General features: G+C 38.8%; 4 protein-coding genes and 2 long non-coding RNA genes across 6 annotated transcripts in view; 2 read left to right on the forward strand and 4 right to left on the reverse strand.

Moving 5' to 3' along the window:
- The window catches only part of LOC141628364 (uncharacterized), a 1164-nt gene extending 840 nt beyond the window's left edge, over positions 1-324 (reverse strand). The window contains exon 1 of the mRNA XM_074441521.1: positions 1-324. This exon is cut by the window's left edge and continues 840 nt beyond it. Coding sequence (XP_074297622.1) covers positions 1-324 — 324 coding nt within the window.
- A 6498-nt stretch (positions 325-6822) lies between these two features.
- On the forward strand, positions 6823-9311 carry LOC141627167 (uncharacterized). The gene is made up of 6 exons (XR_012536724.1): positions 6823-7018; positions 7123-7206; positions 7324-7407; positions 7666-7733; positions 8611-8672; positions 8961-9311. It is a non-coding gene; the product is annotated as an uncharacterized LOC141627167 (long non-coding RNA).
- A 27062-nt stretch (positions 9312-36373) lies between these two features.
- LOC141628365 (protein FAR1-RELATED SEQUENCE 1-like) lies at positions 36374-36901 on the reverse strand. The gene has a single exon (XM_074441522.1). The coding sequence runs from the start codon at positions 36899-36901 to the stop codon at positions 36374-36376; it is 528 nt and encodes a 175-aa protein (XP_074297623.1).
- Positions 36902-37176: 275 nt separating this feature from the next.
- LOC141628366 (protein FAR1-RELATED SEQUENCE 5-like) lies at positions 37177-38417 on the reverse strand. The gene is made up of 2 exons (XM_074441523.1): positions 38318-38417; positions 37177-38174 (listed from the first exon to the last, which is right to left on the reverse strand). The coding sequence occupies exons 1-2, from the start codon at positions 38415-38417 to the stop codon at positions 37177-37179; spliced, it is 1098 nt and encodes a 365-aa protein (XP_074297624.1).
- A 1822-nt stretch (positions 38418-40239) lies between these two features.
- LOC141633054 (uncharacterized) lies at positions 40240-40746 on the reverse strand. The gene is made up of 3 exons (XR_012537857.1): positions 40663-40746; positions 40403-40467; positions 40240-40311 (listed from the first exon to the last, which is right to left on the reverse strand). It is a non-coding gene; the product is annotated as an uncharacterized LOC141633054 (long non-coding RNA).
- A 26402-nt stretch (positions 40747-67148) lies between these two features.
- On the forward strand, positions 67149-67772 carry LOC141628367 (protein FAR-RED IMPAIRED RESPONSE 1-like). Its single transcript, XM_074441524.1, has 2 exons — positions 67149-67388; positions 67440-67772. The coding sequence occupies exons 1-2, from the start codon at positions 67149-67151 to the stop codon at positions 67770-67772; spliced, it is 573 nt and encodes a 190-aa protein (XP_074297625.1).
- The last annotated feature ends 4317 nt before the right edge of the window (positions 67773-72089 follow it).

Genomic DNA, 72089 nt, shown 5'->3' on the forward strand with positions numbered 1-72089 from the left:
CTCAAGATTGGCTGGTTTACCAAAAAGTAATTCGAAAGGTGTTTTGCCATGTAGAATGCGACTCGGAGTTCTATTTATCAAATGGGCAGCTGTTAAGACACACTCGCCCCAAAATTTAGTTGGTAACGAACTCTGAAAACGCAAAGCCCGAGCAACATTAAGTAAGTGCCGATGCTTTCGCTCAACTCGAGCATTTTGTTGTGGGGTTTTGACCATAGAAGTTTCGAAAATTATGCCTTGTTCTCGAAAATAAGGAATTAAAGGTTTAAACTCCGTGCCATTATCACTCCGTATTCTTTTAACAGTGGAATTAAATTGCCGCATTATTAAGGCGAAAAATTCTCTCATAAGTCGTGGAACTTCATCTTTCGATTTGAACAAAAAAACCCACACACTACGGGAATAGTCATCGACAAGAGAAAGAAAATACCGTGACCCACAAGATTGATTCGAGTCATAGGGACCCCAAACATCACAATGTAAGAGTTCGAACAAGTGCACCGCATTACTAGTACTCAACGGAAAAATTGATCGAGTTTGTTTAGCCCGAAAACAAACATCACAATATTTATTATTATCTAAATAATGCTTAATATTCTTAATTGACGGAAAACACTCCATTGCCTTAAAAGAGGGATGCCCTAACCGTTTGTGCCATAGACCGACATTCCCAAAGCGGCTTCGATTGCATTGACACGTCTTGGTTGTTCCATAGGCAGATGATAGAGTCCATCTATGAGTGCACCCTCACCAATCCTCGTCTTCAAGATACGGTCCTGAATAATACAAGTAGATTTAGTGAAATTGATACACGCACTTTGGGAAGTTAATAATTGTGAAACGGACAAAAGGTTGCAAGTAAAAGTTGGCACAAAAAGCACATCATCCAACGTGAAAGCGATACTTGCCTTGCCACGATGAGTGGCTTTCAAGCGTGCTCCGTTCGGCAAACCGACTGCAAGAGGGGTGATTTTAACACACTCAACCAAAAGATCAAAATCTCCACACACATGTGTAGAAGCACCTGTATCGACAATCCAAGTGACTGCGTGCTTACCATGAAGACGAATATGATTAGCATCAATTGCGGGTTCACCGAACACCGCATTAGTTTGAGCAGTTGACGAGCTCGCCCCTTCCAGACCGCACTGTAACCGAACGTGGCCCACGACCCTCCGGATAGCCGTACTTATCCCAACAGTTTGGTTCACTATGGCCGGGTTTCTTACAGTGGGAGCATTTCAGACGTGGCTTCTCCTGTTTTGTGCCCTGCCCACTGTTTTGAACTGCAAGCGCCATGGCTGAGGGAGTCTCCTGGGTAATATGGCGTACTTCTTCTTCCTGCACGATACGAGAGTACACAGAATCCAAGGAAGGTAACGGTGTGATACCCAAGATATTAGAACGAGCAGTTGAATAGCAAGGAAGTAAACCCATTAAAAATTTCCGAGTTTGCCTCGTTTCACGACGCTGGCGTAACTGGACGGAAATATTACACCGACAACCGGTACAATCACAAGTCGGAAGGACGTCATAATCATTGACATCATCCCAAAGTTTCTTCAATCTACCATAAAACTCCATGACAGGTTCATCAGCTCTTTGTTTGCAATCGGAAATTTCCGATTCCAAATGATACACTTTTATGCCATTTCCACGAGAAAAACGAGTACGGATATCGTCCCATAATTCCACCGCCGTATCACGATATGATATGGACGATCGAATTGTGGGATCAATAGTATTAAAAATCCAAGCAATTACCGTGTAGTTAGCAGTGGACCAATCGTCCAGGTCCTCTGAGTCCTCCGCCGGTCGCTTAAGGGAACCATCAACGAAACCCAGCTTCCTTTTTGCCCCCAATCCGTTACGAAAACCTTTAGCCCATTCCGTGTAATTCGAGCCTGTCAACGCCACATGAGTTATTTTGGCAGAAACTCCATCGGAATGAGAAAGAGCGTAGACGGGTTTGGTGATATGCGGCGTGGGATTGGGTATTAATTCGCCTGACATGGTTAGGATTCGAGAATGCGAAACCCAACTGATACCATATAGAATTTGACAAACAAGTATTTGGACAAAGTAGTGGTTTTGTACGAATGTTTGTTCTGCTTTCTCCCAAAAAGAATTGATGAATTTATACAAACTAAGAGGAGCCCAGAAGGCTACTTTAGTGCTAATAAAAAACTAGGTAAAACCAAACGACTGACGATTGATTATCCTATTGAAAAAGCTATATTAGTGCTAATAAAAAACTAGGTAAAACCAAACGATTGAATATCCTATAATAAAGCAAACGATTGATTATCCTATAATAAAGCATATTCTAATAAATATTTTTCCAGCCAAAGCACTGACTTACTACTCGTCTACTCCTATCTCCATATTTACCTTCGTTCTCGCCAATTTTCCCCATCATCTCCTACATCTAATCAGAATCTGAGTCCGATGTCCAAGAATGTTCAAAGGCAGGAGACTTTGATACAGCTCTTAAGTCAGAGAATTCCTTTCATGCCCGCACATTTCGAGCCCAGGGAACAGTACTTTCTAGTACACGAGCAAGGGAGAGTAATATCGCTCCAAGTGACGTCTTTCGACCCAATAAACCCAGATCTTCAATAATAAACCCAGATCTTTTTCAACTCAATCAGCTTTTCTTCTTCAATAATAAACCTAAAAGTGACCCACATAATCTTCAATAATAAATCCAATTTCTAGTACTACTTGATTGGTGATGAGGATTGTTAAATAAACCCGATTTTGGTAGTTGATTAGTGATGAGGATTGTTGATGATGAAGGAAGCTAAGGAGGTTTAAAATAAAGATGGGATCACGGTTGGTTTAGTTGATTTTTTAGGTAAAAAATGAGATGGGTTTCTCTGGTTCGGATCGATTCGGACCGGATTTAATTTCCAAAAGGGCCTCAAAATTTATCTTGAGATAAGATTAATACCTGTTAGTAATTGTACTGTGAAGAAGAAATAAAATAATGATTAAGAAGAAATGGAGAATAAGGGGAGAGAAGGAAGAAATAAGAGTGAAAAAAAAGGATAAAGAAAGAACTAGAAACCCAAAAGAAAAAAAAATCAATGACCTGTTGGAAAACTGGTCTTAGCGCGGGTCAATTTTGGTCTGAGTTTAGTATAAGTTAAATGACGTTAAAGATGGGATTTTTCTCAGTTAAATATTAGGATTGATTAATATGAGAAGAAGGGGTATAGGATGCACTATTCCTATGAAATAACCCTAATTAGTATTCCCTCTTCCTTTATTTTGTGAGGGGAAAATAGAAAAAGTATAAACATATCACTGGAACGGAGGGAGTAGTAGTTTACTAATTTATATCATACTAAATTAAGAAAGGGCAATAAAAGTGGGATAAATTTTGGAGAAAAAAGAATAGACGGAGGCAGTAAACTATATCTACTATAACAAATTAAAGATCTAATTTCATCTAAACTAATGATAAAAGAACTCATATTAAAAGTATTTTTCGAGCGATTACAGAGAGTCCAATGTTATAGAAACACGTCAAACAATTTAAAACTCCAACTTTTACAAACTACCTTGAGACAAGATAAAAAAATATATAATACAGATTATATCATAAAGGGTTTTTCTAACGTTTGCTCTAATAGCACACATTAATAACCTAAATATGCTAAGATTTGCAAGAGATTCTCATCAAATATTTAAGTATAAACTCATTTTTACCATAATTAGTGAGAATCTATTCCAAATCATACCATATTTAGTTATTAACGTGTGTCCCATCATAAATAGTACTCAGTAGATGGAGTACGCAGTATTATGAGCTTCTTAAAACAATGAAAAGTTTCTTAGTAACTTTCATTATTATAAGACTCCTAATATATGTAGGGTATGTAAACAATGAAAAGTTTCAATGTTATAAGAATGTCATAGAAACTCCTATTATTTACTATTAAAAGTTATGAAGAACATGATTCAGACTCTTACTAATTTGGGTATCGCATGTATATATTTTCAGTTTGGCCAATGAGAAAGTCCAACCTTTTTCCCTCTGCAATTGGTGTTTTGATTTGACAATCAATTTAACTAGACTTTTTTTTGCGAAGGAGATTTTAAACTTAAATAGTTATTAATTAAGATGGAGGGATTATATATTTAAGATAAGGCAAAGTAATATATTAAGAATTGGTCTACGACTTTGTCATATTTATCATAATGCCAATATGTACGTATCATGACTCACATGTTAGTAAAAATGGTTGGATGATTTGCTATAAAAGAGTGTAGATGGAAAACTAGAGAAGGATGAAACTCAATTGAAAGACCAATTGATCACCAAACAAACTCATCAGCAATTTGCTATAACGAGAGACGAATCATTAGCAATTTCTTATCACGACAAACTCATTAAAGTGAATCAATTAGATTAGAAGTAATTAATCCTTGTGCGTACATAAACTGATACACAATAGCCTTCTGTTTTTACGCCTCTTAGCAGCCTCTTTATCTCTTACAAAAGTTATGTGGACTTCTGAGTTATAACATAAGCAAATCATTCTTACAAAAATAATGGTGATTGTTGTTATTTAGCTCAAGATATATTACTTTTATAAAGATTCTACTATGAGGCCCGTGCATCGCACGGGCATTAAATCTAGTATCTATCTATCTATATTAATAAAGGAAGCTTTTTTCAAGCGATTATAGAGTCTCCAATTTTCGCAAAATACCTCGATAAAATAAATAATGCTAATAATAATCAACTGGGAGGCAGGAAACTATCTACAACAAACATGATAGAACTTTTTGCTTATTATCACAAATGCTTATCTATTTGACTAATTTAATATTTTTTAGAGAATTTTATCTCCACCGTCTTACACTCAATAGATGTCATGTATAATTAAAACACTAATAAACTAACGTTTAATGAGAATAAAAACTCTCAAGGAATGTGTATATATATAGTCTCTCAATTCACTAACTCATCCATGCATGTATTACGTCTTTATTTATTTTTAGGCTTACTTTTCTAATTTTCTTTTTGTATATTTGTTTTTCTTTTTTGCAGATATACCATGTAACGAACTAATCGTGAAGAGATTTTGGAACGTAAATTTGAATTTCAATTGTTTTACACGGGCTTATGCTTCCAAAGAATTACGTACGTGAATTCATGTTGAGCTTTTCCATTCTTATATATGTAAAATTAATTTTATTGTCCGGATTATTTGAGCTTTCCCCTTTATGCTTAATCGTTATCGTTGCATAATTTTATATTTTAAATGTTATTTTTTCATATGACATTTACTTTTATTATTTTTTCATGATTATTCGAGTCATTCAACATCAACGATTATCATAAGATATGAAGACTATCATACCAATACAATTCAGATTAAATAATTAATTAGCACGTACAAGTAATCGATGAGATGTGTCATGTGTTCCGTGTTGTATATTGTTCATAAGTATAAGAATTTACCCCCCAAATTGATACGTTAATACGTATATAGTATCTTTTACAGACTAGCAGCAAAGCATCTAGAAGTGTAGGAGCTTATACAATTAAGAAGAGGGGAACGATCGCTATTATCATGCTTAAGGAGCTTTGTGCTAGACAGCTTTTACCTACACTATTTGGTTTATCTTCAAAGCTCATCGTGATAGATAGAATGTAATATTTAGTGTGAAAAGTCTTAATATTGATGTACTTACGAGCTATCTGAGTGTAAATTACCGTAACCTTTAAGTTCTTTTGGCTTAACAAAGAATTGCTAATTTTATATAGTACGTAGTCGTAAACTTGCATAGTTCGTATAAAGTTTGTTGAGATTCTCTCTCTTATCGTATAGAAGTCTGATATTTGTTTTCTAGATAATTTATCGGTTCATGCTTATAAGTCTTTTTTACGGGATAAGTTGGCTACCCCTAAGACCTTGAGGGGGATTATTGAGCCTTAAAAATATAAAGAGACATTTATTCTTAGGTGTTAGGTTTGTGTAAGGCGGTTTTACGCTAACCAATACTATGCAAATTAAACTACTCTTAAAGAATAGATGGAAAAAATTAAACTAATTCAACTAAAATTAGATAGAGTTTATCAGAAATCCTCAAACTCTATCTTTTGTTGGAATTCCGAATCATATATAGAGTTATTGTATAGTTTGTGTAGCCAACGAGTTAAACAAAATAAATGAAAACAAAACTCAATAATATGTCATTATTTAAAAAAGCCAATATGTAATATTACAAAGTCAATTATTAGGTTAGAGTGAAAGAAAAGGAAAATCGTGAATGAGCTAAGGGAAAGAATATTGAACTAGTGTAACACCCGTGAAAATTCACGGGGTTGTGTTTTATTTTTTCACAAATTCTTGTTTTATATCGTTAATTGGTTTGAAACAATAAGACAGAATTTAGTAACTACTACTATCAAATACTTGAGTGATCCACATCTCATTTAACATTAGACGTTTGACTTATACTTCTACACTCTCATTGAACTATAAACACGATGTTAAGCATAGTTTGTTTAATATAGCTCCGAATAAGAAAGAAAAATACATTAACATAAATCAATAATTACAGTATAAAGACGTATTACACCCTAAAATAATTAATTTATGTACAAATATATTCATTTTGCATTAATGGTAATTATTTTTTTTATATAATGAGACGGTCTCATTTCGTCCCTGCGCCTTATCAAATACTCTAAAATAACATTTGTCGAAAAAAAAAATACTCTAAAATAGACTCAAAATGATCCCACTTCTTTCTACACCTTTCCTTTAGTCGTATTTGCTATTACTACAATCATAAAAAAAAAAAAAAAAAAAAAAAAACTCGCTGAAGATGAGTGATAATATTGATTTGCCTTTACATATTTCATCCTTATCATCCATATCCCGATTATTACAATCATCCGTTATCATCATCTTTCGTTATTCGATCTATACACCTGCAGTTCATAGATGCGGTATATGAGTTATGACCGATGAAAATGGGATTTTGGATCACAACGGTATATATACTTCATAATTATATTCTCCATCAAGTCAATTTTTGTATATAAATTTCCATTTATAAAGTGTTAATCTTAATTTTGCTTTTCCTAAATTTTGGCAGATAAGTAAATCTTGGTTGTTGGTGGTATTAGGAGTCACTCCTAAATGGGAAGATTTGATAATTTCCTGCATGCAATCAAATTTGGTATGTCCTTTCTTCAACTTTTACAAATTTTATTTTGTTAGTTTGATTCGGATCTCTCATGTGAATGATTAATTGTAAGGCGGTGAATACCTGAATATGTTGTTTGTTTATTTGCAGAAGGTAGTTTCTTTAGTTGTATAAAGATCTGTTCTGGGACACAGTTCTGGAACGTGTGTCATCGCATACTTAGGCCTGCATAAGGTATTACCAAATGTCACAAAATAAAGTAGTTAGATGTTTGCAGTAGCCTTAGAACTCTTACATAGTTGTCCAAAAACTGAAGCATTATAGAATAAGATCAGCTTATCAATGATCGTAGCGACAAAATCAGCTTATTACTTATCTGATTGTTTTGGTATTAGCTTTATAAGGATGATTACATACCTTTTTCATTCTGTTTAATGTCACTAATAGTTTTGATATTGTCTCTGGACATGTCATTGTCATCATCATCATCAGGTATTTCAACTATTTGCAAGGAGTTACTTGGTGCCGGAGTAGAAAGACTGCAAAATATTATCAATTGGGTAAGAAAACTATTAAATCATTTATATGCATTTTATAGTTTATATTGAATGGACGTGATAAGCCTATTGAATAATGGTACCTTCGTATTTTTTAGTTTGAACACATTGTATAACAATAATTTTAGACTGATCTGGATTAGGTTTTAGGTTGTTTAGATATAAGAGCAGGTAGTTGAACGGTGTGTGCTTCCCATAAAGTGCAAGATAGTTGACTCCCCCTGCGTGAAACACAATGCTAATATTAGTGTTTCACAAAATTAGAAAGATGAATGAGTTAAGAGTTTGATAATATGATTGTGTTCCACTGACTCAATGTCTTCGAGCTTTATGGTCCGACACTTGTGTCTGTTCGGAGTTTCGTTGATCAGGCCAATTTCATAAAGTTTTCCGACAATATCTGCCATGTGATAAGCGTACAAAGCAATAGTTAGTTAACAAATAAGTGTTAACCAAACATTAAAAAGTGGACAGAATTGTACCTATATAATGAGTTGTCGGAATTCTGCCATCGATAATGTCCTTCAAATTCGCAAAACGATAGCCATGAGTAGGAATAGATGTATCATTTGTAGCATGAACTTTGGATGAGAATTCAAACTTTAAGTGACATGGATTCGAGGTAGCCTTGTCAAGTCCAGTGTTGTTGTCGACGGTTAAGTTACGAATGGTGTATACCTCCACAACAAATAGTTTAGGACCAAAATGGGAAATAAGTTGTTTCCTAATAGTAGCTTGGATGATTTCACTCTGAGATAAATGGAGAATATAAATAATATTGATTAGAAGTTGCATTTTTTTTTTAAAAAAAGATGGAAATATTCTAAGAATAGTTAAAAATAACATCTTATTATTGATATGGAGTCTTTTTGTGTGGCAGAGGGATACATGACAAATCATGATCGGATGAACTATTGTGGTATATCATGAAAAATAAGCCCGGTAAGTTAATTCATTTATCATGTACTTCACTTCTCAAGTACTACTCTTTGGAAACATCTTTATATTACGACTTTGGCAGAGTTTATATCAAACAACATACTAACCATGTTACCAAAATTCAGGTTTAAGACTATTATAACTATACGATAATATACTGAGACTTCTAAATCAATAATCAATAAATATTTCCGACAACAATACTATAATGCAAAAGAAATATTTGACATACTTGAGCATCAAGGAGTAGAAGTTCAATTGCTTCATTCTTCGTCTTATCTTTGAATTCAGGTCTTGTCCATTTGTGTACCACCCTGACATTCATCTGAGTAAGTTTAACTCCAACACTGAGTTGGCTAATGGTGAGGATCGGTGCAACAGCCATGGGAGAAGATGAGATGAATTGATGATAGTTGTGTTGGTTGTGTATTTCCAAGAGTTTGATAATATTGACGGTATAACATCAATGTGGTAAATAAGATTCGATTAAGTCACATAAAAGTAGAAAACTGTAAGACCCATTCCAACTTAATGGTGACGTTGGTACAATGGCCATTGTAGAAGATGAGATGAATTGGTTATTGGTTGTGTAATTGTAGAGATGATTGAGAATTTGATATGGATTTAAATGCCTTCAGTGTATGTCATGTGTGTATATAAATCTTAGTAGTATAAAAACTCTAGATTTAAAAGTAGTTGTGGCCGTTGATATTTTCGAGCAATTTTGATTGAGCCAAAACTTTGGAAATTGAAGAGCTCTTTCCTCTGAATTATGATCATTGGAGTATGAAACAGAGCAATAAATCATTCTTCTATTGGGAATCTCTAAACTTAATGTAACGTCATAATTAATTGGACTTTTTTTTTTTTTTTTTTTTTTTTTTTTTTTTTTGCTGATGTGGCCATATTGCAAAATCGTGATTGGCTCCAACAAAATTGATTTTGTGCATATTGCAAAATCGTGATTGGCTCCAACAAAATTGATTTTGTGAGGTTGAATGTGAGGGCTTCATTGCCTTAATTCTCAAAGGAGGTTGTGCCACCTCAGCTTTTTATCATTCCTCTTTTATATATATAATGATTGATGAATTACCCTCGAACCCGTTTTAATCTCAGTAGAGTTGGAACGATTCCATTTTCAAACAACGCCTAATAAATTACTCCTTATGTGATTGTGAGTTGCAACACCATGCAAGCCCAGCATGCACAATTTCAAGATAATTATGAAAATGCAAGATGCTACACGGACAATGAGTCAATGACCTATTGCTCATACATGTCTATCCCATCTCTAAGATTCAAGCTTAGATTATTAGAAAGTTAAAGTATATCATGTAACTTAGATTATTAGAAAGTTAAAGTATATCATGTAACTTAGACGATATAAGAGTGTGTATATTATATTCAAATTCTTACATCCTACATTTATCCTACCCTATATAGAGAAAAGTTATCTCCCAATGCGTTTTATTTGACTTCAAATGGGAGTATTTAATACTCCTATTATATACTACATTACTACGGTGAATATTTTATATTTACTTTATTTTGTAAAGGAAAAATAAGTCAAATGTAAACTATTGACTGGGACAAATGAAATTTTAATTGATTGTATTTTTTTCTTTTCTTTAGACATATTAAAGTGCATGACCAAAGTGACTCGCAAGGGATGAAGAACGCGTAAAGCTAACGAGATATGTCACAATTCGGAATGTAATAAAGAAAAGATCATATTGAAACTTATAAAAAAAATTAAGCACGTAGTATAGTATCTGATTGGACTTAAGCAAACTACATAAGACAAGAGTATTAGAATTCCACCAATATTTGTGTAAGACGATTTTACACAAATTTATGGTAAAAATAGTCTTTTACTAATCATTTTTATCCACTAGGGTAGTATTTAGAACCCTTTAACAACTATATTAATGTAAAACCGCCTTACATAAGAGTAATTCTTACAACTTAGGGCTTGCCTGGAATCCATGGAATTATTAAGAGGGTAAGTTTTATTGGGCGATAATTACTGGGGAAATTAATTAGTGGGGTAATGAGTTCCTTGATGATATGTTTGGCATAAGAGTAATGATTACTGAGTAGAACTTTTACTCCCTTAATCATTACCCTGGGAGGGTGGGTAATGTATTACCCCTTCACAAGGGTAATAACTCCAGGAGGTGAATAATTACCCGCATACCAAATATGAGAAATACACCTCACATATTACTCCCCTATTCATTCCCCTCCTATTACCCTCAATTCAAGCAAGCCCTTACAGCTAAAAGAAGACCTAAATATGTAAATATGTCCCCGTTACAATGATAGTAGGCTCTCACCAATATCGACTATGTTGAGGATTAACCAAGTTGGCTAAATTTCTTCTACCATTTATTGCTTTATATATATATGCTAAGTATTCCTACACTATTACTGTTAAAATTGTGTATGATAATTGCTCTTTTAAAACCATTCTTTGTAAGGAATGAGTTTATTAGCGGGAAAGTACATGCGCTTTGTTTAATTAGTATATAAACTGAGATAATATATGATCCTATATATATTGGCAAGTGAACAAATTGATTATTGCTAAAAAAATAATTATGAACAAAAAATTCTTATCATACCACGCACATCAATTTATCCGTGACCTATTAATATCAGGTAAAATTTTAAAAAGTCGATAGTTTGATCTGGATGGAAGGTAATAAACAATTCTTATCATACCACTCATGCACACTACTACTGGATGCACATCAACTGGTCTTTGTAGAGTTTGAAAGTAGAAAAATAATTTTTGTGTTGTTTTTTTAACAAGCTAAGTCATTCTGATCCAATTCATTTATCATCCGTGCAAAATTAGTCTTAACTATTCAAGTGTTAATTCAAAAATGTATTGGGGTGCGTAATTTGGTAATTTCAGAGTTGTAATAATATTTATTGTGTAGAAATAGACTTAACAATTCAAGTGCTTTTAGTGAATTAGAAATACAGTATGATGAGTAACTTAGGGGGTGTTTGGTTCACTTGAAAAGGGTATGAGGTATGGGTTTAGAATGAGCTAAACTCATACCATGTGTTTGGTTGGCAAATGTAAGGGTTTCATACCCATACCTCAAACCCATGAGGTATGGGTTTCTCATACCCAAGGAGGGGGGTGGGTATGAGTTTGATACCCATGGGAATGAAATTAAAATAAGCAAAAATGTGAAACAAAAATTATGGCATTATGTAAATCATATCTCCTATACACTTATTTGATAAAATTTTTATTTTCATAATTTTATATAGATTTAAAATATTTTATTTTACTGATTTTAACTTTTAATTTAACTCCAAACCCATACCGCTCGGAATTGAAACAAACGCATGGTATGGGGAATCAAGTTCCAACCTCATACCACCCAGGTATGATTCCTGATTCCAAACCCATACCCATGCACGAACCAAACGCCCCCCTTAGTCAGTTTGAAGTTGGTGTTTGCATCAAACCTGTTAGACTGGAGTTGCCATGTGTAGTGGTTATTTTATAACTTGACATTCAATGATGGTTCGAGAGACAGAATATTGCAACTGGCCCGGGCATCGCCCGGGCATTAAATCTAGTAGATATATAGTGCTATATGTCGTCATAAATCTAGTATATATAAAGTGCTATATGTCGTCATAAATCAATATATATATATATATATATATATATATATATATATATATATATATATATATATATATATATATATATATATATATATATATATATATATATATATATAGAGAGAGAGAGAGAGAGAGAGAGAGAGAGAGAGAGAGAGAGAGAGAGAGAGAGAGAGAGAGAGAGAGACGAGATCAACTAAGGCCAACATATGTATTTGAGTCCATAAGTTCTATTAAGAGCCATTGGATGGAGGGACATGAGGGACGAGATGAACCCACCCAAAGTCATTATAAAGGCTAATTAACACACCTTACTAATCCACCCTAATTAACCACTAATTTACTATATATTTGTTTTCCACTCACCCATTTCTCTCTCATCTCACACATTTCACTCTTCTCTTCTCTCAAAACCTCAATAAACCTAAAAAATCCAAATAAATAAAAAAACCCAAAAAATCCAAATAAATCAAAAACCCCAAAAAAAATCATTCATTCATCTTTTCCTCATTCACCACCACCCACCACCACCCTACCCGACACCACCCCACCACCCGCCGCCGCCGCCAACCCCACCGCCGCCGACGTTTTTTTTTTTTTTTTTTTTCGTGTTAGTTTTTATGTTTTGAGTTGTTTTTTTCCATTCGTTATTTTTGTTATCTTTTATTTTATTTATTTATTTTTCATTCGTTATTTTTTACTTATTTTCTCAATTCTCTCTTTTTTATAAAAAAAACTCAGATTTGAAATAACACAAACAATAACACTCCCAAAAAAATAAATATAAAAAGTGTAACCTTAATTGTAAATTGTATAACTTTAATGTTTTACGAGTATAACTTTAGTCGTAAATTGTATAACTTTAATGTTTTAACGGTACAACTTTTGTATAACTTTTGGTTGTAGTTGTTTTTTGTTCTATTTGTTAGTATTAATCTTAGACATATTAAAGTTATTATAATGCATATTTTGACATTTCAAATATCGTCTTGTTTTTTATTTTTACAAATGTCGTTTCTGTAAAATTCGTCTTGTTTTTTTATTTTTACAAATGTCGTCTTTTTAAAGTTATTATAAATTTTTCAGTTATGGGCAAAAGCTATACTTTTATGGACTAAAGTTATACAAAAATGGACTAAAGTTATACAAAAATTGCCTAAAGTTATACTGTTATGGACTAAAGTTATACAAAAATAGACTAAAGTTATACAAAAATTGTCTAAAGTTGTACAAATATGGACTGAAGTTATACAAATAAGAACTAAAGTTATAAAAAAATTGACTAAAGTTATACGAATATGGACTAAAGTTATACAAATAAGGACTAAAATTACACAAAAATGGACTAAAGTTATACAAAAATGGACCAAAGATATACAAATACATTAGGAATGTGTTGAACTTCTACTCAATGAATGTATAACTCTAGTAGCGATATGAATAACTTCTACTCAACGAATGTATAACTCCAGTAGAAGTGTGTATAATTTCAATGACTTTAGTCAATTTTTGTATATCTTTAGTCAATTTTTGTATAACCTTAGCCCATTTTTGTATAACTTTACTCCTTATTTAAATAACTTTAGCCCATTTTTGTATAACTTTAGTCCATTTTTGTATAACTTTAGTCCATTTTCGATGAATTAATTGGAATTTATATAAGTTCTTTTTGTATGACTTTAGTCCATATTTGTATAACTTTAGTCCATATTTGTATAACTTTAGTCCATTTTTGTATAACTTTAGTCCATATTTGTATAACTTTAGTCCATTTTTGTATAACTTTAGTCAATTTTTGTATAACTCTAGTCCTTATTTGTATAACTTTAGTCCTTCATATGTATAACTTTAGTCCAAAAACCTGTAACTTTAGTCCAAAATCCAACTTTAATCCAACAAACTTATAACTTTTGTCCAAATGTATAACTTTAGTTCAAAATTGTATAACTTTAGTCCAAAATTGTATAACTTTAGTCCAAAGATTGTATAACTTTAGTCCAAAAATAAAAAACCAACAAAATTGAAAAAATAAAAACCAAATAGATATAAAAAATAAAAACCATCTAGTCTAAAAAAGAAAAATCAACAAATCTGAAAAAATAAACAAGATGTATATCGTGTGTATAACTTTAAAAAAAGAAAAGAAGTATAACTTTAATGCACGCAGTGTATAACTTTAATAGACAAGATGTATAACTTTAATGCACACAGTGTATAACTTTAATAGACAAGATGTAGAACTTTAGTCCAAAATTTGTGTAACTTCAATTTATACAATGTATAACTTTAGTTGTGTTCACATATAGATCTGAAAATTCAAAAAAAAAAAAAAGAACACAAATGTAAATTGTAAACAAAAACTATAAAGTAGAAAAAACCGTAAATCTCGCCAATACTAGATCTAAAATAAAAAACCCGCCAATCTAACAAAAAAACCCGTCTAAGAAAAAAACCGAATAACTAAAAAAACCAAATAACAATGAAATACAATACAATAACAATAATTGAAATAAAAAACGTCAGATCTAAACATTTAAATATTTAAATTTGACAAATTTATATATCGTGCGTATAACTTTAATGCACACAGTGTATAACTTTAATAGACAAGATGTATAACTTTAGTCCAAAATTTGTGTAACTTCAATTTATACAATGTATAACTTTAGACATTAACAGTATAACTCTATTTTGATTACTGTATAACTTTAGCCCAAAATATGAAACTTAAAAAAAAACTTGAAAAATAACAAATAACCAAACACCCAATTCCAAATACCAATAATAAAAACCAAATAACAATAATAAAAATGTAACAATATCTAAAAACAAAAAAATTATGTAACACTCCATAAAAAAAATATAAAAAAGAAAACAAACAAAAAACAAAAAAAGAACCAAAAATCTCCTAAACAAAAACAAAACCGACAATCTCCTAAACAAACACAAACAAAAACACTCCTCAACATAAACAAAAACCAAAAAACAAAACAAACAAAAAACAAAAACAAAAAAGCAAACAAAAACAAAAAAAACAAAAAAAACAAAAAAACAAAGCAACGACAACACCAACGACAACACCAACGAAATCAACACCAACGACAACACCAACGACAACGACAACACCAACGGCGACAACAACGAAAAAAGCAAACGAAATCTGAAATAAAAATTCAAAAACGAAAATGATGGTGGTGAGTGTTGGTGCGTGCGGTTCAGAGGAGGCGGGATCGACCAAGGAGGAAAGGAGGTGCGGGACCTGGAGGGAGAAAGGTGGTACGGGTGGCCGTGGGGTTGTCGGGTGTGCGAGACTTTGAACAACAAATAAAAAAAAGGAGAAAAGGAGGGAGGCGGGATATGGCGGTGGTGGTGTGTGGCAGTGGTGCGGTGGTGTTGGTGAGTGGCGTTGGTGAGTGAGGAAGGGACGGCGGCGGCAGGAGTGGAGAGGAGACCGGCAGGCGAGTGGTGGAGGGAACGGTGGTTGTGGGTGGTTCGGCTGAAATGTGGTTTTTGTTTTTATTTTTTGGGTTTTTTTTTGTTGGGAGAGAATGAATCAGGAGAGAGGGGGTGAATGATTGAAGAAGTGAATGAATGAAATGGATGATGAGTGGGTGAGTGAGTAGGGATATTAGAATGGAGAAGGAGTTATACAAGATTAGAAGGAGTTATACAAGGATTAGGGAGGGAGATTAGGGAGGGAGATTTATGACCCTTCAATGAGATGTAATCTCATCCCTCCATCCCTTCCATCCAAAGGCCCTTATAAGGACTTAGGGACTCATATGATATGAGGGCCTTACTAGAACCCTTCTCTCTCTCTCTCTCTCTCTCTCTATATATATATATATATATATATATATATATATATATATATATATAGAATCAGGTTCTCGTGCGAACTATCTTACGGTACGAACCGTGCGAACCAATATTAAAACACTCATTTAATTACCTCCCAATTCTTACAACAGTACCACCAACACCCCCGACACATTTATTCCCTCAATACCACCTGAGTTTCGTCCCTTTCCACCGCCACCGCCACCGCCACCGCCACCGCCATTGCCACCGACCATCGGACCTTCCAGACGACCGTCGCATGTCGTGCTCTGACCAAGAGTATCATTTCATCTCCAACTTTCGTCTACTTACTCTTCGTCTCTTCCGCAATTCATCAACTTCCATAGTTACGGCTCCATTATAATTAAAGGTAAGCTTCAATTCACACTTTTATTTCTTATTTAGTTACCAATTTGTATTCGAAACACTACGGTTTACTAAACAATTCCAATTCTAAAAGTTAGGGTTTCGTACATTTTGATTTGAACTCGTTTTCCTGATTTTGATTTGATGATAGCTTAGTTTGTGCGTCCCGTGGTAGCTTTATTTGTCCTTTTCATGCTAGATACATTTATCTATGCTTATACATACTCAAATTTCGTTGCATTTGTGGATCCTCTAATTTCGTTACATACACAAATTCTGTTGCATTTATGTATGCTTGTACTCGCAGATTTTGATTTCCTGCTAGCTTAGTTTCTGTCTTACAAGTTGCTGCTAGAGTTTCCTCTAAATTGGTTTTCCCCGGTTCAACAAAATGAAGAAAAAGGCGATAGGTGATCCTACTCCAAGTCCAAGCAAGACGAAGGGCTCTCCTGCTAGGAAAAGGAAAAGAGATCATGCTTCCATTATGGTTCTACCCGAAGGTCGGTTTCTTAGCATTCCCATTTTCTCGCTACTCGCCTTTACCATAACATGAAATCATTGTTGTGACATGTTCCTTTATATATGAACAACTTGAAGCAATTTCAGTAGAGCGAGTTCGAAAGCCCGTGCAAGTACAAGTAAGTCTACTCTAGTTCCATTATCATCCAACCGATCTCCTGCTCGGACTGCTATTGCCATTGGGGAGGGAGACAGAAATGATGTTCCTGATGTATTTTTGAGGACCAGAATGTCACCAAAATTGCTTTTACAATTTATCAAGCAACATATGAGTGATAAACAAAAGTCAGATATCCAGTCAATGGGTTTTGGTGGCCTATTACTGCTTAACACTAACATGGTACCCGGGTATTTATCTTATTGGTTGGTTTCCAACTTCAACACGTGTTCAACATCTCTTATGGATGAAAAACTTGTGATTACCGAAGAAGATATTCACCTAGCTACTGGTATTCCCATGGGTCCTACTGAAGTAGAAATAGCCACCTTAAATGACCCGAATGAGGAGTTTTTGAAACTAAAACGTGCTTGGTTGAAGCAGTTTAGTGATAGACACGCAAAAGTAACGACATCAGAATTATTTGATTTGATGATTACCCAAAAAGAAGGTGGAGATGACTTTAAAAGGAACTTCATAGTTTTTATAGTCTCAACTTTTTTAATGGGTGTTAAAGGTATTCATGCAAGCCTTCGAATTTTGAAGTGTCTTAAGGATCTTTCTTGTGTTCAATCTTTGAACTGGTGTGGGTTTACACTCAAGCACCTAATTAACAGTGTCGATTCTTGGAACCGCACCAATTGTGACACATCTAATTTTGGAGGTCCAGTCATGGTTCTGGTTTTTATCTATCTGGATAGAGTTAAATTCAAGTATGACACGACTCTACGAGTCTTCCCGACATTGTCTTCATGGTCCAAAAATGCTATTTCAAAACGGATGAAAGATGAGCAACCGGCAGGGTTTGGGAGGGGAGTTGTTCAACCTCGTATTGTCAAGCCTAATGTTGATGGAGAGAGCAATCCCAACCTATCACACACCACAGTTAGGCCTTCTGTCCAAGAGCCCATGGACCCACCTGCTGGACCTTCTGATCACCCACCTGCTGGACCTTCTGATCAAGCACCTGAGACGATAGATAAGTTGAAGAAGGGAAGCTATATTGTTAAGAAGTTAGCGGAAGCTGCAAACGGGTTTGCTGTTGCTTATAATACATTCTTGGATGTCCTCTCTGAAGCTAAAATAGAGCGGCCCGATTGTGATCTTGTGCGTCAGATGGCGTCCATGGCGAAGCATTGGGTCAAGGCTATCAATCGTCTCGGCCAAGCAAAGATGAAGTCAATCATGGAGCTAAACCGAAGCTTCGTAAATGGAAAGGGGATTGAAACTGACAGTGATGAATGCAAAATGGCTGGAGGGATTGAAGATCTAGCTTCTGATCCACTTAGTGAATTTGCTAAACGCAAATTCTCCTCCGAAGACGAGTTATTGGCAGCGCTTGTGAAACTTGAAATTGCTTTGGGTAAACGCCCCGTTAATGAAACCAAGGAGCTTGTAAGTGAGGTAACAAAGGAGACTCTAAGTGAGGTACCAAAAGAGACTGTAAGTGAGGTAAGAAAGGAGCCTTTAAGTGTACCTGCCACCTCAAAGATGTCTCCAGTCATTTTAGTGGACTCGGAGTCTCAGGAACTTGAGCCACTGAACTTTGAGAAGCAAGCATCTACATCCCGACGGTTTACACCACCTCCAAGGTTTACACCCCCTTCTTTTCCGTCACCTCCTATTATTACGCCACCTTCTTTTAAACTACTCAGTTTAGAGTCGCAACACGGTGACTCTCCACAATCACCTCCATGTGAAAGATCACCACAAGTGCCCCCTCTTGGATCACCTCTTTGTGTATCACCTGTCTCTTCGTTATCACCAGAGCGAGATCCAGTTATTCCTTCGTTTCCGCATCTCCCCACCGAAAATTCTGCCACATAAGAGGAGTAGAGTGCCTGCTGAGGTGTTTAGATCACCTTTTCTACGAGGAATGTTAGTGTCGTGGGGGACTTGAATCGGTCTGAAAAAAGTATTGGAGTATGTTTTTGGGGAGTCGTTTGATGACAATGTATGCAGACTTGTAACTAGTCAGGTTAGATACTTTATTTTGATCTTGTACATACACTTCTACTAAATTTTCTATTTACCCTTGCAGTGAAATTCTGTTAACACTATTTATCCTTGCAAATAATGCGTAAACCTGATGACTGTAGTCTGCTTCTGCAATGCATTGTGCTTATTTTACAGTCTATTTTTGTCAGTGATGCCGCGGGTGCTTATTTCTCACTGCGATTCTTTGCGAAACGATCGTAAATAAAAGAAGCCGAGTAGTAATATATATCTGTTAACACTATTTATCCGTAATCCTGGACACTGATACTTGTAGTTGACATAGTAGTATATTGTTAGTTTCTGATCATTTATGATGATGAAATTGAAAAGATAGAACATGACCACATGGTTATTTGGACTCTGAGATCATGAAAAGCATTCCATCGAGTTTGTGATGTCAATTTTCTATTTACCCTTGCAGTGAAATTCTTTTCGAAAACGCCATCCATTCACTTACTCGGGCAGATTTGAAGACTATACTCTCGGGTGAGAGACTGTCTGAGACGGTTACATGTATGTGGTGTCACATGTTGAATCAGAGTGAAAAATCAAAATCACGTGAATCATTGTCAAGGTTTTATATGCCTCTCGGGACCGTGTGTACGTAAGTGTCATTTCAGTCTTTTACTTCTTATTCTTATTTCTTATGTTATTAAAATTATTCGTCTTGCATATAATTAGAGACTTCTCTAAATGTTTTCAGACTAGAAGAGATTTTGATGATTTTGCAGGAGCGGCTCTTGTGAGTCTTTATTAATGACTATGTTAATTATTGACATGTGATATTTGTTGTAGCTAAATGTTATGACTTTTTTCCTATCTTCAGATTTTTGTTCCATACAACTACACGCAGCAATTTGTGTTTTGTTTTAATTTCCCCAAACAAAAGTTAGAAGTCGATCTTACACCATATGAAGAAGCATTCCCTGGACTATGCGGATCATATTGAATATGCAGTATGTGTTTCAATGTTATCAAATGCGTATGCAGTAATTAGTAATGTTAAGTGGCAATCAACACTGTTTTTCTAAATCTTGTTTTTCTAAATCTTGTTTGGCAGAGGAAGTACGTGACTAAGTACTTGAGAAAGAAAATGCCTACTATCGACAATGTATATGGGCATACACTTGAGGAAGTTCCTAAATCAGTTATTGGTGTTCTTGATGAAGGCGATAGTGGGATTTACCTGCTCCGCTTATTAGAGACCTACAAAGGTGATAAAAAGATAATTCCGATGATCTACATCTTTGTAAGTTCATTGCTAAAAGTGTTATATTAACTTTACAAGTAGATAAAGTGTTTACTACCAAATCCCAAGCTTGAATGCCAAATTATTGGATGTTCTTTTGTATTTTGTAGAAGCAAAGACTCAAAATTTTCGGTGCAAGGGTTTGCTACCAAATAGTAACTTTCACTGAAAATCGCTTCAAAGACAAAATTCTATTTGATGCCCATGCTCTCTGTTCACGTCTCGGGTAATAATACATATATCTTTGTATTACCTATACTAATTTTATAATTGACGGTTGTAACAGTTTTTAAATCTATGCTCATTTTATTCATTTGCATTTCAGTAAGAAAAAATTGAATAGAACACAACCTCCATTTCCATACACCGACGATGAGCTTCTCAATCTAGTTTTCAACAACCGCGATATACCGTAAGCTCTCAATTTACTATCATATTTTTATTTTTTACTACCGATTTTAGTAACAACAATAATTTTATACATACACCGACATTGAACTTGAACCCGTCGGATACTTGTTTGAGATTCTAGTTAACACAGAGTGGATTAATGTCACTCGAAAAGAATTAAGAACTTTCGGTGCGGACAAATGGTTAATAGACACTGTAAGGACTCCTCATATTTATTCATAGTTTACTTTTGTTCAAGTCTTAAGGGACCTAGGTTCATTTATCTCGACATTTTGTGTAACCTAGACATTTTCAAACTATATATATTTGTAGGTTATTGATGCAGTTGGAGTGATGTGGACATTGAATAAGCCAAATATTCTTTACTTGCCCGTAATGTGATCAAGGTGATAAATCGGCGTGTCTTACAATGGTCAAGTTAAAGTTGATAGTAGTTAGTAGTATCTAACATAGCTTTTTCTGCAAAAAATGGCGGGTGTTAAGGTTGCTTGAAACAAAGAATTGCATTCGCGCCCTATCTTAAGATGCACTATATGCCTGCTAATGGAAGCACTATTGATAAGGTAATCGGGTTTGGACAATGGTTATGAATTGTATATATTCAGTGTCACATGTTATGTGACATCCATTAATTTATGTTGCAGGTGTTTTGGACAATTGGTAATAAAGATGGTGATCATTGGTTTGCTTTACTCTCTGATGTAAAGAAAAGGAAAAATTATATATTAGATTCACTTAAGCCAAGAGCGACTACGATCTTCGAGAGCGAAATGAATATGTGGAAGAGATTGTAAGTTTTTTCTTACTTAGCAGCTTTTTAAATTAGTAGATTAACTTGCAGCGCTCTTGAGACCATTATCATGTCAGGTCTACAATGTTGCAAATGTTCTCGCCAACCAACCTGGGTATGGACACCTTAGTCGGATGGTCTTGTTTACAACTACCAATTTCACTTGTCCCTCGCAAGACAATTTGTTAGTTTCCGACTACATTATTTTTTTTTCCATAGCAAAATTTATTCACATCACTATACGATCTAATTTTATGTTCTTGCGCAGCATGACTTGTGGATTGTTTGTTATTAAGTTCTTAGAAGTCAGTAACAACCGATGAGACTTTATTGAAAAACAAAAACCACTACAAGGTTTGAATTAAATTAATTCAATGTTACATCTTTTGTAACATTCTATATGAAATTGAAGCTAATCTATTTTTTTCCCTAGGATATGGTCGCTTATCGACAAGATATTATGCTTGAACTTTTAAAATGGGACAAGAATACGAACGGTAACATTTTGATGAGTGTACATATTTAATAGTCCTCATTTTAATTGACCTAGCCTCATAACACTATGGCACCCATTTAGACACTTTTCTTATGATTTGATTTTTATGCAGGTCTTCAAGTTAGGTTGAATTTCAATGTTGCGGTTGATGAATGTTAAAATAACAAATTCATGTCTTCATATGAGATGGCCGGAAGAAATTTGTCAAAGCTTTGTTATAGTTTCTCTAATTTTTGATGTCTTTAATGTTGCCAAGTTTTCCTCCTCATTTATGACTCGTTCATATGTTTTGGCCTTCTAGATGTGTACTTCATTCCCAAACTAGTATTATGATTCCTTTGTATGTCCAATTAGAATGGCGCGCTTTCGGCCTCTACGCTTTGTAAAAACTTGTCAAAGTTACGGTGACGGAATTCCTTGTTTGGTTTAGGGTTTTTTTCTTTCTTCATGAACTTTGAGCTTCTCCGAAAAAAAACATAGATGAAATTTTATTTTACCCGTAGCGAGCGGCCTAATCAAAACCCTAAACCCTTTCTTGTTCCACTTTAAGGAGAATTTTATGCACTAGATATGCTTTAGCTATTAGGTACGTTCCGAAATAGTCTTAGGTTCATTTTAAATATATTGTAGGTACGTCTTGTTTAAAAAACCCATTTCTGATAACAAGGGAAAGGGTTTAGGGTTGGATTAGGCGGACCCGCGTTAGCGGTCCGCCTAATCCAACCCTAAACCCTTTCCCGTCCCGTTTTAGGATACCCGCCTCCCGTTTAAACCCTTTTACGTACTAGGTACGTTTTGAAATAGTCTTGGGTTCGTTTTACATATATTGTGGGTACGTTTCGTCTAAATAACCCATTCCCGCTATCAAGGGAAAGGGTTTAGGGTTGGATTAGGGGGACCCGCGTTAGCGGTCCGCCTAATCCAACCCTAAACCCTTTCCCGTCCCGTTTTAGGATACCCGGTCCCCTCGGAAAAGGGTTCACCCTTCCCCTTTTAGGGTTCAGTTTACGGTTCCCGTTTCGATAACAAGGGAAAGGGTTTAGGGTTGGATTAGGCGGACCCGCGTTAGCGGTCCGCCTAATCCAACCCTAAACCCTTTCCCCGTTTTAGGATACCCGCCTCCCGTTTAAACCCTTTTACGTACTAGGTACGTTTCGAAATAGTCTTGGGTTCGTTTTACATATATTGTGGGTACGTTTCGTCTAAATAACCCATTCCCGCTAACAAGGGAAAGGGTTTAGGGTTGGATTAGGCGGACCCGCGTTTGCGGTCCGCCTAATCCAACCCTAAACCCTTTCCCGTCCCGTTTTAGGATACCCGGTCCCCTCGGAAAGGGGTTCACCCTTCCCTTTTAGGGTTCGGTTTACGGTTCCGTTTCGATAACAAAGGAAAGGGTTTAGGGTTGGATTAGGCGGACCCGCGTTAGCGGTCCGCCTAATCCAACCCTAAACCCTTTCCCGTCCCGTTTTAGGATACCCGGTCCCCTCGAAAAGGGGTTCACCCTTCCCCTTTTAGGGTTCAGTTTACGGTTCCCGTTTCGATAACAAGGGAAAGGGTTTAGGGTTGGATTAGGCGGACCCACGTTAGCGGTCCGCCTAATCCAACCCTAAACCCTTTCCCGTCCCGTTTTAGGATACCCGCCTCCCGTTTAAACCCTTTTACGTACTAGGTACGTTTCGAAATAGTCTTGGGTTCGTTTTACATATATTGTGGGTACGTTTCGTCTAAATAACCCATTCCCGCTAACAAGGGAAAGGGTTTAGGGTTGGATTAGGCGGACCCGCGTTAGCGGTCCGCCTAATCCAACCGTAAACCCTTTCCCGTCCCGTTTTAGGATACCCGGTCCCCTCGGAAAGGGGTTCACCCTTCCCCTTTTAGGGTTCAGTTTACGGTTCCCGTTTCGATAACAAGGGAAAGGGTTTAGATTTGGATTAGGCGGACCCGCTAACGCGGGTCCGCCTAATCCAACCCTAAACCCTTTCCCGTCCCGTTTTAGGATACCCGCCTCCCGTTTAAACCCTTTTACGTACTAGGTACGTTTCGAAATAGTCTTGGGTTCGTTTTACATATATTGTGGGTACGTTTCGTCTAAATAAACCCTTTCCCGTCCCGTTTTAGGATACCTGGTCCCCTCGGAAAGGGGTTCACCCTTCCCCTTTTAGGGTTCAGTTTACGGTTCCCGTTTCGATAAGAAGGGAAAGGGTTTAGGGTTGGATTAGGCGGACCCGCGTTAGCGGTCCGCCTAATCCATCCCTAAATCCTTTCCCGTCCCGTTTTAGGATACCCGGTCCCCTCGGAAAGGGGTTCACCCTTCCCCTTTTAGGGTTCAGTTTACGGTTCCCATTTCGATAACAAGGGAAAGGGTTTAGAGTTGGATTAGGCGGACCCGCGTTAGCGGTCCGCCTAATCCAACCCTAAACCCTTTCCCGTCCCGTTTTAGGATACCCGCCTCCCGTTTAAACCCTTTTACGTACTAGGTACGTTTCGAAATAGTCTTGGGTTCGTTTTACATATATTGTGGGTACGTTTCGTCTAAATAAACCCTTTCCCGTCCCGTTTTAGGATACCGGTCCCCTCGGAAGGGGTTCACCCTTCCCCTTTTAGGGTTCGGTTTACGGTTCCGTTTCGATAACAAGGGAAAGGGTTTAGGGTTGGATTAGGCGGACCCGCGTTAGCGGTCCGCCTAATCCAACCCTAAACCCTTTCCCGTCCCGTTTTAGGATACCCGCCTCCCGTTTAAACCCTTTTACGTACTAGGTACGTTTCGAAATAGTCTTGGGTTCGTTTTACATATATTGTGGGTACGTTTCCTCTAAATAACCCATTCCCGCTAACAAGGGAAAGGGTTTAGGGTTGGATTAGGCGGACCCGCGTTAGCGGTCCGCCTAATCCAACCCTAAACCCTTTCCCGTCCCGTTTTAGGGTACCCGCCTCTCGTTTAAACCCTTTTACATACTAGGTACTTTTCGAAATAGTCTTGGGTTCGTTTTACATATATTGTGGGTACGTTTCGTCTAAATAACCCATTCCCGATAACAAGGGAAAGGGTTTAGGGTTTGATTAGGCGGACCCGCGTTAGCGGTCCGCCTAATCCAACCCTAAACCCTTTCCCGTCCCGTTTTAGGATACCCAGTCCCCTCGGAAAGGGGTTCACCCTTCCCCTTTTAGGGTTCAGTTTACGGTTCCCGTTTCGATAACAAGGGAAAGGGTTTAGGGTTGGATTAGGCGGACCCGCGTTAGCGGTCCGCCTAATCCAACCCTAAACCCTTTCCGTCCCGTTTTAGATACCGGTCCCCTCGGAAAGAGGTTCACCCTTCCCCTTTTAGGGTTCAGTTTACGGTTCCCGTTTCGATAACAAGGGAAAGGGTTTAGGGTTGGATTAGGCGGACCCGCGTTATCGGGAATGGGTTATTTAGACGAAACGTACCCACAATATATGTAAAACGAACCCAAGACTATTTCGAAACGTACCTAGTACGTAAAGGGTTTAAGCGAGAGGCGGGTACCCTAAAACGGGACGGAAAAGGGTTTAGGGTTGGATTAGGCGGACCCGCGTTAGCGGTCCGCCTAATCCAACCCTAAACCCTTTCCCTTCCCGTTTTAGGATACCCGGTCCCCTCAGAAAGGGGTTCACCCTTCCCCTTTTAGGGTTCGGTTTACGGTTCCGTTTCGATAACAGGAAAGGGTTTAGGGTTGGATTAGGCGGACCCGCGTTAGCGGTCCGCCTAATCCAACCCTAAACCCTTTCCCGTCCCGTTTTAGGATACCCGCCTCCCGTTTAAACCCTTTTACGTACTAGGTACGTTTCGAAATAGTCTTGGGTTCGTTTTACATATATTGTGGGTACGTTTCGTCTAAATAACCCATTCCCGCTAACAAGGGAAAGGGTTTAGGGTTGGATTAGGCGGACCCGCGTTTGCGGTCCGCCTAATCCAACCCTAAACCCTTTCCCGTCCCGTTTTAGGATACCCGGTCCCCTCGGAAAGGGGTTCACCCTTCCCCTTTTAGGGTTCAGTTTACGGTTCCCGTTTCGATAACAAGGGAAAGGGTTTAGGGTTGGATTAGGCGGACCCGCGTTAGCGGTCCGCCTAATCCAACCCTAAACCCTTTCCCGTCCCGTTTTAGGATACCCGGTCCCCTCGAAAAGGGGTTCACCCTTCCCCTTTTAGGGTTCGATTTACGGTTCCGTTTCGATAACAAGGGAAAGGGTTTAGGGTTGGATTAGGCGGACCCACGTTAGCGGTCCGCCTAATCCAACCCTAAACCCTTTCCCGTCCCGTTTTAGGATACCCGCCTCCCGTTTAAACCCTTTTACGTACTAGGTACGTTTCGAAATAGTCTTGGGTTCGTTTTACATATATTGTGGGTACGTTTCGTCTAAATAACCCATTCCCGCTAACAAGGGAAAGGGTTTAGGGTTGGATTAGGCGGACCCGCGTTAGCGGTCCGCCTAATCCAACCGTAAACCCTTTCCCGTCCCGTTTAGGATACCGGTCCCCTCGGAAAGGGGTTCACCCTTCCCCTTTTAGGGTTCAGTTTACGGTTCCCGTTTCGATAACAAGGGAAAGGGTTTAGGGTTGGATTAGGCGGACCCGCGTTAGCGGTCCGCCTAATCCAACCCTAAACCCTTTCCCGTCCCGTTTTAGGATACCCACCTCCCGTTTAAACCCTTTTACGTACTAGGTACGTTTCGAAATAGTCTTGGGTTCGTTTTACATATATTGTGGGTACGTTTCGTCTAAATAAACCCTTTCCCGTCCCGTTTTAGGATACCTGGTCCCCTCGGAAAGGGGTTCACCCTTCCCCTTTTAGGGTTCGGTTTACGGTTCCGTTTCGATAAGAAGGAAAGGGTTTAGGGTTGGATTAGGCGGACCCGCGTTAGCGGTCCGCCTAATCCATCCCTAAATCCTTTCCCGTCCCGTTTTAGGATACCCGGTCCCCTCGGAAAGGGGTTCACCCTTCCCCTTTTAGGGTTCAGTTTACGGTTCCCGTTTCGATAACAAGGGAAAGGGTTTAGAGTTGGATTAGGCGGACCCGCGTTAGCGGTCCGCCTAATCCAACCCTAAACCCTTTCCCGTCCCGTTTTAGGATACCCGCCTCCCGTTTAAACCCTTTTACGTACTAGGTACGTTTCGAAATAGTCTTGGGTTCGTTTTACATATATTGTGGGTACGTTTCGTCTAAATAAACCCTTTCCGTCCCGTTTTAGGATACCCGGTCCCCTCGGAAAGGGGTTCACCCTTCCCCTTTTAGGGTTCGTTTACGGTTCCGTTTCGATAACAAAGGAAAGGGTTTAGGGTTGGATTAGGCGGACCCGCGTTAGCGGTCCGCCTAATCCAACCCTAAACCCTTTCCCGTCCCGTTTTAGGATACCCGCCTCCCGTTTAAACCCTTTTACGTACTAGGTACGTTTCGAAATAGTCTTGGGTTCGTTTTACATATATTGTGGGTACGTTTCGTCTAAATAACCCATTCCCGCTAACAAGGGAAAGGGTTTAGGGTTGGATTAGGCGGACCCGCGTTAGCGGTCCGCCTAATCCAACCCTAAACCCTTTCCCGTCCCGTTTTAGGGTACCCGCCTCTCGTTTAAACCCTTTTACGTACTAGGTACGTTTTGAAATAGTCTTGGGTTCGTTTTACATATATTGTGGGTACGTTTCGTCTAAATAACCCATTCCCGATAACAAGGGAAAGGGTTTAGGGTTGGATTAGGCGGACCCGCGTTAGCGGTCCGCCTAATCCAACCCTAAACCCTTTCCCGTCCCGTTTTAGGATACCCGGTCCCCTCGAAAAGGGGTTCACCCTTCCCCTTTTAGGGCTCAGTTTACGGTTCCCGTTTCGATAACAAGGGAAAGGGTTTAGGGTTGGATTAGGCGGACCCGCGTTAGCGGTCCGCCTAATCCAACCCTAAACCCTTTCCCGTCCCGTTTTAGGATACCCGGTCCCCTCGGAAAGAGGTTCACCCTTCCCCTTTTAGGGTTCAGTTTACGGTTCCCGTTTCGATAACAAGGGAAAGGGTTTAGGGTTGGATTAGGCGGACCCGCGTTATCGGGAATGGGTTATTTAGACGAAACGTACCCACAATATATGTAAAACGAACCCAAGACTATTTCGAAACGTACCTAGTACGTAAAAGGGTTTAAACGAGAGGCGGGTACCCTAAAACGGGACGGGAAAGGGTTTAGGGTTGGATTAGGCGGACCTGTTGGGGTTGGTGTCCTTAACAGTTAGTGCAAGGACTTATAAACCTCTAAAAGGATCAAAGGGTATACTTTGTATTATAATCAGTTGATCCACGTTTATCAATAACGGTTGGCTTGCTAGATAAGTTTGACGTTATTGTCATACAGATGGCGGTGATCAACTGGTCCCTAAAAGTCACACCTATAGGATACGTCTTGAGTGACGTGACGGTATGAAAATACAATCATGTAGATGCCAAATTTGACTAACCAGTTAGTTCGAGTTATTTGACTAATAATTAGTCAAAATGTGATGGTGAGATATTATATTTAATACGGATTAAATATCATGAGCTAAAGCGAATTAACCGATTAATTCGTAAATTTAAATATAAGCGTTTTATATTTAATTAAATGTATATTGAATATAATTATACAATACTGTTTTTGTCGGACATGTATTAATAATTCAACTAACCCGTATTATTAGTTGATGCCTTAATTTCCGATAACCGATAACGATTTATAATGAAACCGCGTCGTATACATTTAGTAAGCTATGGACCGGACCGCAAGTTTAAGTGAAGAGAAAATTAAAAGCCCGCGAGCTCCCTCTCACACGGTTTGGCCGAGAGCCTTTCATAGACAAAAGGAGAGCATCTCCTCTTGTCTAACCTAATTGTTCATTTGCTAAACAAAATTAGGGTTTTGGGAATTGTGCCTCTCAGGACTCGGATCTCACATCCAACACAACTCACAAAAACTATCCTCTCAATATTGCAAAGGCAATTAGAGGAATTGATCTAGCACAAGGGCATAACTCGGACTATCTTGGGTGCATCGTTTAGGAGGAGATTTGCTTTAATCTCTCATTGCCTTTTGCACTAGGACCGAAGGTTATTTCTAATCTCTATCGTTTCATTTTGTTAATTTCGTTTATGACCATAAAATACATATGAATTTTGCGTTATAATCCTATAAAGAGAGGGTTTTATACGGATCTAACCCTACAGGACCCGCGTTAGCGGTCCGCCTAATCCAACCCTAAACCCTTTCCCTTCCCGTTTTAGGATACCCGGTCCCCTCAGAAAGGGGTTCACCCTTCCCCTTTTAGGGTTCAGTTTACGGTTCCCGTTTCGATAACAAGGGAAAGGGTTTAGGGTTGGATTAGGCGGACCCGCGTGAGCGGTCCGCCTAATCCAACCCTAAACCCTTTCCCGTCCCGTTTTAGGATATCCGGTCCCCTCGGAAAGAGGTTCACCCTTCCCCTTTTAGGGTTCAGTTTACGGTTCCGTTTCGATAACAAGGGAAAGGGTTTAGGGTTGGATTAGGCGGACCCGCGTTAGCGGTCCGCCTAATCCAACCCTAAACCCTTTCCCGTCCCGTTTTAGGATACCCGCCTCCCGTTTAAACCCTTTTACGTACTAGGTACGTTTCGAAATAGTCTTGGGTTCGTTTTACATATATTGTGGGTACGTTTCGTCTAAATAACCCATTCCCGCTAACAAGGGAAAGGGTTTAGGGTTGGATTAGGCGGACCAGCATTAGCGGTCCGCCTAATCCAAACCTAAACCCTTTCCCGTCCCGTTTTAGGATACCCGGTCCCCTCGGAAAGGGGTTCACCCTTCCCCTTTTAGGGTTCAGTTTACGGTTCCCGTTTCGATAACAAGGGAAAGGGTTTAGGGTTGGATTAGGCGGACCCGCGTTAGCGGTCCGCCTAATCCAACCCTAAACCCTTTCCCGTCCCGTTTTAGGATACCCGCCTCCCGTTTAAACCCTTTTACGTACTAGGTACGTTTCGAAATAGTCTTGGGTTCGTTTTACATATATTGTGGGTACGTTTCGTCTAAATAAACCCTTTCCCGTCCCGTTTTAGGATACCCGGTCCCCTCGGAAAGGGGTTCACCCTTCCCCTTTTAGGGTTCAGTTTACGGTTCCCGTTTCGATAACAAGGGAAAGGGTTTAGGGTTGGATTAGGCGGACCCGCGTTAGCGGTCCGCCTAATCCATCCCTAAACCCTTTCCCGTCCCGTTTTAGGATACCCGGTCCCCTCGGAAAGGGGTTCACCCTTCCCCTTTTAGGGCTCAGTTTACGGTTCCCGTTTCGATAACAAGGGAAAGGGTTTAGGGTTGGATTAGGCGGACCGCGTTAGCGGTCCGCCTAATCCAACAACTAAACCTAAACCCTTTCCCGTCCCGTTTTAGGATACCCGCCTCCCGTTTAAACCCTTTTACGTACTAGGTACGTTTCGAAATAGTCTTGGGTTCGTTTTACATATATTGTGGGTACGTTTCGTCTAAATAAACCCTTTCCGTCCCGTTTTAGGATACCCGGTCCCCTCGGAAAGGGGTTCACCCTTCCCCTTTTAGGGTTCAGTTTACGGTTCCGTTTCGATAACAAGGGAAAGGGTTTAGGGTTGGATTAGGCGGACCCGCGTTAGCGGTCCGCCTAATCCAACCCTAAACCCTTTCCCGTCCCGTTTTAGGATACCCGCCTCCCGTTTAAACCCTTTTACGTACTAGGTACGTTTCGAAATAGTCTTGGGTTCGTTTTACATATATTGTGGGTACGTTTCGTCTAAATAACTCATTCCCGCTAACAAGGGAAAGGGTTTAGGGTTGGATTAGGCGGACCCGCGTTAGCGGTCCGCCTAATCCAACCCTAAACCCTTTCCCGTCCCGTTTTAGGGTACCCGCCACTCGTTTAAACCCTTTTACGTACTAGGTACGTTTCGAAATAGTCTTGGGTTCGTTTTACATATATTGTGGGTACGTTTCGTCTAAATAACCCATTCCCGATAACAAGGGAAAGGGTTTAGGGTTGGATTAGGCGGACCCGCGTTAGCGGTCCGCCTAATCCAACCCTAAACCCTTTTCCCGTCCCGTTTTAGGATACCCGGTCCCCTCGTAAAGGGGTTCACCCTTCCCCTTTTAGGGTTCGGTTTACGGTTCCGTTTCGATAACAAGGGAAAGGGTTTAGGGTTGGATTAGGCGGACCCGCGTTAGCGGTCCGCCTAATCCAACCCTAAACCCTTTCCCGTCCCGTTTAGGATACCCGGTCCCCTCGGAAAGAGGTTCACCCTTCCCCTTTTAGGGTTCAGTTTACGGTTCCCGTTTCGATAACAAGGGAAAGGGTTTAGGGTTGGATTAGGCGGACCCGCGTTAGCGGTCCGCCTAATCCAACCCTAAACCCTTTCCCGTCTCGTTTTAGGATACCCGCCTCCCGTTTAAACCTTTTTACGTACTAGGTACGTTTCGAAATAGTCTTGGGTTCGTTTTACATATATTGTGGGTACGTTTCGTCTAAATAACCCATTCCCGCTAACAAGGGAAAGGCTTTAGGGTTGGATTAGGCGGACCCGCGTTAGCGGTCCGCCTAATCCAACCCTAAACCCTTTCCCGTCCCGTTTTAGGGTACCCGCCTCTCGATTAAACCCTTTTACGTACTAGGTACGTTTCGAAATAGTCTTGGGTTCGTTTTACATATATTGTGGGTACGTTTCGTCTAAATAACCCATTCCCGATAACAAGGGAAAGGCTTTAGGGTTGGATTAGGGGGACCCGCGTTAGCGGTCCACCTAATCCAACCCTAAACCCTTTCCCGTCCCGTTTTAGGGTACCCGCCTCTCGTTTAAACCCTTTTACGTACTAGGTACGTTTCGAAATAGTCTTGGGTTCGTTTTACATATATTGTGGGTACGTTTCGTCTAAATAATCCAAAACTCATTTTTTTTCTTTTGTAAAACAGTGTGCATGTGGACATGTGCTGCACGCCTTTGCCTCACTCCTAATTGCCAAGGGCTCTTATCGCCTCAGCGTGCCAGCACACTTTTTAAAAACTAAGAGAATGGTGGAAGATGCACAACTAAAACTTGCGCTAAAGTGGCAAAGCAGTGAGTTGAGCAAATAATATTGTATGTACAAAAAGGTGAATAATTGGAGTTAAACAGGTGTCAATATTAATTTAGACGAGAGTCTTTTTAATTGTTTATATTCTAAAATGAAGAGCACAAGTGCCATACCAGGTCTCACACACGACACACAAGTAACATCTAGTGTTGAACATAGCACAGAGCAAACAGCTAGTCATTGGTACACAGTACTAGTATTTGGAACATAGGCCTCACACAATTAAAAACTAAGAGAATGGCTGGAAAACTAATGATTCAAATTGAAACGTAACTAATAGACGTGACAACACACGCCAACAGCTAACATTTACAAAATACAATATCCATTCAAATCAAAGCTTCCTCCTACATTTGGACAGTAACAAAATATAATATCAAGGTCCCTAAACAAGACAAACTAACTCAGAAGCTGGCATCGTAGGCAATGGAACAATTTATCCACCGAAAATGAGAATACTAATTCAAATTCAAACATAACTAATAGAGGTCAAAACATACGCCAACAGCTAACATCAACAAAATACAATATCCATTGTAGTCGTCGGCTGTTACACCCTTCTGGCTACAATTGCTGCGCATCCCAATCCACAACTGTTTCATTGACAATACCTAATCCAACCCTAAACCCTTTCCCGTCCCGTTTTAGGATACCCGGTCCCCTCGGAAAGGGGTTCACCCTTCCCCTTTTAGGGTTCAGTTTACGGTTCACGTTTCGATAACAAGGGAAAGGGTTTAGGGTTGGATTAGGCGGACCCGCGTTAGCGGTCCGCCTAATCCAACCTTAAACCCTTTCCCGTCCCGTTTTAGGATACCCGCCTCCCGTTTAAACCCTTTTACGTACTAGGTACGTTTCGAAATAGTCTTGGGTTCGTTTTACAAATATTGTGGGTACGTTTCGTCTAAATAAACCCTTTTCCGTCCCGTTTTAGGATACCCGGTCCCCTCGGAAAGGGGTTCACCCTTCCCCTTTTAGGGTTCAGTTTATGGTTCCCGTTTCGATAACAAGGGAAAGGGTTTAGGGTTGGATTAGGCGGACCCGCGTTAACGGTCCGCCTAATCCAACCCTAAACCCTTTCCCGTCCCGTTTTAGGATACCCGCCTCCCGTTTAAACCCTTTTACGTACTAGGTACGTTTCGAAATAGTCTTGGGTTCGTTTTACATATATTGTGGGTACGTTTCGTCTAAATAACCCATTCCCGCTAACAAGGGAAAGGGTTTAGGGTTGGATTAGGCGGACCCGCGTTAGCGGTCCGCCTAATCCAACCCTAAACCCTTTCCCGTCCCGTTTTAGGGTACCCGCCTCTCGTTTAAACCCTTTTACGTACTAGGTACGTTTCGAAATAGTCTTGGGTTCGTTTTACATATATTGTGGGTACGTTTTGTCTAAATAACCCATTCCCGATAACAAGGGAAAGGGTTTAGGGTTGGATTAGGCGGACCCGCGTTAGCGGTCCGCCTAATCCAACCCTAAACCCTTTCCCGTCCCGTTTTAGGATACCCGGTCCCCTCGGAAAGGGGTTCACCCTTCCCCTTTTAGGGTTCGGTTTACGGTTCCGTTTCGATAACAAGGGAAAGGGTTTAGGGTTGGATTAGGCGGACCCGCGTTTGCGGTCCGCCTAATCCAACCCTAAACCCTTTCCCGTCCCGTTTTAGGATACCCGGTCCCCTCGGAAAGGGGTTCACCCTTCCCCTTTTAGGGTTCAGTTTACGGTTCCCGTTTCGATAACAAGGGAAAGGGTTTAGGGTTGGATTAGGCGGACCCGCGTTAGCGGTCCGCCTAATCCAACCCTAGACCCTTTCCCGTCCCGTTTTAGGATACCCGCCTCCCGTTTAAACCCTTTTACGTACTAGGTACGTTTAGAAATAGTCTTGGGTTCGTTTTACATATATTGTGGGTACGTTTCGTCTAAATAACCCATTCCCGCTAACAAGGGAAAGGGTTTAGGGTTGGATTAGGCGGACCCGCGTTAGCGGTCCGCCTAATCCAACCCTAAACCCTTTCCCGTCCCGTTTTAGGATACCCGGTCCCCTCGGAAAGGGGTTCACCCTTCCCCTTTTAGGGTTCAGTTTACGGTTCCCGTTTCGATAACAAGGGAAAGGGTTTAGGGTTGGATTAGGCGGACCCGCGTTAGCGGTCCGCCTAATCCAACCCTAAACCCTTTCCCGTCCCGTTTTAGGATACCCGCCTCCCGTTTAAACCCTTTTACGTACTAGGTACGTTTCGAAATAGTCTTGGGTTCGTTTTACATATATTGTGGGTACGTTTCGTCTAAATAACCCATTCCGCTAACAAGGAAAGGGTTTAGGGTTGATTAGGCGGACCGCTAACGCGGTCCGCCTAATCCAACCCTAAACCCTTTCCCGTCCCGTTTTAGGGTACCCGCCTCTCGTTTAAACCCTTTTACGTACTAGGTACGTTTCGAAATAGTCTCGGGTTCGTTTTAAATATATTGTGGGTACGTTTCGTCTAAATAACCCATTCCCGATAACAAGGGAAAGGCTTTAGGGTTGGATTAGGCGGACCCGCGTTAGCGGTCCGCCTAATCCAACCTTAAACCCTTTCCCGTCCCGTTTTAGGGTACCCGCCTCTCGTTTAAAACCTTTTATGTACTAGGTACGTTTCGAAATAGTCTTGGGTTCGTTTTACATATATTGTGGGTATGTTTCGTCTAAATAACCCATTCCCGATAACAAGGGAAAGGCTTTAGGGTTGGATTAGGCGGACCCGCGTTAGCGGTCCACCTAATCCAACCCTAAACCCTTTCCCGTCCCGTTTTAGGGTACCCGCCTCTCGTTTAAACCCTTTTACGTACTAGGTACGTTTCGAAATAGTCTTGGGTTCGTTTTACATATATTGTGGGTACGTTTCGTCTAAATAATCCAAAACTCATTTTTTTTATTTTGTAAAACAGTGTGCATGTGGACATGTGCTGCACGCCTTTGCCTCACTCCTAATTGCCAAGGGCTCTTATCGCCTCAGCGTGCCAAGCACTTTTTAAAAACTAAGAGAATGGCTGGAAGATGCACAACTAAAACTTGCAGCTAAAGTGGCAAAGCAGTGAGTTGAGCAAATAATATTGTATGTACAAAGAGGTGAATAATTGGAGTTAAACAGGTGTCAATATTAATTTAGACGAGAGTCTTTTTAATTGTTTATATTCTAAAATGAAGAGCACAAGTGCCATACCAGGTCTCACACACGACACACAAGTAACATCTAGTGTTGAACATAGCACAGAGCAAACAACCTCAGGACCAGTTTCATAAGAAGCTAGTCATTGGTACACAGTACTAGTATTTGGAACATAGGCCTCACACAATTAAAAACTAAGAGAATGGCTGGAAAACTAATGATTCAAATTGAAACGTAACTAATAGACGTGACAACACACGCCAACAGCTAACATTTACAAAATACAATATCCATTCAAATCAAAGCTTCCTCCTACATTTGGACAGTAACAAAATATAATATCAAGGTCCCTAAACAAGACAAACTAACTCAGAAGCTGGCATCGTAGGCAATGGAACAATTTATCCACCGAAAATGAGAATACTAATTCAAATTCAAACATAACTAATAGAGGTCAAAACATACGCCAACAGCTAACATCAACAAAATACAATATCCATTGTAGTCGTCGGCTGTTACACCCTTCTGGCTACAATTGCTGCGCATCCCAATCCACAACTGTTTCATTGACAATACCTACATCATCAAATCATGTAAAATATCATTAATACTTTGTATATATGCCCTCTTCCACTAATATGTAAATTTTAAAAAAAACAAGCAAATAAAGTACCTGATTATGATTATGAGATTACTTGTTAGGAAGTTGACTCGGGCAATTTCTACTATCATGGCGTGCCATTTCTCCACAAGCACGACATTTTCTAAGAGGCTTAGCGTGCTCCTCCATTGCCTTTTCTTTTTCAGAAGTCATCCTTCTATCAGATCCCTTATTTTTTGCTTGATTTGGAGGAAGAATATGAGCTTTAGTAGGGATTTTAGACCCAAGAAGCGTCTCGATTTGAGTTTTCTTGCTTTTTGACTTCCCACCACTACTTGAAACCAACAACTTCTCATTGAAACTCTGAAGCAATTCGAGTAACTCTTTCTCCTTCTCCTCATCATCCTCCACAAGTGACACTGCAGGTGAACACCCACGACCATAATTCACCGATAGTGTTTTGTCTTGTGTCAATTGAGGCACAATCAGCTTCTAAGGACGTCCCTACAACATTAAAGATAGGACGAAATGTTGCATAATTGCTCCACCTCGGCAATAGATATTCAGAAGGTATTTCATCAAACCCCTTATTATGCAACACCCATACACAATGTCTACAAAGTATCCCAAATCTCTGAAACCTCTTGCATGAACACACTAAAGTTTTCCCATCAACATCGACTTCATAGACTTTCTTGCTCTCACGATCCATAACAAATAAACGCTCCACGTCCCTTTCTTTCGTGCTTTTGTTGGCCTCATTACAAGAGTAGCATGCACCTTTCAACTCTTCTTGAAAATCATAAAACACCGGTGGTGTGTAAAATTCAGCACATTTCTTTTCTATAGAAAGGGGAGTTGATAATATAGGAGAGGAGTTTTTAGAATCAGCAGTTAATTTAGAATGCTTCCAGCGTTGAGCATCCATTGCTGACTGAAAGCGCATCCAAAACTGAACAAGTGATAGGTTGGGGTTGGTGAAGTTGCCGAAGAAACTATTCTCGATTCGACCTTGAAGTTGTCCTTAGAAGCCCACCCATATAAGTGTCCCGAAAATATGCAGGAATCCATAATTTGCGGTCCTCAAACATGGATTTCACCACTCATTTCCGGACAAATCATGTTTTTCCATAATTGAACACCAACTCGACTCAAATTCAGTTGGCTCAATATCTTCATTCCAAACAATAGAACTTATTTCTTTTAGAAAGTCTGTGTCTTTGTAAATGGTTGAACCAACTTTGTCGTGGCAATTTTTTCATGATATGCCACATACGTAATCTGTGTGTTGTGTTGCTGAAAACACATTTTTAACCCCGCTTTAATACCCAGACATTGGTCAGTAATCAGAGTAGTAGGATAACACCCACCCATTGCCTTCATAAAATTGTCAAAAAGCCAGGTAAAAGACTCTTCATTCTCCCGCATTATCAAACCAGCCGCAAAAGTGACACATTTTTTATGATTGTCAACCCCCATAAAAGGACAAAACACCATACGGTATTCATTAAAATCGAATGTGGTGTCAAAAGACACAGAATCACCAAAGAGTGCATAGTTCTTAATTGCAATTGGATCAGCCCAGAAAACCTTAGTGAGTCTTTTGTCGTCATCAACATCAAAATCAAAGTAAAATGAGGGACACCTAGCTCTTTTTTGCATGAAGCCCTCTATCAGCATTTCCGCATCATATTCTTTGATGTATTTCTTTACATCCCTTGAAAAATTCTTAAAATCTTCTAAGGAAGCCCCTACGTTTTTATATCCCCTAACGTACTCTTTAAACATTCGAAATGTCTTCACAGGCCCCTGGTTAACACGTGAGTTATCCATTATCATTTTCTTATGCACAAGGTTGAGCTTCCTAAATGACTTTAAGTGAATCATAGTGGATGGAGTTACCATTGCATGTGAGTGCACCTCGATAAATTCATACACCTCATACTCACCAGCAGGAAGTCTCTTAAACTTAATCTTGGCAGGACACCCAACTCTTGTTATTGCCCTCCTCCTTTTTTGCCCACCATGCTGCCTATTACCTTCTTTGTTACACACACAGCTCTTATGTGTAGTAACTCCTTGAATGATTTTACTTGAATCCAATCTCGGAATAAAGCCACAAGCTTTGGCATATGCTTTGTAGAAATCCAACCCTTGCTCCAAATTCTCAAATTTCATTCCAACAAATGGTTTAAGCTCTTCTGAACAATGAGGCACTCCGTGAATCTCACTAGTAGCAACAACTTCCGGCTATCTCGGAAGACTCAAATTAACAACAATTACTTATAAACTGCCGTCTTGCTTCACACTAACAAAATGCAATAAATAAAACTAAATGATTTACCTGGCACATCATTCACTAATGGCACATCAATCACTAATAATTGATCTGGACAATTAGTAAGCAATAATATATCTTCTTCTGGATTTGTTGAAATATCCATGTCATTAGTATCACCAACTATAGGCTGAAAACAACGAATGGCCAAATGAGCACTTATTCGCTAATAATTTTGAAAAATGATGATTGTCCTAGCTCGAACTAATGTAATTCAACAGCTAAAATTGTCACAAGGGAAAGGGTATTAGGAAAAGTAACGAGGGAAAGTGTACGAAACAACAAAATTGGCAACATTGTCATACAAACAGGCGAACACCTAACTTTAACAATCAATCAAATGATCAATTGTTCAATTAACACAGCAAAAAAATTAAAATTGTTCAATTAACCCTTTCCCGTCCCGTTTTAGGATACCCGCCCCCCCTTTAATCCCTTTTACGTACTAGGTACGTTTCGAAATAGTCTTAGGTTCGTTTTACATATATTGTGGGTACGTTTCGTCTAAATAACCCATTACCCATTCCCGCTCAAAATATTTTAAGACGATTAAGTCTGTAACCACTAACCCAAAATTGATCCATACCCAAATGGGCATGTACCCAAATTGACAGGGTAACATCAAACATGCAATGATCCTTCACCCGTATTGACATTAACCTAATGAGACTCATAAGAAAAATGGTTGCAAGAATTGCAGTCACCTGACTCGATGCGACAGTTTGAAGTCTATGAACCAAATTAAGTTTAAGGTACATCTGCTGTGACTCTATTTACATTAACAAGATTACAAGAACAAAGGTTCAGGGAAACTAAATACGAGAAAAAGGCGGAAGATATGATGAGCACTTTGTTTAATCGTAACAAATTGTCGAAACACAAAGTTTATACAGCTAAACATGGGATTTCCATTGGTAAACTAAAACGAGAGAGAAAGAAAAAACACTAATCTAATTTAAATGAGAAAAATGGTTTACTATTAAAAGGGATTATTAAATTCAAATATGGGATATGTCATGTCCAAATGCTTAGTTCAAAACGGAAAAGCTTCGAATTTAAAGGAAATAAACAATGAGAAAACCACCTCAAACACAAGCTCCCCAAATCGACGACAGTATAATCACTAGAAACAGAGCTACAACCCAATAAAGCGTTGAACTTTAACCCAAAAGTGCAGCATTACTTAGTTACCCATCCCTGAGCTTATCACTTGATATTTTTACTATACATAGCTGTTAATTTTGTAAGTTTACATATCAAGTGAACTTTAAGCGTTTTTACTATACATAGCGATTGTAAAAATATCAAGTGAACTTTAACCCACTCCGTCTCGGTCAATGGTAAATAAGCTTAAAAAAATAAACTACCTAACACAATTTTCTAGTTCAATACTTACTCCGTCTCGGTCAATTGTAAATAAGCTTAAAAATTAAACTACAAGCTCATATAGTAAAAACGCAAATGACGTTAACATGAGCAGAGTAAGCTCAGGGATTTTCTACAAGATCAGATATTTCAGAAAGGGCAAAAGCTGTCAGATCAGCTCACAAGCACACTGAAAGTCTGAAACTGTTCTCACAGCACTCTCTTTCTATTTGATATACAACACAAATACAGGTACTGCAAAGACCAAAAGCTCATGGCAGCAAACTGAAAAATGAATCAGAATGTTCTCCCCATCTGCGTTTTGTGTATTGTTCACACATGCTCCAGTATCTCTTATTAAAAAGCATGTGTGATAGTGGTCATTCACCTTTGTTCCTTTTCTTTGACTGTAATAATAACCAACTTATCATGAACCCAGTTCTTACACACAACCAAACAAAAAAAAGAAGATCTCTTTTTCAGATTTTATGAACCAAATTTGCACCATCTCTTTTTTAATATAAAATGCAGAATCAATGCAAAAAGAGTGAAAGAATTCGTACCATCTACCATTTGGGAATCATCTTCATCATTTACGGTTTCAGTTATTGAGGCATGTTCTTGAGTACAAACATCTGCAATTAAAATCACAATAGTATCTTAGTAAGTGCATCTAAAAATCTGCAATTAAAATGTTAATCGCACAACAAAATGAAGAATTTGTACCTGAAGTTGAAGAACAATTGGTTGAGACTGTTACCATCTTTAAAGAATTTAACCCAATTGAAACCCTAAAAAAACGATTTGAATTTTTCGGTTATTACAAACCCTAATTTATCAAACAATTTGAAATTTCTTCATAAAATTAACCTCATAAACTACTCTACAATCCATATATGTGCATTGATCTAAAATACCAAATCAATTAAATGTAAAATTTTCGATTAAATTATTTTATGAAAAAATAACGATGAATTGAAGCTAACCTTGTTTGATGAATTAATGATGAGCTGAATGTTGTAAATCTAGAAGCTTGTTTCGTAGAGGATAGTGATGGTAGAAACTAGTTTACCAAGAAGAGAATCGCGAGAGGTTGAAGAAGCGAACCATGGAAGCCGTTTCTTGTTTTGTGGAAGAAGATTGAAGCGCGTAAGAAAAGATAACAGTGTATAATGGGTTGGTTCGTACGGTTCGTACCGTAAGTTAGTTCGCACGGGATCCCGCCCCTATATATATATATATATATATATATATATATATATATATATATATATATATTTTGAGGCTTTTTTCGAACGACGTGATAGTGTCCAAGTTTTTAAAAACACTCTAATTAATAAATAATATTTTAACATTTCTATTAGAATTTGAAAACTTTATTTTAAGATAATTAATTTTCAATTTTCTACTAAAATTAGTAGACTTTGGCTAATTAACTATTTATTTTTACCATTTCTACTATAATTAGTAAACTTCTGTGATATTTCATTTGGGTTAGTTCCTTCAAATTACAGTCGTATTCTTTAGGCTCCGTTTGGCAAGGCATTTCAGGTACTTGATTTGGTCTAAGTAGCTTATTTGACCAAAATTTCAGGTACCTTATTTTTTTTTAAGTGTTTGGCAAGTAGATTATTTAACCAAATAAGGTACCTGAAATGAAATGCTACCTAGAGTAGCATTTGACATTTTAGGTACCTGATTTGATTTGATTTTCCGTTTTTACCCCTTAAATCTATACTATTAAATAATTATCATATCTTTTTACGTCATTTCATCAAAATCAGTTAACTTTTCAGTTAGTTTGCCAAACATATTTTTAAATAATCAGCTACCTTATCAGTTTCTAATTTTCAGCTACCTTATCAGTTACCTTTTCAGGTTTCAGTTAGCTTTTCAGTTTTCAGCTACCTTTTCAGGTTTCAGCTACCTTGTTCATTTAGTTTTACCAAACAGAGCCTTACTCTATTTGCTTATATTTTACTAATTTTCTTTAATTACTAACTTTACTAGATTTCATGCTCGGCCGTTGGCCGGGTAATATCAAATAATAATTTATGAATATTTATCTTGAGATTGTTGCTTTAATATTAGTTTTATTAACAAGAAGATATAGGATCATTAGCATAGTGATATGAGAATTCATAAAGAATTAATCAAGTACAATTATCTTCAAATAGAATAGTGATATATGTAGATATTATCAAAGGATGAGATGTCAGAATGTTAAGAAAATAGGACATAAGATGGGACACAAAAATGGAACAGAGAATCCGGACTGCCCTTGTGTCAGTTCTAACCAAACTTCTCATACTTTGATAATATCTACATATATCACTATTCTATTTGAAGATAATCGTACTTGATTAATTCTTTATCAAAGGATGAGATGTCAGAATGTTAAGGAAATAGTACATAAGATGGGACACGAAAATGGGACAGAGAATCTGTACTGCCCTTGTGTCAGTTCTAGCCAAACTTCTCATAATTGGAGTTTAGACGGCTAAGAATCATAATATATACACTTATTATAGTTTGAATTTTATTGTAACTAAAATTGATCGTTTAAAAGTCCTGAATTTGACTAAGTAATGTGCATTACAATTTGTTCATTCTTTATGCATTGGCTCTAGATAACTATTATGTCATTGACTAATTATAGGGGTCGTTAATAATAAGCTGTGTAGGGCTCTTATTGTACTTGATGTATATTTATTTTCTCTGTGTACAATGTTGCTTTAAGAGTTTAAGCATGATTCAGTTGCAAAGAAAAGAAATATCGTAAGACTTGGAGATAATATTCATGGCGGTACCGTAGTAGGTAATAACCTTAAAAGGAAAAGTTGCGGAAGCTTCTGATCTTAATTTAAGCTCGAGTAGAAATACTAGAGTTGTTGTTATAGAGTTGGCACTCTCATAATTCAGAAAGACATCGGATTATCTAACTTTTAATTTTATAATATAGATATTTATAATTAGCGTATTATTCGTATAACAATACAAAATATATGGTTCTTGAATACCTGAACAATAACTCTAAATATCTATCTTGAGATTGTTGCTTTAAGGGCATTTTATAAGGAATATAGATATCGGATTAACTAATTATCGTTCTGACCATATGAAATTAATCTTAGGAAGTTTTACACTCGATTTGTGCTTTATGTTATAATTAGAGTGAAACTTAGTGGATGCCTTGTACAATCTTTAATTCGATAAAAATTATAACCTTAAATTGAGAAAGGTGTTTAAATATATCACAAACATATAGAAACATAATTCATAATTCTTCCGTTTGATTAGGTTCTTTACGTTTGCTTTTTGCACAACGAATAAGAAAAGGTAAATAGGTGGGGTATTGAGATGCTTCGTCACTAATCTACACTTATGTTGCCCCAAGACTTTTGCTTTACGTATTAATGAGGTGTGTGAAAAACATGACGATAGTATAGTCAATTAATTGATTAAAGGATGTCCATATAAGGAAACGTAAATGACTAAATGGAACGACTTAAAATAGAATACGTAAAGAACTCAATGAAACGGAGGAAGTATTTAATAATAACTTAAAAATATACTATTTTCTTAATTAAAAAAACCTCTTCTTAAGTCAGAAGACCAAGTCACCTTTGCTTATACAGGAGTACATGAATACAATAGTTGGAATTTTAAATTTTTAAAAAAAAGTAACATTGAATGAGCCTAAAAGGGTACAAATACTTACTTGAGAGGGTTATATGCGTGAAATTGATATAAAGGAACTCATAATCTCATATACATGCGAAATAATAAACATTTCTTAGTGTTGAAAGACATGTTTTTTAATCTGTTTTATAATAAGACACTTTAAGAGAAACTTTATTAATAAAAGAGAGTTTAAAATAGAAAATTCGAGTCTTACAGTGGATAATAAGATAGGATTATGCGTTACTTTACATCAGATTATCAAGCTAAACATCTTTTGTCATGGAGGCATGGAGATATGCATAACCATAAAAAAATTAAACTTTCTAGGATTCACATAAAATCTACGCTATAAAAAACCCGGTTATCGTAAACTTAATCTTATGAATCAATAGAAATACACTCATAGAAAATTGGAAGAATGGCACATGAGGGCTCGTCACACAATCTTTGCTAAGATACGTGGTATATGTTAAGGATACACAAGTCAATGATACTGCAAGGTCAAATGTGCAACAACAAAGTCATACGTGACCTATTCTTCCCACAAATAAGATTCTACAACCTGTTATACAGTAGCCAACAGGCCCATATATATTAAATATTAAACTATTTAGTCTCAATAAAAGAAAAAATTATACACAACTTTCTTTTCCCTAATTCTGATTTCTCTCCAGTCGACAAACCATTCTCTTTCTTTTCACTAAATTTCTCTTAAACGACAGTCGACAAACCTTTCTTTTCCGTAATTCTGATTCTAATATGATGAAAGGGTAGAAATTAGCCTCATAATCAAGGAAGAAAAACGCATCTAATAATATTTTGTTGAATGAGAAGCAATTTACATCATCATCAAGAAGGAAAAATGGATCTAACAATACTTTGAGCTAAATTTCTACATCAATCATACGAACTATTATTAGAAGAATACAAGCTAAAAAGTACGAGCATATAAGAATACGAGCTATTAAGATAAGAATACGAGCTAATGTAAACAGAATACGAACTGAAAAGGATCAAGAGCTTTAAAATACGAGCACATAAGAATAGGAGCTATTAAGATAAGAATACGAGCTAATGTCAAAATACGAGCTCAAAAGGATTAAGAGCTTTAAAATACGAGCACATAAGAATACGAGCTAATGTAAAAAGAATACTAGCTTAAAAGGATCAAGAGCTTTAAAATACGAGCACATAAGAATACGAGCAAATGTAAAAAGAACACGAGTTTCAACTATTTTCATGCATTATAAATTTTGGATAAAAAAATTCCTTTCTCACGAGTCATGTCATATGATTTGTTTCGCATAGTCAATTAATTATAATAATTTAAGGGAGAATATGATTCATTAATTGGATGATGGAGAAAGATGGAGAGGAGTTAGAAAAATATGGAAGCAGTCAGAGGAGAGAAGGGAGATTGAATTGAAAATTGGATTACGTTAATTTTTTTTTTTTTTGTAAAAGTATTTGAAAAAGGACTAAAATACCCTTGAATGTACAATAGCATTGTACATCTAGTTGTATAGTCTTGGAACTGTATTCTTCCTCCGATTCTTATCCTATTCTTCCTCCTATTCTTAAGCTATTAGTTTTACTCAACATGTAATTTGTTTATTCTACTATGCTCCTTGTGTATAGATATTGTTAACATATTTCTAGGAATTAGTTTGGTCTTGCTCTAGTATATATATGCACATCATGTAATCTATCAAACTATCAATATCAATTATATAAATCGTTCTATTCCTCACATGATATCACGAGTCTAATACGATCCTCACGATCACTCTCAAAATCGCAAATTCATGTGCTCCGAATTATATACACACGACTCGGCTTCTCATTCCTTGCTCGTCTCATCTCCATCATGTCTGCCCAACTTCAACTCGCAAAATCAGCTAACCCGTCCTCTCCTCTCACCATTGTTACCTTCTCGAATTGTATTCAACTTAAAGATACAATGACCTTCCGTCAATGGCGATTCCAAATCCGTGCTATTATGAATGGCTTGCAGCTATTCTCGTTTCTTGATGGCACTAACCCACCACCACCGAAAACCATCACCCAAGCACCAACACCTCTTGCCACGGAATCTACCACCATTGACAACCCAGCTTACTCGACTTGGTATCGCCAAGATCAGCTGGTTCTCGGTGCTCTCACCGGCACCCTCTCTTCTTCAATCGCTGGCCTCATTGTCAATGATTCAACGTCCCATGAGGCTTGGTCCACCCTTATCCGTACTTTTGCTAATTCATCTCATGGCCATCGACTACAGATCAAGGACCGACTTGATAACATATCTCACACTGATGATATGTCAATTACTGACTACATGACGGCCATTAAGGCTTGTATTGATGAATTGCTCAACTCGAGCATCCCATGGATATCGATGATATCACAAACAACATTTTGAACGGCCTTCATCAGGACAAATATTGGCCAGTAATTGAAGCGGTTCGTGCGAGGGACAATCCAATCTCCTTTGAATCCCTCCATGAAAAATTAATCCAACACGAATTACGCCTCAACCCACCACTTTCTCCCCTTCCGCCAATGCTGCCTCATTTTGCCCAAATTACCAGAATCGCTACCATAATCAGAATAATCATAATCGTTATAACAATCAAAATCGCTCTTCTTATTCCCCCAAAAACTCAGCCCCTCTTCTTCCTAATCCCGCCCAATCCCCTGCCAAAAATCCGTACAGAGGTCGCTGCCACTACTGTGACACCACTGGTCACGTTACCTTTGATTGCCCTGACTTTCAAGCCCGCTATCCTAATGTTATTTTTCCCACCCAACAAAACCGTGGGCCTCGGCCACAGGCCAATACCGCTGCCTCCTCTGCTACTGCTCCACCTCGGTCATGGGTAGTTAACAGTGGTGCCTCGCATCATATAACGGATGACCTCAATACTCTCTCTATTCACTCGTCCTATGAAGGCCCTGATGACCTCTACATTGGTGATGGTTCGCCCCTTTAGATTACTCACACTGGTTCATTTACTCTCTTATCTCCTTCCTCTCATTCACTTTCCTTTAATAATGCTCTTGTAGTTCCGAAAATTTCTCACAAACTATTCTCCGTCTCACAGTTTTGCTATGATAATAATGCCTATGCTATATTCTCACACTCGTCTTTTTCTATTATGGATATCCGGACGGGCAAGCTTCCTCTTCACGGTCCACTCATTGACGGAATGTATGTGTGGACCCCGTCTCAGTCTCACGTCCATCTAGCTATCACGCCAGGACAGTCTTCGTGGCATCACCGTCTTGGTCATCCCTCCAACAAATTTTTGTAGCTTCTCAATTCTAGGTTTCATTTACGCATTTCCCATTCCGATCAATGTATTGCTTGCCACATCAATAAAAGTCACAAACTTTCTTTTTCTAATTCAAGTCTTACTTCTAATGCACCGCTTGAACTTGTGTTTTCGACGTATGGACATCTCCTATACTCTCCTCCGAGTCATATAAATATTATGTCATTTTTATCGATCACTATACTCATTATATATGGCTTTATCCTATTAAACGAAAATCCGACACCGCTCCTACATTTCTCAAATTCCGTCCCATAGTTGAAAAATATATTAGCAGGCCCATCCGCCAATTTTATTCGGATAATAGAGGTGAATTTTTTAAATTAACAAACCATCTTCATATTAATGGTATTTCTCATCTTACCTCTCCTCCGCATACACCCGAACATAATGGGTTCGCGCAACGTCGCCACCGTCATATTGTTGAAACGGGTCTAGCTTTACTCAATCACGCAAAATTACCCACCTCGTTTTGGCCTCACACCTTTACGACTGCTCCCTATCTTATTAATCGACTCCCTACATCTACTGTTAAAAATCAATCTCCCTACTTATCCTTATTTCAAAAAGACTACAATATTCATAAATTACACAGTTTCGGATGGTTGTGTTTTCCGTGGCTCTGACCCTATACGACTCACAAGTTGGAGCCTCGGTCTATACAATGCGTGTTTCTTGGGTATTCTTCACTTAAAATATATAAATTTAAGCAAGTTCAAATAAGTTATCTAAAAATTATAAATCACAAATTGTACGAAGCAGTATAATCATTTTTTTATTAATATGAAATAAATGTCATAAACTTCATGAGAATATTAATGTGGTAGAGAACTATAGAAGAGTTGGCAAGTACGTGTGTGGACCATGGAAAAACGCTCCACTCAAATGCTTTTTCAAAACATTTTTAATTTTAAAAGAGTCGCCACTACATTTTTAAATGGAATTTAGAAACCAATTTTAGAGATTTGAATTCGTGTGACTTTACGTGTTAGGAAGTTAATTTAATTTCATTAAAACAACACCCAACCCCGCCCGTTGCAATAACGGTCTCTACTAGGTAAAAGATGGCTATTTCGGAAAGATATCACATGTGTATGCAACCATTGAATTTAAATCCTATCATGCGAATTTCATTCTAAGTCGTTTAAAATGCATTTAACTTCGTCGAAGTGGTTTAGCATGTGAGGTTCATTGATTAAACTAGAAAAACACATCCAAAGAGAGGGATAGGAAGGCTTACGCTTAGCATAAGATGTATTAACAAACATTAGTGGTTAGCTCATACATACAATATAAATTATAAATAAAGTAAATTAAAATCTAAAACATAAACTAATTAAACTAAGGATTAATCAAACAAAGTCAAACAAGGAAGCAAATTAAAACACAAAACCTGGACAAACCCGTGCACTGCACGGATCTGAAATTTTCGAAATATGTCAGAATTGACCCGTGCACTGCGCGGGTTTTGAATTAATACATTGCTAATTACAAAATAAATACTAAATCAATGCAATAAATTACGAAAATCTACCTAAATTAAAATTACAAATTATAGGTCTGGAAAATCATAAAAAATCAATTTTTATACGGTTAAAAATAAATACATGTACATTAAATAAACTCGATTTATTAAATTGTCCTATTCCAACACGAGGATATGTAAATGAGACAGGGTGTACGACCGACCGATATGGCGGATTTCTTTCCCATCTCAAGTCAATGCGGGTGCCGGAATGGTACTTTAACTCATACTCAAACTATTCTAGTTTCGATATTAGTTAGCCGATGTTAGACAATGGTTAGTAAATAAACAATAAAAAAACGAAATAAAAAGGAGAGAAGGGAGTTTTAATGCACCCTCAACCTACATGTATCGTTGACACCGTCTTGGGTCGTAATCGATCGTAGATTTTATCTCGAGGGGCCGTCGTCGACGAAGACAATTGAAATTGAATTTTGAAATCACGAAACAAACACGTTCAAAAGGCAGACTTGAGCAGCGATTTTCAATCGCTCACCACGACTTCGTTTCTCAACGATTTTTCAAACCGAAAGATGCTTTGGAAACTAGAAATACTGAATTTTGTGAATATGGAAACAAACCAGAAGTTTTAATAGGATTTGTGCACGAGAATCAAGGCCAAAGACCACGACAGAAACTCGAAAACAAAATTTGTGTCCCTGTTTTCGAGCGGCTGTCACGGCTTTAGTTTAGGGTTTTTTTGGACGATTTATGGTTGTTACTTGCATTATGATGTGGGGAGAACTTAGAGGAATGAAAGTATGGTGAAGAGGAGGTATTTATAAGGAGTTTCGAAGGGTAGAAGTAGGGCAACAAGCAGTCGGGCCTGTTTCGCATAGCTGCTGTCCATCAGCTAATTCGTGGGGTTTTTAGTGTTTGTATGGGGGTTTTCTTGGTGGTTAAGCTAAGGTAATATGGGTAGGATACTAGGGTATGGTGTAGGGTTAATGGGCACGGGTTTGGTAGCTATTTGGAGCGGGTTTTGGGCTCGGGATTGAGCACGCAAAACAGGGGGGCTGCTTGTGTTGCGGGTTGTTTCTGGAGTATTTGGGACGGGAATTAGATGGGTTTTGTGGTGTTCTAGGTGCTGGGTTGTTGTGGGTAATGTGGAGCACGGGTTGGTGGTGATGGGTTGCGGGTTTGGACCAAGTTTGAGTCGGTTTAGAAGGGCTTTCGATGGGCTATACAAACACGGGTAAAGGAAGGAATTGGGCTGTGTTGGGGAGTGTTTAGGACGAGATTTGGGTGTGGATATGGGGGTTTGAACTGGGGTTGAATGGGTAGAAGCTTAGGTTAGTTAGTGTACTCGAGATTCGTGCCAACTCGTAAAGAAAACGGGCTCAAAAACCGAGCTATAATCGAGCTCCAAAACGCGTGGTTGAAACGAGTTTTCGATTTTCAAATTCGATTTTTCAAATCAAATAGCACATTTAAAATGAATGATTTTTCAAATCAAAAAAAATATATTTTATATTCAATAAAATAAATTTAAGAAAATAAATTCAAATTAAAATAATAAAATGAATTCACTTAAAAAAGCTTTAATTTAAATATCATTTAAATTAATAAAATACTCCGTCGACAACGCTCATTCCACATCGTAAAACGAACCCAAATAATGACAATGACAAATAATAAATACATGTGTCCTATCATCATCGGGTGTTTGTCGGGTTCTCTATAAATTCCAATATCGACGGATACGGGTATCTACAGAGCCCCCACTTTGACTGAGGCTTGGACAAGGCGAAAGTCAAAGTATACCCCAGGTCCCTCTCGACCTGAGGATTCTGCGGGTCGTTTAGAGTCCATTAGACTTGCGTATGTAAGCTCGCCAGCCATAAGAAGAGATCATACCTGAAACTTCGTCGGGGATTGACTCTTGCTTCTGTTGTGTCAAATTATCATCGTTAGTCATCGACCCATAAATTGCATATATGGTGGGTTGAGCCTTATCCTCGGGCGCCTACGTATCCGTTTCTGACGGAATCAAACCCGCGTCGTAGTTCGGCTCGATGGCATGTAGCTTTCTGCTGCTTCGGCTCGGATGCCAACATCCCATTGTTCATGTGAGTAAAGACAAAACTTGCGCTTTGCTTATGAATTTATTTGCTTACGCTAGGGAGAACGATTCTCACCAAACCGACGTTTCTGTTGGGGAAATGTCATTGCCGTAGCATTCTGCTGTCGATCTTTGTTAGGAGGATGCCATCCTGTCTGTTTTGTGGTGGTCTCTGGAGCCAACGGCGACAAAGCCCCCAGTTGGAGCATATTCTGCAAATTTAATCATAATATATAGCACGCGATTCACGTAGCGACACTTTGATACTTGAAATGGTCATCGACCGAATTTTGATGGGTCTCTGGAGCCGACGGCGACAGAGCCCCAGTTGAAAGAAAAGAAAAATGGGTTATCGACCCGCAGACATGAACATTGCTTAGAAAAGGTGGGTCATTGACCCGAACTTTGAATATCTCGAAAATGATTGGCCTCTTCGAGGCGAGAATTTTATTTCAGTTTTCTGGATCCAAATGATTTTTCGAATCAACACATAATTTTATTTTCAATAAAATTAATTCCGAAAAATTATTTCAAATTTCTGGAGTTAAATGATTTTTCAAATCAAAACACAATTTTATTTTCAATAAAATTAATCGCAGAAGTTTATTTCAAATTTCTGGAGTGAAAGCGATGGGTAGACACGACCTTTTGACGAAAAGACTCGGACTTTCGACCCGTAACCAATGTGGGCGTAACCTAATAAAATCCGTAAGTGTGTACGGGATGTTAATTCAACACGGGACGCGCAGGGGATGAAATTGTAAATTAGTCACTTCGGTGCACGAACTATGACAAATTCCGCAAGAGAAATGAGCGAACCAAACTCGGGACGGATGGGGCCCACTTGGCGCGCCACACGGGCCCTACATGGCCGAAATAGAGGAGGTATGGGACTTGCTTTCTTATTTCAAAAAGCTACCAAACTTCCTAAAGCTAGTAGGCTTCCAAGTTTCCAAATTTCCTAGAAGATTTAGGTTTCCAAAACCTAAAGGAATTATACTTCCAAAATTCCTCATCTCTTTTCATATATAAGGAAGGGCTAAGGGTTGAGATTTCCCACAATTTCTCAAACAGAAATCTCTCTGCTTAAAAGAATATCTTTCTTAGAAAAAAACTAGTCATGAATTCCTTGTTTGGGACCATGAAGGGATGGGCGACAGAATTCAGAGGTTTAGAAATCCAAAATCTGAATGCGGCGGGAATTCAACAAATTATTTTCCTGAGGCAAGTCATGATTGAACCCGCATTTCTTAAAGAGTGCCTGAGAGTGTGGAACCCGAGCATCATGTCTTTGCTTTTCCGGAGGGAGAAATCTGTCCCCTTCCTGAAGAATTTACCGTCTTGGGAGGATGGAGGACCACGCAAGAGCCTGTGGTTCCCGAATTTGTGTCCAACTGGACCCAAAAATACCGCGAATATCTAAACTTGTCGCGTGATGAAGCCCGTACCATCGTCGATGGTGGAAAGGTGGACCTGCTTGCGCTAGTGCATAGATTCCGGCGTGCGAATGACCCAGATATACCGATCATTTATCGACGCCGCGCCTTTGGCCTCATTCTATTGCATCTTTATTGTTTCGAGGGGGCGATAGAAATTCCATCTTATCGCGGCCAAGCTAGACTAATCCGAGTCGTGGAGCAAATGGAGAATGCTGCTAATCCTGCATGGATTATACTAGCTGAGACTATTAAAAGCTTGGATGCACAAAAAGCCAATCCGGATGCTGTATTCATGGGATCAACCCGCCTACTGCAAGTTTGTCTTTCTTCTCTTTTTTCCTCTTTTTCTCTTTTTTCGTCTTTTTTATTTATTTTTTATTTTTTATTTTTTTTTCGTTTTTTTCGTTTTTATTTTTTTTTCGTTTTTTTTTTACCTGCCTTTTTCTGACTGTCTAACAGGTATGGCTCAGCGAGCGTCTTGGTTTGATTGATCCGCCGTTGAAACCAGAAGATTATCATGTCAGAAGTCTCACTAATCGGCGACGGCGCTACGATTCGAGCAAGGATCCGATTCATCGGCGAAATATGCTGATTAGCGGAACAAGGTCTCACATTCGCTGGTCCTTACCATGGCTTCATTTGAGCTCACTTACCGGGCTCGCAGATATTGACCATACACGGTATGTCACTTTGTTGGGCTTGGATCACCCTGTCTATTTTTACCCGGACCGAGTGCTTCGCCAATTCGGTCGTCAACAAATTGTCCCTGCGACGGAGGCTTCGCGAGGTCCTGCTTTTGTTATTTCTCAGGGTAGATGTCATACTTGGCTCCATGCGTGGCGCCGAAGGACCGTGTGGCGCATTCCCGAGCCACGCGAGTCTACTTGGGTTTCCCCTTCATATCTCAAATGGACTATAGAACCGGGCCTTAAAGTAAGGAAGAAACTACAGAAAGATGATGCCATTGATCGGGAGAAGCATGACAGGGGGTTAAAAAATCGACAATTCTTTACTGGGCCGATTCCGGGCCCGACTCAGACCGAGACTAGGCCTGACGAGAACCCTAGGGCTAAACCTGGTGCTCCTAGCGTGTGGGACCGACTGGGTACTACAAGTGGTGACGTTCCGACACTTGCAGAGAGACTTGGCCCTCGACCAAGCGTAAAAGAGAGATTGGGCCCGCGAGAAGACATCGTGGTCCCCCCGAAGAAACGGGCAAGAATGATGATGGGTGAGACATCGTCTCGTAGTGACGGGACACGTGACCCAAATAAAGATAGGTGGTAGTTACGGCTCTATTATTTAGTATTACTATTATGCTTTTATTTGCTTTCCTGTTAGTTTGATTTGTAATGGGCGTCGCCCGGATTTATCAAAATAAAAGACACGTATTATTTATTAGAAATCCTCAGTTTCTGCATTGAATATTTCATTTTTATTGTGGTTGTACCCTTTTCAAGGGTTGCCTACGTATCTCGCTTTTCAACGAATCAAACCGAGGTCGTAGTTCTCTCATAAAACATTTCAGGCAGTGGCAACAAATGCCAAACTTAAAACTTATTCAAATACATCACAATTCAAGTGTTATTTCATAACTTTGAGAGTGAGGTCTTAAGGATAGTACTTCTTCAACTAATCCAGATTCGTTGGATTCGAGAAATCATTTCCATCCAAATCTGTCAAATGTACCGCGCCTCCTGTGAGTATCTTCTTCACGAGATAAGGAACGGCCCAATTAGGCTTAAACTTCCCTCTTGGATCGACCGGTAATAGAGCCCTTACTGATTTGAGAACTAAATCGCCTTCATTAATTCCCCTGGGCTTCACCTTCTTGTTAAAAGCCCGCTCTATCCTTTTTCTCGATAGAGTGAACATGATACAACGCATTCAAACGACGCTCATCAAGTAACACCAACGAATCATATCCGCTTGGACCCAATCGCTTCCGGACCATGCTTTCGAGCAAGATGCGCAGGGAGGGTACTTCGATTCGACTTTGTTATCTTGCTTCCATCCCGTAAACTAGATAGTACGGGGTTGCCCCTGTGGCTGTTCTGATGGATGTTCTATATCCCCACAACGCAAAGGGTATCTTCTCCGGCCACTCCTTGTAATTGTCAGACATCTTTCTCAATATAGTAGCCACCGTTTTGTTAGCGGCATCCACTACTCCATTTGTCTGAGGTCGATATGGAGATGACTTATGATGCTTGATTCTATACTTTTCAAGTATAACGGCTGTCTCAGCTTGAAAGTGAGTTCCATGATCACGATGAACTCGTGCGGCACTCCATCGGCGATGATGTCATTCTCGAATAAACTTGGCTACTTGCTTCGCATTTAGCACTTTGTAAGACTTGGCCTCTACCCACTTGGTAAAGTAATCAATAGCGACTAGGATATAACAATGCCCTCCTGTTCCAGAAGGGTTTACTTTTCCGATGATGTCGATTCCCCAGGTTGAGAAAGGCCAAGGTGACGTCATGGTGTATAGCATAGAAGGTGGTACATGTTGAATATTCGCAAATATTTGGCAATTGTGACAATGTCGGACATATCTCTGCGACAACTGTTTCCATTGTTGTCCAATAGTATCCTAACCTCATGATCTTCCGAACTAGCATGTGGGAGTTCATATGCGGCCCACATTACCCGTCGTGGACTTCTTCCATGACCTTTTCTCGACGTTGTCTTGTCGACGCATCGCAACAGACACCCCCGTGTCTGTCTTCTTATACAATTGTCCATCGTTAGTTTTAACGAATTGGGCGGATAACATTCGCAATGCACGCTTTCCACGTGTATCAAGGTCCGCAGGGGTATTCTCCTGCTTCTTTGAATCTCACAATGGATGCATACCAAGGTTCGGCTTCGCTTTCCTCGGCATCATCGACGCATTTATATAAGCTGGTGAAGACCTTCGTTCGACACACAATGGCATGCTATCCATATGATCGGGATGTTTATCAACGCTGCCAGCTTTGTGACAATGTGTGTCGAACCGATTTTCCTCCCTTGGGAGGTACACGTATCGCACCTCTTCAAAGAGTTTTTCTAGCTCTTCTATCTTAGCCTGGTAGGGTGCCAGTCGCTACTTTTGATCTTCCATGACCCCGTCACTTGATTAATGACCAAGGAGGAATCCCCGTGTATCTTGTCAACTTCATGACTCCTAACTTGTTAGCGCTCTGCAAACCAAGTAGGCATGCTTCGTATTCCGCGGCGTTATTTGTGACGGCGAAGTCCAATTTGATCGAAACTGGTACGTGCTCTCCTCTCGGGGAAATGATAAGGACACCTATTCCGCATCCCATGTTATTCGAAGCCCCATCGAAATATAGATCCCATACATCATCTTCGACATGGACAATATCCTCATCCGGGAACGACCAAGTGTCAACAATGTCGCTTTCTTCGACTGGATTATCGGCCAGGAAATCGGCAACGACCTTTCCTTTTATCACTTTCAGCGGCACATATTTGAGATCGAATTCCGATAGCATGAGGGTCCATCTTGACATTCTGCCGTTTAGCACCGGCTTTTCAAACAAGTACTTGATGGGGTCCATTCTGGAATATATACTCACACCGTAGCCGAGCATATAGTGACGTAGCTTCTTCGTTGCCCGGACTAAAGCTAGGCATGTCTTTTCTAATGTCTTGTATACTTTGATTCATACTCTAAGAACTTTTTACTAAGGTAGTAAATTGATCTTTCTTCTTTGTCAACGGTTTGTGCCAAGATTGCTCCCATCGCGTATCAGAATCGTTAAATACAAAGATAGAGGCAAGCCGCTCTGACAAAGGGATCGAGAACTCGGAGAAGATAACACTTCCTTTATCTTGTCAAACGCGGCTTGGCATTGGTCATCCCACATAATATTCTCCCTAACTTTCAATTTCTTAAAAATTGGTTCGCAGATCATAGTTAATTTTGAGACGAAACGGCTTATGTATTGCACTCGGCCTAAGAAACCTCGAATTTCTTTCTCGGTTTTAGGATGGGGCATTTCCATAATGGCTTTCATCTTTGATGGGTCAATTTCGATGCCACGGTGGCTAACGATATGACCCAAAAGCTTGCCAGAGGTGACCCCGAACGCGCACTTGTGTGGGTTTAATCTCATATTATACTTTCTAAACCTCTCGAAGAATTTTCGTAATGCCATCAAATGGTTATTACGTTCCTTCGATTTTACGATCATGTCATCGACGTAGACCTCTACTTTCTTATGAATCATATCATGCAAAGAACGCGTTCTTTGTTCTCTGCCGGTAAGTCGCGCCGCATTTATTAATCCAAACGGCATCACTGTGTAGCAATAAGTGCCCCATGGTGTTGTGAAAGCAGTCTTGTGCATATGTTCCTCGGCCATTTTTATCTGGTTGTAACCGGCGTACCCATCCATAAAGGATAATAATGCATGGTTAGCGGCATTGTCAACCAAGATGTCAATGTGAGGTAACGGAAAGTCGTCCTTTGGACTAGCCTTATTTAGATCACGAAAATCAACACAGACCCGAACCTTTCCGTCTTTCTTTGGGACCGGCACCACATTAGCTATCCAATCTGAGTATTCCGATACTTTGATGAACCCGGCCTTGAACTGTTTATCAATCTCTTCTTTGACTTTCAAAGACCACTCGGTACGCATTCTACGTGGCTTCGCTTTATCGGTTTGAACCCTGGCTTGATCGGAATCTTGTGCTCTGCAATTTCCCTATCAATACCCGGCATATCTTTGTAGGACCAAGCAAATACATCTTTGAATTCATTCAATAATTCAACAAACCCCATCCTTTCTGCGGGATCTAAGGTTGTTCCTATCTTAAGCTCCTGAGGCTCTAAGGTAGTCCCCACATTAACAACTTCGGTATCTTTGATTACCGAGCTTCTTTGGTCGTATTCTTCCAACCCTTTTACTAACTGGGGAGGCGGTTCCACCTCCTCCTCTTCTTCTTCCACCTCTCTATCCTCAACCTCATTCTCAACGTTATTAAAACAATCAATTGAATCGCAATATAAATGAGACAAGTCCTAAGAAAACTGATTCATCTTATTATTGATTTGAAACTGCGCAAATTGCGTTAACATTTGGGCCAACTAATCAGAGGTCAGTGGCGAGGTAGGAGCAGTATTCGGGACAGGCCCCGGAATACCAGTACTAGGGGAAGGTACAGGAAAAGAAAAGACTGGGGAAGGGCTATCTTCGACACCTAAAACCCTAGACTTAGCCTTAGGACTTATGTCAGACTCAGACTTGGACTCAGACTCAGACTCAGAATCGTCATCAGGCTTGAACATTTGCCCTTCTCCAATGGTCATCTTGAAAAGCGAACCCTTGTTGTCGGTCCATTTCATGGTTTTCCGCCATCCAGATGTATTCCTCTGAGGATCTACATCAGTAATGAGGGTAGATGGATCGAAACGATCACTCCTTAAGATCATGTTTACCAAGACTTCGTTTGGTATTTCCGGCTTCTTTTCCTATCCAAAGAGGAGACCCATAGCTTTCCCATCTTCGATCGAAACAGACTCCTTCTTTATTGTAGCTACTGCCATAATGTCTTCGGGAATATAGAAACAATCACGGAATACTTCGATTCCGGGAACCAGCTTGTTGGCCTTTGAGTTGAACAGTGGTCCGGGGAAGTCTTAACTCGGCATTTCCTCCCCGGCTTTCACAAAGTGGCCGTTTAGAGTTAGCAAGTTCGGCCCCATCTTGATGTCTCGGTCTTCGATCGAGACTCTCTTTCTCAGGGAGTCTTCTTCAGTATACCCAAGCCCGTATCTTGTCCCCTTAGGCACTGGCGACTTCAATTGAAATGCGTTTTCCCTTCGGGGGTACATGGAGTACCCGAAGTACTTTCCGGTCTTGAAGATTGTTTTACAAACACGGCTTCCCGTATATAAGTCCATATTCGGTGCCTCGAAAGTGGAATCAATTGCGTTTACTACCTCGAAACCATAAGACTCCAAGGCGGTATTATCAGTTTGCACTTCGGAAGTAACATCTCCTCCTGTCACAATTATAGGAGTAGCATCGATGGTCACTACCTCTCCCTTGAGAGGGATTTTAATCTTGCGATGGAGGGTAGAAGACACGGCTCCAGCTGTGTGAATCCATGGTCTCCCGAGCAAAATGTTGAAAGATGAGGCAACATCTATCACTTGGAAATTGACCTTGCGCTCCACCTTTCCCACATTCACGCTTAAAGTGACGAGTCCGGACACTCGACGCACTGTGCCATCGAAAGCCCGAACCGTTTGCGTAGTGGGTGCGAAGTCGCTTTTCTCGAGTCCCAAAATGAAAGCGGTCCGTAGTGGGAGAACATTAACCTGCACCCGTCGTCGACAAGGGTCATTGGGAGTCGCTTATGACGGCATTCTACCGTGATGTACATAGCGAGACAATGTTGTGGCCCAAATGAGGGCGGTCTTCATCGAGAAAAAATTACGGCATTAGTGAGCCGAGGTTGGTTTTGAGCAACAAATGAGACCACGTCATCTGGAGTAGTGTGCGGTGACACGGTCATATTCATTAAGGCTTGAAGCAGAGCTTGTCGGTGTTCAAACGAGCTCAACATTAATTCCCAGATGGAGACATCTGCCTTAGTCTTTATGTAATCGCTTGATGAGGGAGGCCTCTGAGGTCGACCCTTCACCAAGAGCCCGGACTGAGGTGGCTTCCCTGGTGGGTGTCTTACTTGGACTGTCTCCAAAGATAGAGACATGGTTTGCCTTCTCGACACGATAGGGACGTCCCGATCGAGTCAAATGATTAGATTCGAGGACATCTTTCCTCAATTTAGAAATTTCTTCCTGAGTTCGGGGAATAATCGCACCTTCGGTGAGATAGATATCGTCTTCATCGTCAGCCCAGACCCCATTAATTTCATTCTCGCTTCGAAGAATGTATGGTGTGCAATCGATAGCAAAATCCCCAATTTGAACTTCGTTCTTAGCTTGAGGGATATACTCGAAAGCGACTTACATAGACCTTCCCCACGAAAAACCCAGTGAGACGGCGGATGGGTTGGATTAAGTGAGATACATCGGTATTGTCTTCGACGAATCTTTGCATTGGCATGGTCGCCAAAAGGATTGTTCAGCCGTTAGGTCGGACGGTGGGGATGGGGAGCGACCCATTCTCGATCATGTCTTGGATTTCATGTTTAAGACGGTAACAATTTTCGGTATCATGACCTTTTCCTTGATGATAAGCACAATAGGCGTTGGGCTTATACCATTTACCCTTTCGATCCGCAGGCGGGTCCGGAGTTGGACCAATTAGGTTCAGTTTCCCTTGGGCTGAGAGCCTTTGGAGGGCGTATGCATAGGTACACCCGATGTCAGTGAACGCTCTTGGACCATGGCGTTGCGATCCCTTAGGAGCTCCTCCCAAAAGACCGATGGCTTGGATATGATTGCGTAATCGGATGTCTTAGCTTTGGAAGAGGAGGCACCCTGATACCCTTTTGGCTTTTCAGCCTCAGCAGAACGAACGTCGTCCTCAATTTTTCTTCCGACTCGAATAAGGTCCTTGAATGAGCCGAAATGTTGATCTTTGATAGCGTCACGGTAGACAGGTCGAAGATTTTTGATGAACTTATCTACCATTTCAGTCTCTTCTGGCCTTTTGGCCAACTTCACGCTTTCGGCGCCGGTGTGAGGAATTCAAGAAATCCTCCTTATCCTTCCGTGTCATCACCTCGAGTGTGCGCACAGTAGTTTGAATCTCAGCATTATCAGCAAAGTGTTTGCAGAACTCCACCGCTATATCTTCGAAAGTGGGGAAATTCTTAAGCTCAAGGCTGTAGAACCACGCCTTAGGGTTTTCTCTTAGGGATTGAGCAAAAATGTGGGGCAACATCTCAGCAGGTACCCCTTTCAACGCAAGGTACTCCTTGTAGGAACGGATATGTTGCAATGGATCTTCCGTCCCTTTGAACTTTGGGATATCAGTTAGGACAAAATTGGTTGGTAGCTTGTCCTGGACCGGCATGTACCCTCTGGCATTCTCATAATGCACATTTTCCCCTCGGGATAGCTTCAACTGTTCCTCTATTAGTCGGAACCTCTTTTCGAATTCAGTTTCCGGGGCGGTGGTATGGGAGCTTCCACCGCGATCTTGGCTTCCACAGGCGTCAAGCGTTCCATCATTGCGACCAAAGTGTCGTTAATCTGCTTCAGCGCCTCTGCGGTAGTCATACTTCTTGTTTGTAGTGGCCTTTCTACAATAAAATCCCGAGCGAGTATCAGTTATCGAATCAAAATCCCCTGCACAAACAGGACTCGACTCAAAACAACATGACGGACTCTATGCGACTCAATATTGAGCTTAGACCCGGAGAGCGAGCAATTGGTCCCCCTCGGTTTGGTTCATACACGACTAGGGACGGTTTTTCAAATCTAAAAACTGGCTATAACTTGACATGGATCCTACGAACGAACTATTCTGGCTCATTGGAACGGGTCCTAACTGTGATACACACGTGGCTTGGGTTATAGACTCAACGTGATCATAAATCCGACATAACAAACCCGTGTTCAAACCAGACATGGCTCTTGGGCTTTGTGACAAACGCCCTAGGTGGCCTAGTGGGGACGTTTTGGTGGACTGACTTGGACCAAATGGTCGACTTTCATGACTCAGACCCAAAGATCGGTTTAGGTGACTCACTTGACAAGTGTTCTAACCAAACAAAGGCTCACTCGAGCCTAAGGGTGGACTAGCTCGCCTATATCGAGCAAGTAAAGCCCAACTCGACTAACTCGACCCCACTGACTCAAACTCTATTCTAGGTTTGGGTTAAACCTGGGATACAGTTCATCGAAATTTGAAAGCGAGAAGGATTGAATTGATTTTTAAAATGGGCAGCACTTCGGCTTGAAAGAAGGTTCAAAATTTCGAAATAGAGGGCCGAGATTTTCGAAAAGAAATGGACTTGAAAAAGAATCGAATTTTCGAAAGAAAAAGAAGATGGATTTGAAAATGCTATTTTGAAAACAAGACCCGGGATTCACATAGCATGTAATCATTCGCATTTTAGGGATGCAATGCATGAACTAGACTCTTCTAAGTCTCGGTCAGTCCTCTAAAATGGGTCTATGCCAGTGAAACCGCTTTGTCGGGGAGTCCACATAACGTCATATGCCCGTAGCAATATGCCTCGTATGCAGCTGCCTACCTCCACGAAATCACCTTGATACTTAAATCGGACATAGTGGACATCAATATCCTCCCTTGGAATTAGCCCAAGAGATTCTTTGGCCCGGCTAAAGTCTCGGGGGTTTATGCATGATTAACATAAAAAAAAATGTGACAACAATCCTAATAGCCATCTTACACTTTTCAAGTTTCACTATCCTCAGCGGAGTCGCCAAATTGTGGACCATGGAAAAACGCTCCACTCAAATGCTTTTTCAAAACATTTTTAATTTTAAAAGAGTCGCCACTAAATTTTTAAATGGAATTTAGAAACCAATTTTAGAGATTTGAATTCGTGTGACTTTACGTGTTAGGAAGTTAATTTAATTTCATTAAAACAACACCCAACCCCGCCCGTTGCAATAACGGTCTCTACTAGGTAAAAGATGGCTATTTCGGAAAGATATCACATGTGTATGCAACCATTGAATTTAAATCCTATCATGCGAATTTCATTCTAAGTCGTTTAAAATGCATTTAACTTCGTCGAAGTGGTTTAGCATGTGAGGTTCATTGATTAAACTAGAAAAACACATCCAAAGAGAGGGATAGGAAGGCTTACGCTTAGCATAAGATGTATTAACAAACATTAGTGGTTAGCTCATACATACAATATAAATTATAAATAAAGTAAATTAAAATCTAAAACATAAACTAATTAAACTAAGGATTAATCAAACAAAGTCAAACAAGGAAGCAAATTAAAACACAAAACCTGGACAAACCCGTGCACTGCACGGATCTGAAATTTTCGAAATATTTCAGAATTGACCCGTGCACTGCGCGGGTTTTGAATTAATACATTGCTAATTACAAAATAAATACTAAATAAATGCAATAAATTACGAAAATCTACCTAAATTAAAATTACAAATTATAGGTCTGGAAAATCATAAAAAATCAATTTTTATACGGTTAAAAATAAATACACGTAAATTAAATAAACTCGATTTATTAAATTGCCCTATTCCAACACGAGGATATGTAAATGAGACGGGGTGTACGACCGACCGATATGGCGGATTTCTTTCCCATCTCAAGTCAACGCGGTGCCGAATGGTACTTTAACTCATACTCAAACTATTCTAGTTTCGATATTAGTTAGACGATGTTAGACAATGGTTAGTAAATAAACAATAAAAAAACGAAATAAAAAGGAGAGAAGGGAGTTTTAATGCACCCTCAACCTACATGTATCGTTGACACCGTCTTAGGTCATAATCGATCGTAGATTTTATCTTGAGGGGCCGTCGTCGACGAAGACAATTGAAATTGAATTTTGAAATCACGAAACAAACACGTTCAAAAGGCAGACTTGAGCAGCGATTTTCAATCGCTCACCACAACTTCGTTTCTCAACGATTTTTCAAACCGAAAGATGTTTTGGAAACTAAAAAGACTGAATTTTGTGAATATGGAAACAAACCAGAAGTTTTAATAGGATTTGTGCACGAGAATCAAGGCCAAAGACCACGACAGAAACTCGAAAACAAAATTTGTGTCCCTGTTTTCGAGCGGCTGTCACGACTTTAGTTTAGGGTTTTTTTGGACGATTTATGGTTGTTACTTGCAGTATGATATGGGGAGAACTTAGAGGAATGAAAGTATGGTGAAGAGGAGGTATTTATAAGGAGTTTCGAAGGGTAGAAGTAGGGCAACAAGCAGTCGGGCCTGTTTCGCATAGCTTCTGTCCATCAGCTAATTCGTGGGGTTTTTAGGGTTTTTATGGAGGTTTTCTTGGTGGTAAGCTAAGGTAATATGGGTAGGATACTAGGGTATGGTGTAGGGTTAATGGGCACGGATTTGGTAGCTGTTTGGAGCGGGTTTTGGGCTCGGGATTGAGCACGCAAAACAGGGGGGGCTGCTTGTGTTGCGGGCTGTTTGTGGAGTATTTGGGACGGGAATTGGATGGGTTTTGTGGTGTTCTAGGTGCTGGGTTGTTATGGGTAATGTGGAGCACGGGTTGGTGGTGATGGATTGCGGGTTTGGACCAAGTTTGAGTCGGTTTAGAAGGGCTTTCGATGGGCTATACAAACACGGGTAAAGGAAGGAATTGGGCTGTGTTGGGGAGTGTTTAGGACGAGATTTGGGTGTGGATATGGGGGTTCGAACTGGGGTTGAATGGGTAGAAGCCTAGATTGGTTAGTGTACTCGAGATTCGTGCCAACTCGTAAAGAAAACGGGCTCAAAAACCGAGCTATAATCGAGCTCCAAAACGCGTGGTTGAAACGAGTTTTCGATTTTCAAATTCGATTTTTCAAATCAAATAGCACATTTAAAATGAATGATTTTTCAAATCAAAAAAAATATATTTTATTTTCAATAAAATAAATTTAAGAAAATAAATTCAAATTAAAATAATAAAATGAATTCACTTAAAAAAGCTTTAATTTAAATATCATTTAAATTAATAAAATACTCCGTCGACAACGCTCATTCCACATCGTAAAACGAACCCAAATAATGACAATGACAACTAATAAATACATGCGTCCTATCATCATCGGGTGTTTGTCGGGTTCTCTATAAATTCCAATATCGACGGATACGGGTATCTACAACGTGGCTTCATTTTAGGTTTAAATTTTTTCATTTATTTTTATATTTTTGCCTAAATGTGGTTAAAACATCGTATTATGCATGACGAATATGTCTCGCCCTTCCCCAATTCGTATCTCTCCCTAAATTATAGTGATGATGTGCTCAATTTACACAAATATATATATATATATATATATATATATATATATATATATATATATATATATATATATATATATATATATATATATATATATATAGTCGAGATCCTGGTGAGAACCACCCATATAATGAGAACCATGAGAACCACTTAATAACCCTTGGATCTAATAATACACAGGCTGAGATTAACTCAACCTAACCCCAAATTTTTTCGCACGTCCCTCCCAAACCCACCTAATCTCAGTCATTTTTAAATTTTGCTTTCTCTCTCATCATTCTTTTTTTTTTCTCTCTCTCTCTCTCTCTCTCTCTCTCTCTCTCTCTCTCTCTCTCTCTCTCTCTCTTCAACTCATCTGTCGACTATCAAAACCTTCCGCCATCGCCTCTTCGATAATCAAACCTTAACTTTCTCTACAATCGAACGATAAATTCTTCGACAATCAACCTTTCGACGTTGCTTCAATCAATGAGGCCTTTAAATTCGAGGTAAATTTCGATCTTCATGATTATTTGTTGTGAAATTAGTTGAATTAGTCGATTAATTTAGATTGTTCGTGAAATTAGGGATTGATTCATCGATTAGATTTTTGAATTGATGAATTATGCTTCTGAATTTAGGGTTTCGTCAATTAAATTGGGGAAACTGATAAATTAGGGTTAGGAGATTTGAGAAATTTGTTGAAATCATGAAATTAGGGTATGATTCGTCTATTAAGTTTCTGAATTGATAAATTATGCTTCTGAATTTAGGGTTTCATGAATTAAATTAAGGAAACTGAGAAATTAGGGTTGTAGACCGTTTATGTGCATCAAATTCTTGTTTATGTGCATCCAAATTCCTGTTTATGTGCATCAAATTCCTGTTTAGGCGCATCAAAGTGTGATTTTGTGAATCAAATTGGCTTAATTGATAAATTAGGGTTGGAGAAATTGTGAAATTGCCTACATTTATTAAAATCAGGGACTTAATTTTATGAATTATACTGTTGTATTGTTGCTTATTTAATTTTTGACATTTCTTATTGCAACAATAATGACAATGACAACTGCTCAATACTATCAAAAACTTCTTCAAATGTCATTACAAAGGAAGGAGTGACTGTTGAAGCTAATGCATGTCAGCCTATACTAGAAATATCTGCAATAGCAGTTGAACATGATGTTCCTGAAGTTGTGACTTTAGAATTTGTTGAAGGTACAATTCTATTCATCCTAAAGTTGTGAGTTTCATGGTTCTCTTAGTTATTATTGTTAAAAAGTTGGTAGTCATCCCAATTCTTGGTTGTCCAACTGGTAGTTGCTTGATGTTTTCAGCTTTTTTAAGGTAATTAAGCTTAGTTTTTAGGATACCCGTCCTCTGTACATGCATGAAATAAGGTTCAATGTGCATGAAATAAGGTATAATGTGCATCAAATAAGGTTATAAGGTGCCCATGTTTAATTAGTAGTTGACCTTTGACTCGGAAAATCTGCTTAAGGTATAGCTGCTGGCAGTTTTCTGTATTCACTGGTGTATTTTTGTCACCTATGAAAACTATGTCAATGTTAAAGTTCTTAGACTGTCCGGAATTTATGATTAATGAAAGCTATATTTTGCTTGTTGGATAGAGTAGTTAAACTTCTCAGACTGTCTATTAGGGAACACGATTTGCCTCTTATTTGATGCATGTAGAAGTTTATTTCATGCACATATAGCACTCTCCCATGCATGTATAAGGCAAGTATTAAGATACCCTCGCTTTGGAGGTTAGAACGGTGTTGTTCTATACATGTGGTTATGTAATAGAATGTTTATGGTCAGGGGAGTGTACTTAGATTATCCAGCAACACTAAGTTGTGAGAGTGTAATTCATATTCTTTTGCATCCCTCATCTTTCTTACTTTAATTGCACCACATATGCAGATATCATAGTAGAGGAGGCAGAGGACAAGGAGGCAGCAGAAGGTTCTTCAAGCAACACGAATCGATTTTTTGAGTGTCTCAACCATCTTAAGCATGTTATTGGTATGCTATTCGATAAGCTTGAACTAGGTGTTGAGTTTTATGAAGCATATGCAAAATAATGTGGGTTTGTGACTAGATTAAGCTCACAAATGTCTAAAAACGGTGTCGTTATGCATAAAAAAGTTGTGTGTAATAAGGCTGGAGTATGTGAAGCGAAAGGCAAAAATCACCGGAGGCAAAGGACTAGGATAGAATGTCCTTCTTATATTAAATTTAAGCGAATTTTCGAGGAAGTTCCTGATATGGGTAAATACCAAATATATGGTTTTCATGAAGGTTATAATCATATGCCACAAACACCATCAACAATGGTACATTTGACACAAACGAGAGAGTTGAATGTAGTTCACAAGAAAATGATAATTGACAACTCCAAAAATAACATAGGTCTAGTTAAGTCGTATAGGTTGTTCAAGGAGTATGTTAGAGGTTATAGGAATGTGGGTGCGTCATTGGAAGACTTTAAGAACTTTTCTAGAGATATCAAAATTATTTATCAGAGGGAGATGCTCAAATGCTTATTGAGCATTTTATGAAGATAAAACACATATGTCCATCTTTTTATTTTGATTTTGAGGTAGACGAGATAGGTCGATTGTCACATGTGTTTTGGGCTGACCCTATTAGTATTAAAAACTGTTTGCTATTCGGGAACATGACCTCTTTTGATACGACCTTTAGAAAAAACAAGTATAGGATGATATTTGGCCCTTTCACGGGGGTGAATAATCATAAGAGATACGTGACCTTTGGGGCTGGACTTATTATTAATGAGAGCAAGGACTCCTTTGCTTGGCTATTTACGAAATTCGTAGAGGCTATGGGGGGTTGTCATCCAGTTGGTATGATAACTGATGAAGATGCGGGGATAGAAGAAGGAATGAAATTAGCCTGGAAAGACAAGGTGCAACACAGATATTGCATGTGGCACATATTGAAAAATTTGCCTGAGAAGGTAGGGCCTGTAATATGTAAAGATACTGAGTTTCTGAAGAAGATAAACCGATGTGTTTGGAGCGAAGATGTGGAGCCGCCTGAATTTGAGGAAAGGTGGACAACACTAGTTGAATCTCATGGGTTGTCGGATAACGAGTGGCTTAAGGAGAAGTAAAACATAAGAAATATGTGGGTTCCAGCTTACTTTCGCGACCTGTTTTTAGGAGGTTTGATGAAAACGACCTCCAAGTCAGAGTCAGAAAACCAGTTTTTCAGCAACTTCACTAATCCTAATTTAACCCTAGTTGAGTTTTGGATGAGATTTGAGAGTGCGATGGATGCACAAAGATGGACTCATTCAAAACTCGTTGCACAATAAAAAAAACTCCTTCCCCCAGTTGTCGACTCCATTAGCCCTAGAAAGCATGCATCAGAAATCTACACTCCAACAATTTTCGGCGAGTTTCAAAAGAAAGTCGAAGCAGCTTGCTATTTATGTGGTGTTGGGGATAAAGAAAAGGATAAAACATATCCAATTCTATACACAAATATCATAGATCAAGTTCGAAACAAAATGTATAAGGTTGGTTTTAAGAAGGATGATGTTTCAGTGGTATGCACTTACAAGAAATTTGAAATACATGGAATACTCTATCGACATGCTCTGTGTGTCTTTAAAGATCGGGGAATTCAGAAAGTTCCAAGTGACTACCTGCTTAGTCGGTGGAGCAAACTAGCAACCTGCCAACCAATCGTCGGCCCTAATGGCCAGTTGTTTGCTGATTGTACATCAATGGATGTACAGAAAAATAAAGTTGGTGAGTTATGGTCAGAGTTGTTTACTTGTGTGGCACTCGTTGAATAGAGTCCTTGGCATTGTGATGAGTTGCTTGGGATTTTGCGTGAGTTCAAGGAAAGGGTAAAAAATCCCCCTGATGAAAGTGGCAATACTGGTGTTGCAAAGGTAAAGGACAAGAATTCTGAAATTGGGATGCTTTTAGGGACAAGCATCCCTAGTGAGATTAAGGTTTTGCCTCCAAGGCAGTGCAAAAACAAAGGCTCAAAAAAAAGGTTGATCTCACAAAGAGAAAGAGCTAGGGAAGTGAACAAGAAAGCGCTAAGAAAATGCAGGGCTTGTGGGGAGATGGCGAACCACGACAGCAGGAATTGTGACCGAAGGACAACCGACAATGAGTAGAGTATTTTTTTTTAAAGAATATTTAAAGCATTCGACATTTGCTTTATTGAAAAATTCGGGATTTTTATTTTATTTGATAGATGTTGGACATTTGTCTTATTGAAAAATTCGGGATTTTTATTTTATTTGATAGATGTTGGACATTTGCCTTATTGAAAAATTCGGGATTTTTATTTTATTTGATAGATGTTGGACATTTGCCTTATTGAATAATTAAGGACTTTTTATTTTATTTGATAGATGTTGGACTTTTTTTCTTAAGACGAATGAATGTAACACTTATAGAATGTAAAACGTGAGTGTTCTTGTCACCATTATTTCGTGCACATACAACGGTATTTCATGCACATACACATGTATTTCTTGCACAAAGAACGTTATTTCATGCACATTATGGTTATTTCACTTGAGATTACTTTAAGATTTGACTTACCACTACATCCTTCTTTGCTGTCACATCCCCAATCGTCGAAGTTAATAATAAAATTCCAAAATCTAAATGAAAATGCAACATTTTAGAAGTTCACTTGCGATTACTTTAAGATTTGACCTTGGACACATGACTTACATATTTCATGCATGCACACTGTTATTTCATGCACGTGGAACATTTTTTAATGCATTTACGATGTTAGAGAGATTTCCGTACAGCCTTTTCGTTGTCCAATTTTGAAAATTGTCTCTCGTTTTCGTTGCCTCGTGACATGTTCGTTGTCCAATTTTGAAAATTGTCTCTCATTTTCGTTGCCACGTGACATGTTTCAAGAATTAGTCCAGAAACATGACTTCATGTCTTACACGCCTTACATATTCCAAAATCTAATATATACTCTCAAGACTTAGTGTACTACATATTCCAGAATCTAATATGTACCAAGAATCTAATATTCCAGGGTCTACTCCCATTGCACATCCCTCGACTCAAGGAATCAGATCAAAAAATGGCTCAGTGTTTCGAATGATGGATTAGGTCATCTGCCACTCACTTTCCACATCCCTCGACTCAAGTGTTTAGAAAATATCACCTAGTGATAATCCTACAAAAAAACGGGGGGAGGGGGGGGGGGAGGGGGGGATACTGTTACGTAAAAGTCACTCCGATAAAGAATCTAATGAAAAGAAGATTAAAGTTAGGCAAAATTTAAATTAGGCATTCGAAAGTTCTTTATATTTACCTTTCTCGTGTTTCGCTTCCATTTGATAAGACGTGCAATCATACTCGTAGCATATTCATCCAAATCCTACATATAAATTTCATTTGACAACAAATATTGAAAGGCTTGAAATAAAATATACTGAATAATGTTTACAAAAGTTTGTTGAAAAATTTATACCTCGTAAGAACGCTCATCAGTCCATGATGATTAATCACACAAATTTTCTAGCCACTTCAACAAATAAACTCCACAAGAATACCTATTCTTTTGTCGAGGCACTTGCACAATCTCCCACTGAAAAACCTTGATCTCCAACAACCTTGTGTATCTTGGAGAGTCTCTTGCGATGATCTCCAAAGTAGGCATGAGCTATACAAAAACAAGACAGTGATTGTGATTGTGATTGTGATTGTGATTGTGATTGTGGTATAAGGGTATTTAATGCACATGCAAGGTTATGTCATGCACAGACAAGGTTATTTCCTGCACAAAAAGGTTTCCAATAGTCACTACTACAAAAATCATCATAGACATCAGACATTTTCACCAATAGGCATCGGATTTGTTACTGATGCACAGTTGACACATGTATATTCTCTATGCTTATACATCAGTCTTAATTCTGATGTCTATTCAAAAATAGTCATCAGAGTTTTTGGAAATCTGATGTCTATATATTATATAGACATCAGATGTTTACAAACATTAGATGTCTATTCAAGACAATGGACATCAGATATAAAAAAAACCGATGTCTATAATTATTTTTTTCATAAAAAAAATAAATTATGCTATTGTTGCCCATTACATAAATCCTACACATTATCACATTTATATGATTGGTAAGCTTTCCTGTTCCTTTATTTATCACTTCTGTTAGTGTGTAACAACAACAAACCATCACAAATTACAACAACAAAAAATCAACTACCCAACCAACCAACTTAATCATCACAATCAATCAAACCCTGCCATCTCTAATCTCTTGACGCCTTGTACAACTTTTGAACCATCTTCCTATAATCTGCAAAATCACCCATTTTCGTATTAATTGATACCCAATCAGCAGAAAATGATCATTTTATCTTTAAAATTTTAGTACATCAAAAATCATTACCCGCTTTCTAGATTGCGACAGAGAGCTGCAGCTTGTGTGTTCAATGGTGAGCTGGTATTTGACTCTGCAATTAAACATAAACTAGATTGCATTCGTCATGTCGGAATACATAGCCAGGAATACCATGATCAATTTCTCTCAAGACAGTATTATTAACAGACTAATCCAAATAAGAAGTATGAGTATCTCATTTGTATTCTTATGTAACAGTCTCGAGATAGTTTCAGAAATTACATTCATTTGACACTGCCTAAATAAAAAGCAAACAACCTTTATGATAGGTAATCAGTCATTATGGACTACCAGCTAAAATATCATCAACAGTAGCTCTTGAAAGTGAGGTGGACCGAATACCATTTAAACAATAACTGACAACTTGCATAACTGCTCAACTATTACATATCCGGTAGTCTCAATCAAAGAGTAATATTAGACGGTTAAAAGTGTAGTGATCTTAAATAGCAGTAAGCCAGTAACACAGAACAGGACAAGAGAATTTTGTAAAAGCTGGTAGTAAGAATGTAAGATGTCATACCTGCATATATTAGAATTGCGTTAGCTGTTCAAGCTTGCGAGCCTGGAAAAACGTGCAGCGCCCTTTACCATTAGACTCGATTTCCTCACTATTCTTCTTGCTTCATGTGAAACCAAGACTGCTTAGTTTGAGCTGCCGCTTACCATTCTTGTTAGCTACACCATTCTCTTCCAAGGCATCATCAAAGTCCCTGCTCAAAATGCAACGATCTTTACTTAGTGAATACTGCACAACTATTACACAGCATCACAGCCAAGTTGATTTTACTGTATATATAACAGCTAAACTAGTTTAGCTTCTGCCCTGTAACTTATACATGCATAAACTTAGTTTCCACTCAAACTAATTTTAGATCGAGACCCCAATGCCTCAAGGGCTCCTGCAAATAGCAGGGTAAGTGGAGTTCACATATACGCAGCCTTACTCTGTGTTAGAGCCTAGAGGCTGTTTAATAATGACCACTACTTAACTCAAAGAAGACTAGCTAACTTAACTATTCATTTTGCAAGGAGGCTTTTGGCTTCTTTTGAACATAAAAACAAAATAAACAATAGACCACTTAACAAATTTCAGTTAGACTAACCATATTACTTCGACTCCGTCTTTGAAGTATGACGCGCAAGTGCCCCAGCTGAAACGCACCAGTGTCGGGAATCCAAAAACAGACTGTTTATGATGCTCCAGCCATGCCTTTGTTTCAGGATATGCACATTAGCACAACCAATTACTCAAAAAATAAAAAAAAAAAGCTAAACTAAGAGTACATATGGTGAAAAGCTTTAGCACTGTACCTCCAGGATACCCAGAACCAAAATTCCTGTGCATATTTTCGGCTGATTCATCAAAGGTCCAGCTACGCAAAGCTCGATCTCTGGTAACCTTGTGATTCAAGAAATAAAATAAAAGCTGTGACGATCATCTCCATTCTAAGTACCATAAAAGTTATGAAGAGACATGCAATTACCTTCGCTACAATGCTGGCTCCACTAACGACAGGATAGAGACTGTCTGCTTTCTTGGCAACCACAAATTTGATGGAAGAAAACCTTTAAGATAATTTGGTTTGATACTTTTCAGGATCACCAACTGTATCTACATAAACCTACAAAAGGAAATCATTTCACCCATATAACTCTGGGAGAAGGTACAGATATGCATCCTGCTGCATAAAATTCATGATTTAAAACATATATTTAGTGATATGGATCATGGTCAAATCAGGGGCCCAGAACCTGTGATTGTAATCCTAAATTTTATGGGTCATGAAGCAGTTGATTCATGAAACAATGGAAATGGTAAACAATGAGTAGTGACTATTATATGGCTAATATTGCACCCAAGAGCTGACTGAATGAAATTATTAGAGCAACAAAGTAGGTGCTCCTGTTTGCAGCAGCATAAACTACGTTAAATGTTATAATTGAAGGTTTTAACCAACCCTCACAAATAATTTGGAATGTTAACTAATAGTTGCATTATGATAAGATCATGGGAACACAACCAATTTT

Source organism: Silene latifolia, chromosome Y (assembly GCF_048544455.1).
Source record: "Silene latifolia isolate original U9 population chromosome Y, ASM4854445v1, whole genome shotgun sequence".
Lineage (NCBI taxonomy): Eukaryota > Viridiplantae > Streptophyta > Magnoliopsida > Caryophyllales > Caryophyllaceae > Silene > Silene latifolia.

Bases quoted from the DNA above. Each gene is read 5' to 3' on its own strand.
- LOC141628365 (XM_074441522.1), bottom strand. From the start codon at position 36,901: ATGGATGCTCAACGCTGGAAGCATTCTAAATTAACTGCTGATTCTAAA.
- LOC141628366 (XM_074441523.1), bottom strand. From the start codon at position 38,417: ATGGATATTTCAACAAATCCAGAAGAAGATATATTATTGCTTACTAAT. The intron at 38,175-38,317 runs GTAAATCATTTA...CTCATTGTTCAG, and splicing joins ATTAGTGAATGATGTGCCAG to AAGAGCTTAAACCATTTGTT.
- LOC141628367 (XM_074441524.1), top strand. From the start codon at position 67,149: ATGTATAAGGTTGGTTTTAAGAAGGATGATGTTTCAGTGGTATGCACT. The intron at 67,389-67,439 runs GTTGGTGAGTTA...CTCGTTGAATAG, and splicing joins TGGATGTACAGAAAAATAAA to AGTCCTTGGCATTGTGATGA.